Consider the following 72,089-nt stretch of genomic DNA (forward strand, 5'->3'; position numbering starts at 1 on the left):
GTAGGTTGAAGGGAGGATTTCTGGTGGTTTATCGTGATCCCTTTTTGGTGGGCTAGGTGTAAGAAGTAGTCCCTGCCTGAGCAGAGTTGATGCCTGGTGGGGGCAGTTAGGAGTCAGTCGTCCAGGTACGGAAAGACCTGTATTCCCTGAAGCCACAGGTGGGCCCCTACAACTGCCATGACCTTGGTGAACACCCTGGGGGCTGTGGTGAGACCGAAGGGTAGGACCCTGAACTGATAATGGCTGGCTCCCAGCCGAAAGTGGAGGAACCTTCTGGACCGTTTGTTCATCAGAATGTGGTAGCATGCATCCTTGAGGTCTATCGAGCACATCCAGTCATTCTCCTTCAAAAGTGGGAGAATGGATTGAATAGTGACCATCCGGAATTTTTCTTTGGTGACTGACAGGTTCAGTGTGGAAAGGTCGAGAATGGGTTGTAAGTCCCCCATCTTTTTTGGCACCAAAAAGAACCTGGAGTAAAAGCCTGATTCGGATTGTTCGGGGGGGTGGGGGGAATGCGCTGGATAGCCCTTTTTCTTAGCAGCCCTTGAATTTCTGATGTTGCTGCCTCCCTCTGATCGGGTGGAACATCGGGGAGTCTTGTTGATCGGGGAGGGTGAGATAGGAAAGGAATTGAATAGCCTCTGGATATGATTCGGAGCACCCAGCGATCTGTCGTAATGGACTCCCAGGTATTCCGAGTAGCGCCCCCGACTGCCTCCAGAGAGGAGCAGTTGGGCAACACCTCAGGGCTGCTGCGCGGGTCGATCTGAAAAAGGTTCTCTCGACCCAAAATTCTTCGGACCCCTCTGCCCCTGGGCCAGCATCCACCCTGTCCTCCTCTGCCTCTGAAGGATGAGGGATCCGGAGCGAAACGGGATTGTTGAGCTTTCCGGAACCACATCTTCTTTTGTCCTCTTTGGTTCCTGGAGTAGGACCTCTGAGGAGCCGAGAAGCGGATCCCGACGGCACACAACGTCTTCCCGTCTTTCTCGCTCTGGAGGAGCGTATCTCAGACGGTTTTGCCGAAGAGCAAATCCATCTAGCTAAGGACGAAGGATGCCTTGAAGGGTTCCGCAAAATCGCAGAGACAGAGTCAGGCCTGTCTACATAAGACGACGCCCGTTCCACTAGCTCTAGCCGCTCCCTCCGTAACATGGGAGAGAAGCCACATAGATGTGTTGGTGATTGACTTGAGAGTGACCATTCGAGTCGAGAAGGTCCACTTGACCTCGGCCGACATGGACTCTGGGGGTGACCCAGCGTACTCTTTAATCAGGTCCCGCTGGAGCCGAATCACATGTGCCATATAATTCAATGACCTTACAGAGAAGGTCGCTGAAGAGAACATCTGCATTCCCAAACGGTCCATCATCTGAAGACTCCTTGTCTGGAGGATGCACCAAGGAACTCTCCTGTGCCAATTCCTTTTTAGTGGCTGCTGCCACCACCATGGCATCCACTGGGGCACCCTTGCTCCAAACTGTCCTGTCCATGGGAGGGCTGAGGATCCTGTCCGGTCTCTCTTGGGTATTGGCTCGACAGTGTCTGGCTCCTTCCATGCCCTGGTAGTTATGAGGTCTACCAGGGGGTCGGCAGGAGGGGACACCCAAGAGGTACATGGGCCTGCGTCAAACACCTCCAAAAACACAGACTCATCTGAGGAAGGTTTTTGGGCAGACCACCCCCCTCTAATGCGTAACATTTCCATAATGTCTACTAGGAGACGTCTTCTGGGGGTGACCTTGAGGAACCTTCCCCTTCTTCTAAGTCTGTTTCCTCCGTGAGGGACTCGGGTGAGTCCAAGTGCCTTCTCTTGCACTTCTGTTTGTGAGGGACCTCCTCGGGGGGGCTGTCCGAAGAGGCCTCACCAACAATGTCCTGTTCCTCAAAGGGAACAATCTGGGACGTAGACGCAGGCTGTCCCTGGGGCCGGATGATGGAAGAAAGGCCCGTCTGAGTGGGAATGGTGGGTGGATCCATAGCAAGAGCCTGGGGCCTCAAATCCCTCAAAAGGACCCTCTCCACGATGTCGAATGCCGAGGGGGAACTGCTTTCAATTGGATCCGAAAGCAGTTCCCTCGGATCTGACATGCGGATGAGCGCCAAAGGTGACCTGACCGGATCCGAAAGGGTAGTGTGCCCCGACCTTAACAGAGCCGAAGGCCAGCTGACCCCTCTGGATTTGACGCTCAGCTCAAGGCCCCGAGAGCTCGGATCCGAAAATGGATCTGACAGACTCGAGGATACAGTCAGCGCCGAAGTAGGAAACACTGTTGGCGCCGACCCAACCCCGGCTCCAAAGCTAGTCGGATCCGACAGCTCTGAACCCCAAAAGCGGGTCGGAGCAGGAGCAATGGAGGCGAAAAAAGGTGTCGAGCTCCCCCCCCCAGCAGGGGGGGGGGCAAGAGCACTCCCATCTGCATCTGGGCCTGGAGAAATCAACGCATCATCTGGTCCATATCTGCGTCCGATAAACTTCTGGTGGATCTAGATGAGGCCACCGAAGCCGGCCGGGAAGGCCGCCTGGATGAGCTCGAGGGTGACCGGGTCTCCTCCTCCGGCTCCGGGGAGAAACGTGGAGAACGGGGCCGGGAGGGGGAAGGCTCGGAGACCTTAAGGGGAGCGGCAAGCTGTTTAGACGGCGGTGCCGAAGGGGTCGAGTTGGACCGCCTCTTGTGACTGCGATGCCTTTCTTTGTCTCTCTCCCTATCCTTTTTATCCTTCTTTCTGACATCCCTTTCCTCCTGGGCCAGCGAGGGAGGTTGAGTCCCGGCCAGGGGATCAGGAGCGGCAGGTGGGGCAGCCGCGGCTGGCGCCACCAAGGAGGACGAAGCAGAGTCTGGGGGCAAAAGGCCCACCAGAATAAGCTTCGACCTCCTATCTTTCAAAGCCCTGGGGTTGAAGGCTGTACAAATAGTGCAACCCAAGGAGAGGTGATCAACCCCCAGGCACAGGACACACACAGTGTGGCCATCCGCTGGGGACAGCTTATGGCCACACTCGGTACATTTAGAGAAAATGGCTTTGGGCCTTCAACCATTATAGAAGATGAAAAAGGAAAAATAAGCCCACAAGCACACACCTTCACACAAGCAGAGGGGGGAGGGGAATAAATCTAACTTAACCAAAAAGTTAAAAGAACTACCCAAAAAAGGCTAGAAAGATAGAGGAAGTTCACACACACAAAGTTAGAAAAAGTTTGACAGAAATTCAAGATTTAAACGCTAAACTCACAGTACTACACTTGGAGCTCGTTCAGAGAAGCTTATGGAAGCCGCGGCAAACGAGATCTGAGGGTTAGAGGGAGATGGCAGGGCATTATGGGTAGGGGAGGAGCTTGGAGCTCAGATCATTTAGCTTGGAAAGCTGCCGGCTTGGATCCGAATCGGATCCGATACCCACAGGTTGCTGAGCAAATGAAGTTAACTACTTCAAATGTTAATATTTGCACACCCCTGCACAAAGAACTGATCAACAGGCAAGATGCAACTGTGAATGGTTATTATCTTCTCCAGGGCAGTGCATTTCTTCTGCTTGTCTTTGGGACTCGTCTTGTATTATGAAATGTAGAACACGTGGGCTCCCCATATGTAAACTGCTGCATCTGTAGGATGTCTCTAATTTATGTCTGGTAGGATAAAGGGAAGCCCCAGATTACTGATCTGCTGAGTCTACCACTCTGACTCCTTGACTTTGGCTGAAATCAAAATCAGAGCATGCTCTAGAGCTTGCATTTGTTGGCCCCCTTATGCTTTTTTTAAGTTATCAATTTATGCAAGTTATGCAGTTTTGTCCAAGGAACTATCAAAATGGATGACAACATGAAACCCAGAGCACTTAAGGACGTCAATACTGACAGGCAAGATTTCCAGAAGACGAAACAGAGAAGGTCTTTACTTTGGTGAATCCTTCCCAGTGGCAACAATACTTTGCAAGGGCTTGTGTATATGAAGACTTCCAGCAATTTTGCAAGATGAGAGTGTTCAAAGCTGTTTTTTTGTGGACTCAAGGAGATCCTGAAGTACAGCATTACATTTTCACAGAGTCACTGAGAGAGGGAAGCCTAATCAGGCAATCAAATGGTGAATATCAATTTCCCAAATCTACGGTGGACAAATAATGGGACCTTACATTTTGTGAAGACTCTAGGAGTGGTACAGAGGCAAAATTGCAGAGAAATGAACTTAGCAGTAGAATGATTTTCTAAACCAAGAAGCGGTCTGTGTAATGTGTGAAAAGAGATGTGCAAGTAGGCATCCTTAGAAGTGTAAAAACATTCAAAGTTTATCAAAAGTTACTATATACAACTAAAGCTATGAAGAATTTACATAAATTTTTATAAAATCAACATTTAACTTGACTACTTATAACATAAGACAGAAATTCTTAAATATATAACATTATACTAGATTATATAAGAAATTTATACAAAAATATATATAGAATATTTATTATCAAATATTATAAATTATATAACCTTTTACATAAAAAGTCCAAAATTACTTTAATCTTGTTTGTTGTATTCTATTTAATATGGGTTTTAGTGATACTGATGCATTTATACCAGGGGGTACATCAGCTGACAACCTAATTATCCATTCATATTCCCTTAGATCTAATAAATTGGATAAATCACCTCCCCTGGGTGATGCATTAACACAATCTATAACCTGAAATTTAAAATAATGCGAAATACCCTTGATGCAATATGTTTAAATAACGCATTATTCTCATTAGAGTGCCTAATATTTGACTTATGTTCCATTATGCTCTTTAAACTTTCTAGTGGTTTTACCCACATAAAACATGGACACATTTGACATGTTGCTATATATACAACATTATTGGTTGTGCAGGTGGCATAACCAAAAATTTATATTCTTTTCCTGACACAGGATGTTTAAAGATGTCCACTTTTACAGTGTCACTATTTTTAAGTAAATCATTACAGCAACTACAATTATGACAGGCATATGTGCCATGCTTAGCTGTTAGTGTCATGCTAGGTTTCACATAATTAAAATCCTTATAACCAAGAATATTTTTAGGGTTCGCATGTTTCTATAACTAAAGTAAGGTTTTCACCAACTATTAATTTTATATCGTCCTGTGCCAATAGTACCTTCCAATATTTATATATTATTTTATTAATATTCTCTGTCATTGAATTAAAAGATGTTATAAGTCTCAACCTATTATTACTTGACATAGACGTATTTATGGTTTCACCTGATTTTGGTATTTTGTTGAAAATAGGTTCATATAATCCTTCCCTATTGGATATAATATGCTCTTTTGTATTTTCTAATAAATTCATAGGATATCCACTAATCCTAAGCTCTTCCTGGGTTTCATTTAACTGCTTTATAAACATATCATATTCTGAATTTAGTCTACTAGTTCTGGCCATTTGGGCCTTGACTATGCCTCTAAAAACATGGGGTGCATGCATGCTACTTGCATGTAAGTATCTACCCGATGCTACTTCTTTCTTGAAAACAGATGTATTGATTTCATTATGATGTTTCTTAATAGTTACGTCCAAAAAATTTATAGATGTTTCAGATGTTTCTACTTTAAATTTTAAATAACTAGTGGTGTTATTCAGGAATGTAACATATTCCATAAGATCAGATAAATTTCCTTTCCAAAGAAGAAAGCAGTCATCCACAAACCTTTGGTAAAATATCACATTATCATTCACAAATTGCTCACCTACACATATGTTCACCATTTCCCATTGATATAGGACAAGATTGGCGTACGTATTTGCTACAGGCGTGCCCATTGCCACGCCTGTTTGTTGTAGGTATATGTTGTTATCAAACATAAATATGTTATTTTTCAAGACTAAGTCTAATAGCATACAGACATTTTCTATATGTCTGGTTGTGTACCTAGAACTTTGTGTTAAGAACTCTCTAATGGAATCTACTCCAAGGTCATGGAATAACCGTAAATAGCTAAGTAATATCCATAGTCACCATGTAAATATCATTAATGTTATAATTTATAGCTTTTAGGGCTATATAGCATAGTTTTAATCTTTCAAGAAATTCTGCTGTATCCTTAAGTACTGTTTTACATATTGATAATAGAGGTTGTAACTGTTTCTGTAAATACAGTGATATTGGCTCCGTAATCCAGCCATTACCGGATACTATCGGCCTCATGGGTGGTTTATCTATAGATTTATGCACCTTGGGGACACCGTATAGTTGTGGAATTATAGGACAAGGAACCGTGAAAAAATGAAACAAATCTAATGATATGTCGCCTGATAATTGAAGTTCATAAATACACATATTCACGTAGCTTATGCATTTCTTAACATCTAACTGTGTTATTTGTTTAAATGCAGCTGGATCTTCTAGTAATAACAATACTGACTGTCTATATTTGCACTCATCCATGATGACTATAGCACCACCTTTGTCAGCCGCCTTAATGATGATATTAGTATTATTTATAAGTTCTTTTAATCCCAGATGTTCAGGGTATGTGATATTATATAGAGCATTGAATCTTTTACTATCATACAATTTTCTAATATCAAATTCACATAAATTATAAAAAGCAGTCAAAACAGGTGGGTAACTTGGTATAAATGTGCTTCTTCTCTTGCACATACTAGCGTCATAGTCATTGGATTTAAATATTAGTTTCAGTGCTATAGATCTAATAAAAAGATTTAGGTCAGTTAATACATTGACCATATCTTCCTTTCGTGTGGGTATAAAACCCAGTCCTTTATTTAGCAATGTTATATGTTCTTTGTTTAACGTAAATGTCGAAAGATTGATAATACTTGCCATTATCTTCTGGCTACTTTGTGCTGTTTTTGCGGACTGCTATATTTCCTTTTTGAAGCCGCTTGCATGTTATTATTCCTCGTGAATGATCTACCCCTTGACGTAGATCTATTGCCGAAATTCTTATCCTTTTCTTTTACACGCTCTGCGCTCTGCAGTTGAAAGGGTTTGCTGAAAAAGTTCTTGATGGTTTGTTGCGAGACCGGTATGGTCTGTTTTATCTGATTTTTATCCATTCCCGCTGCTGGAGTACCTTCCACGCTATGTTGTAGGCTTATCGCCCCCTCGTCGAGTGCTGATGACGTATGCCGCCTCACGGACGTGCCGGCCTCAACCGGAATGCTATGATCTTCATTCATTGGTGAATTTAAAGGCGCAGGTGCTAATTCAGGAAAATTGTCAAGGGAATCTAGAGGTGTAGTGGTTAACATTTGTTTTCCATTAAGTTGTACTTCATTAGATATCAATTCAGAGGACTCATCCCTATTAGATCTAATACTTATAGGTGTATCATGTTTCGGCCAAGAAAAAATATTACCCAATTGGTAATCAGAAATGTCCCGTAGTAGTTTCCTTTTTTTCACGACCTCCAGTCGGTCGTCCAGGGTGCTCAATCTGTCCATCATGGAATTATATATTGATTGGACGTTAGCAAAGCCCGGTAGGGCTAGGATCTCCTCTTCCTTCAGCAAAATTTCTGATTTCAGTTCATTTTCAATATCTATAAAGAAGTTATTCATTAACAACATATACTCCTTACTTAATTTCAGGTTCAAGGTCTGCCATTGCTTTAACAGTTCCGGGTAGGTGTTCCCGTATGAAGGCATTTTTGTAATTCTAAGCCCTCGAGGGGCTATGCCTTGTTCCATATACGCATCAAAGCTGTAGCTCTGCCATTGCAGACGCTTGTATGTACCAACTTTCCTCTCTAACGCCTGTACTTGGCGTTCAAAGTCCAGTATGTTTATACTAGTAAACTCACTCTCCTTAGACGCTGCTGGTAACGTACCGGGCATTAAGTTCAACAGAGGATTAACTTCCTTCTCAAACAACGATTTAAGGCGATTGTGATGATCCATTGTTGGCTGCAGTAGACTGTAGTGGAACCCAACTTCAGTGCAAAATGAAACACGTTGAAGCAAAGCACTGAAACAAGATAGATAAATCCAAGAACAACAATAGTTGAGTTTAAAATACCTTTATAACCAAGACAACAAAGCTTTCAGGTTCAAAACCCTTTTTCAATGTTTTACAACAGGTATGGTAAGACGCCCACTTTTATACACAATAATAAAATAGATCATGTGACCTGCAGCCACCATCACATGACCATTAGAAGTGTAAAAACATTCAAAGTTTATCAAAAGTTACTATGTACAACTAAAGCTATGAAGAATTTACATAAATTTTTATAAAATCAACATTTAACTTGACTACTTATAACATAAGACAGAAATTCTTAAATATATAACATTATACTAGATTATATAAGAAATTTATACAAAAATATATATAGAATATTTATTATCAAATATTATAAATTATATAACCTTTTACATAAAAAGTCCAAAATTACTTTAATCTTGTTTGTTGTATTCTATTTAATATGGGTTTTAGTGATACTGATGCATTTATACCAGGGGGTACATCAGCTGACAACCTAATTATCCATTCATATTCCCTTAGATCTAATAAATTGGATAAATCACCTCCCCTGGGTGATGCATTAACACAATCTATAACCTGAAATTTAAAATAATGCGAAATACCCTTGGATGCAATATGTTTAAATAACGCATTATTCTCATTAGAGTGCCTAATATTTGACTTATGTTCCGTTATGCGTTCTTTAAACTTTCTAGTGGTTTTACCCACATAAAAACATGGACACATTTGACATGTTGCTATATATACAACATTATTGGTTGTGCAGGTGGCATAACCAAAAAATTTATATTCTTTTCCTGACACAGGATGTTTAAAGATGTCCACTTTTACAGTGTCACTATTTTTAAGTAAATCATTACAGCAACTACAATTATGACAGGCATATGTGCCATGCTTAGCTGTTAGTGTCATGCTAGGTTTCACATAATTAAAATCCTTATAACCAAGAATATTTTTTAGGGTTCGCATGTTTCTATAACTAAAGTAAGGTTTTTCACCAACTATTAATTTTATATCGTCCTGTGCCAATAGTACCTTCCAATATTTATATATTATTTTATTAATATTCTCTGTCATTGAATTAAAAGATGTTATAAGTCTCAACCTATTATTACTTGACATAGACGTATTTATGGTTTCACCTGATTTTGGTATTTTGTTGAAAATAGGTTCATATAATCCTTCCCTATTGGATATAATATGCTCTTTTGTATTTTCTAATAAATTCATAGGATATCCACTAATCCTAAGCTCTTCCTGGGTTTCATTTAACTGCTTTATAAACATATCATATTCTGAATTTAGTCTACTAGTTCTGGCCATTTGGGCCTTGACTATGCCTCTAAAACATGGGGTGCATGCATGCTACTTGCATGTAAGTATCTACCCGATGCTACTTCTTTCTTGAAAACAGATGTATTGATTTCATTATGATGTTTCTTAATAGTTACGTCCAAAAAATTTATAGATGTTTCAGATGTTTCTACTTTAAATTTTAAATAACTAGTGGTGTTATTCAGGAATGTAACATATTCCATAAGATCAGATAAATTTCCTTTCCAAAGAAGAAAGCAGTCATCCACAAACCTTTGGTAAAATATCACATTATCATTCACAAATTGCTCACCTACACATATGTTCACCATTTCCCATTGATATAGGACAAGATTGGCGTACGTATTTGCTACAGGCGTGCCCATTGCCACGCCTGTTTGTTGTAGGTATATGTTGTTATCAAACATAAATATGTTATTTTTCAAGACTAAGTCTAATAGCATACAGACATTTTCTATATGTCTGGTTGTGTACCTAGAACTTTGTGTTAAGAACTCTCTAATGGAATCTACTCCAAGGTCATGCGGAATAACCGTAAATAGCGAAGTAATATCCATAGTCACCATGTAAATATCATTAATGTTATAATTTATAGCTTTTAGGGCTATATAGCATAGTTTTAATCTTTCAAGAAATTCTGCTGTATCCTTAAGTACTGTTTTACATATTGATAATAGAGGTTGTAACTGTTTCTGTAAATACAGTGATATTGGCTCCGTAATCCAGCCATTACCGGATACTATCGGCCTCATGGGTGGTTTATCTATAGATTTATGCACCTTGGGGACACCGTATAGTTGTGGAATTATAGGACAAGGAACCGTGAAAAAATGAAACAAATCTAATGATATGTCGCCTGATAATTGAAGTTCATAAATACACATATTCACGTAGCTTATGCATTTCTTAACATCTAACTGTGTTATTTGTTTAAATGCAGCTGGATCTTCTAGTAATAACAATACTGACTGTCTATATTTGCACTCATCCATGATGACTATAGCACCACCTTTGTCAGCCTTAATGATGATATTAGTATTATTTATAAGTTCTTTTAATCCCAGATGTTCAGGGTATGTGATATTATATAGAGCATTGAATCTTTTACTATCATACAATTTTCTAATATCAAATTCACATAAATTATAAAAAGCAGTCAAAACAGGTGGGTAACTTGGTATAAATGTGCTTCTTCTCTTGCACATACTAGCGTCATAGTCATTGGATTTAAATATTAGTTTCAGTGCTATAGATCTAATAAAAAGATTTAGGTCAGTTAATACATTGACCATATCTTCCTTTCGTGTGGGTATAAAACCCAGTCCTTTATTTAGCAATGTTATATGTTCTTTGTTTAACGTAAATGTCGAAAGATTGATAATACTTGCCATTATCTTCTGGCTACTTTGTGCTGTTTTTGCGGACTGCTATATTTCCTTTTTGAAGCCGCTTGCATGTTATTATTCCTCGTGAATGATCTACCCCTTGACGTAGATCTATTGCCGAAATTCTTATCCTTTTCTTTTACACGCTCTGCGCTCTGCAGTTGAAAGGGTTTGCTGAAAAAGTTCTTGATGGTTTGTTGCGAGACCGGTATGGTCTGTTTTATCTGATTTTTATCCATTCCCGCTGCTGGAGTACCTTCCACGCTATGTTGTAGGCTTATCGCCCCCTCGTCGAGTGCTGATGACGTATGCCGCCACCATCACATGACCATTCAAAGTTTATCAAAAGTTACTATATACAACTAAAGCTATAAAGATAGTCATGTGATGGTGGCTGCAGGTCACATGATCTATTTTATTATTGTGTATAAAAGTGGGCGTCTTACCATACCTGTTGTAAAACATTGAAAAAGGGTTTTGAACCTGAAAGCTTTGTTGTCTTGGTTATAAAGGTATTTTAAACTCAACTATTGTTGTTCTTGGATTTATCTATCTTGTTTCAGTGCTTTGCTTCAACGTGTTTCATTTTGCACTGAAGTTGGGTTCCACTACAGTCTACTGCAGCCAGCAATGGATCATCACAATCGCCTTAAATCGTTGTTTGAGAAGGAAGTTAATCCTCTGTTGAACTTAATGCCCGGTACGTTACCAGCAGCGTCTAAGGAGAGTGAGTTTATTAGTATAAACATACTGGACTTTGAACGCCAAGTACAGGCGTTAGAGAGGAAAGTTGGTACATACAAGCGTCTGCAATGGCAGCGCTACAGCTTTGATGCGTATATGGAACAAGGCATAGCCCCTCGAGGGCTTAGAATTACAAAAATGCCTTCATACGGGAACACCTACCCGGAACTGTTAAAGCAATGGCAGACCTTGAACCTGAAATTAAGTAAGGAGTATATGTTGTTAATGAATAACTTCTTTATAGATATTGAAAATGAACTGAAATCAGAAATTTTGCTGAAGGAAGAGGAGATCCTAGCCCTACCGGGCTTTGCTAACGTCCAATCAATATATAATTCCATGATGGACAGATTGAGCACCCTGGACGACCGACTAGAGGTCGTGAAATAAAGGAAACTACTACGGGACATTTCTGATTACCAATTGGGTAATATTTTTTCTTGGCCGAAACATGATACACCTATAAGTATTAGATCTAATAGGGATGAGTCCTCTGAATTGATATCTAATGAAGTACAACTTAATGGAAAACAAATGTTAACCACTACACCTCTAGATTCCCTTGACAATTTTCCTGAATTAGCACCTGCGCCTTTAAATTCACCAATGAATGAAGATCATAGCATTCGGTTGAGTCCGGCACGTCCGTGAGGCGGCATCGTCATCAGCACTCGGCGAGGCGATAAGCCTACAACATAGCGTGGAAGGTACTCCAGCAGCGGGAATGGATAAAAATCAGATAAAACAGACCATACCGGTCTCGCAACAAACCATCAAGAACTTTTTCAGCAAACCCTTTCAACTGCAGAGCGCAGAGCGTGTAAAAGAAAAGGATAAGAATTTCGGCAATAGATCTACGTCAAGGGGTAGATCATTCACGAGGAATAATAACATGCAAGCGGCTTCAAAAAGGAAATATAGCAGTCCGCAAAAACAGCACAAAGTAGCCAGAAGATAATGGCAAGTATTATCAATCTTTCGACATTTACGTTAAACAAAGAACATATAACATTGCTAAATAAAGTACTGGGTTTTATACCCACACGAAAGGATGATATGGTCAATGTATTAACTGACCTAAATCTTTTTATTAGATCTATAGCACTGAAACTAATATTTAAATCCAATGACTATGACGCTAGTATGTGCAAGAGAAGAAGCACATTTATACCAAGTTACCCACCTGTTTTGACTGCTTTTTATAATTTATGTGAATTTGATATTAGAAAATTGTATGATAGTAAAAGATTCAATGCTCTATATAATATCACATACCCTGAACATCTGGGATTAAAAGAACTTATAAATAATACTAATATCATCATTAAGGCTGACAAAGGTGGTGCTATAGTCATCATGGATGAGTGCAAATATAGACAGTCAGTATTGTTATTACTAGAAGATCCAGCTGCATTTAAACAAATAACACAGTTAGATGTTAAGAAATGCATAAGCTACGTGAATATGTGTATTTATGAACTTCAATTATCAGGCGACATATCATTAGATTTGTTTCATTTTTTCACGGTTCCTTGTCCTATAATTCCACAACTATACGGTGTCCCCAAGGTGCATAAATCTATAGATAAACCACCTATGAGGCCGATAGTATCCGTAATGGCTGGATTACGGAGCCAATATCACTGTATTTACAGAAACAGTTACAACCTCTATTATCAATATGTAAAACAGTACTTAAGGATACAGCAGAATTTCTTGAAAGATTAAAACTATGCTATATAGCCCTAAAAGCTATAAATTATAACATTAATGATATTTACATGGTGACTATGGATATTACTTCGCTATTTACGGTTATTCCATGACCTTGGAGTAGATTCCATTAGAGAGTTCTTAACACAAAGTTCTAGGTACACAACCAGACATATAGAAAATGTCTGTATGCTATTAGACTTAGTCTTGAAAAATAACATATTTATGTTTGATAACAACATATACCTACAACAAACAGGCGTGGCAATGGGCACGCCTGTAGCAAACGTCGCCAATCTTGTCCTATATCAATGGGAAATGGTGAACATATGTGTAGGTGAGCAATTTGTGAATGATAATGTGATATTTTACCAAAGGTTTGTGGATGACTGCTTTCTTCTTTGGAAAGGAAATTTATCTGATCTTATGGAATATGTTACATTCCTGAATAACACCACTAGTTATTTAAAATTTAAAGTAGAAACATCTGAAACATCTATAAATTTTTGGACGTAACTATTAAGAAACATCATAATGAAATCAATACATCTGTTTTCAAGAAAGAAGTAGCATCGGGTAGATACTTACATGCAAGTAGCATGCATGCACCCCATGTTTTAGAGGCATAGTCAAGGCCCAAATGGCCAGAACTAGTAGACTAAATTCAGAATATGATATGTTTATAAAGCAGTTAAATGAAACCCAGGAAGAGCTTAGGATTAGTGGATATCCTATGAATTTATTAGAAAATACAAAAGAGCATATTATATCCAATAGGGAAGGATTATATGAACCTATTTTCAACAAAATACCAAAATCAGGTGAAACCATAAATACGTCTATGTCAAGTAATAATAGGTTGAGACTTATAACATCTTTTAATTCAATGACAGAGAATATTAATAAAATAATATATAAATATTGGAAGGTACTATTGGCACAGGACGATATAAAATTAATAGTTGGTGAAAAACCTTACTTTAGTTATAGAAACATGCGAACCCTAAAAAATATTCTTGGTTATAAGGATTTTAATTATGTGAAACCTAGCATGACACTAACAGCTAAGCATGGCACATATGCCTGTCATAATTGTAGTTGCTGTAATGATTTACTTAAAAATAGTGACACTGTAAAAGTGGACATCTTTAAACATCCTGTGTCAGGAAAAGAATATAAATTTTTTGGTTATGCCACCTGCACAACCAATAATGTTGTATATATAGCAACATGTCAAATGTGTCCATGTTTTATGTGGGTAAAACCACTAGAAAGTTTAAAGAACGCATAACGGAACATAAGTCAAATATTAGGCACTCTAATGAGAATAATGCGTTATTTAAACATATTGCATCCAAGGGTATTTCATCATTTTAAATTTCAGGTTATAGATTGTGTTAATGCATCACCCAGGGGAGGTGATTTATCCAATTTATTAGATCTAAGGGAATATGAATGGATAATTAGGTTGTCAGCTGATGTACCCCTGGTATAAATGCATCAGTATCACTAAAACCCATATTAAATAGAATACAACAAACAAGATTAAAGTAATTTTGGACTTTTATGTAAAGGTTATATAATTTATAATATTTGATAATAAATATTCTATATATATTTTTGTATAAATTTCTTATATAATCTAGTATAATGTTATATATTTAAGAATTTCTGTCTTATGTTATAAGTAGTCAAGTTAAATGTTGATTTTATAAAAAATTATGTAAATTCTTCATAGCTTTAGTTGTACATAGTAACTTTTGATAAACTTTGAATGTTTTTACACTTCTAATGGTCATGTGATGGTGGCTGCAGGTCACATGATCTATTTTATTATTGTGTATAAAAGTGGGCGTCTTACCATACCTGTTGTAAAACATTGAAAAAGGGTTTTGAACCTGAAAGCTTTGTTGTCTTGGTTATAAAGGTATTTTAAACTCAACTATTGTTGTTCTTGGATTTATCTATCTTGTTTCAGTGCTTTGCTTCAACAAGTAGGCATCCTTCACATCCAGGGTAACCAGGATATCATCCTGCATCAAGCAGGGAGAAGAATCTGCAGAATGAATATCTAAAAGAGGAAGTAAATCCAGGAAAGATATAAGAACTTAGCAGCTATAGGCTACACTACTGAATCTGTCTGCCTCACTCATTCCCTCCTCTGTGACTGACAGAAACCATTGCTCTTGAAATGAGGAGGTCCTTCCACTGAAGATGTCTGAAACAGGAGGCAGAGTAGAAGAGTGGAATGGGACCACAGTCAAAGTTGAGTCTTTCCACTGTGACTGAATAAAGGGGGTCTGTCCCCTGGTCTGTGTGTCCCTGGTGTTGTGTGGACTGTCTTCACTTATTCTTCCAGAACTGTTGCTGTTTTTTTCAAACATGTTGAGGCTTGTACTTTTTCAGCTGTTGGCAAGATAGTGAACATGAACCACCTCTGAACTCCTGGCTGTGTGCAGAGAAATGACTGCAAAGCCTGCCACATGGTTTCTAAACAGATGCAAGAACTGATCCTCCTTAACCTACAAAACCTGCCTAGATATTATAATGTTCAAAACTGGGAGTCTGCCTGAAGGGAAGCATTTTCAAAACCATCTACTTTTAATATTTCTGTCACCAGTGAGCTGACCTAGGCTGTTCAATCCCTGGCAAGTCATATTTTTCTATGTAGAAGTTGATCCCTTAACGCCTTTTAAAATGCTTCCTCCTATAGTGTACAGTTTCCCTAAAGGAAGCATTCTCAGGCAAGAAGCCTAATGAAATGGTGTTCTCGTCATCCATGAGATGGATCTGTCCTGGGCAGGCCAAGTTCACTCCATCTCATTCTGGTTCACAGGACTGTTCTAAAAATGGGGCCTTTTTCTTCTTTCCTTGTTCCTCAGTCATTGATGATGACAGACTTGGGGTCATACAGAAAGCAGGGGTAGCCAAATGGAACTTACTAAAACAGCCTTTAGCAAATCTCTTGTAATCAAAAGAAGATAGCAGAGCCCTGGATGCCTATATTTTTGGTGCCTGCTCTAGCAATATCTGGTTCTTGTGTTTAGTGAGCTTTCTAACTTTCAAACTAAAATTGTTAATGTGCTCTTCAGACAACCTATGTGGTATCAACCACATCTAACAGAACAGGGGTACATCAGCAATGTGAGTGTGTGTGTGTGTGTGTGTGTGTGTGTGTGTGTGTGTGTGTGTGTGTGTGTGTGTGTGTGTGTGTGTGCGTGTGTGTGTGTGTGTGTATGTGTGTATGTGTGTAGGAAGAGTTACAGGCGTTTACCGAGGGGTTCTGAATTTAATTTAGTGCCCTCTGAGGACACCAGGGGAACTAGTACCCACCTGTGACACAGATATATCCCTCATCATGAAAACTGAATCAGAGGCCTAGCAGTAACTAGTCATCTCCATAGCTTCTAGCATTGTCTACCTTCTTTACAGAAACAGAGGCTATCTCTGAGTAACATCTTTGTTCTGAAGAGGTCAAACTATTAACGGCCACAAGAACAGCATGTCTTGCAAGGGCCTCTGGCTGGGATCCTGTGACCTCGACCATTCTTTTTACTTTTTCCTTAATAGGCCTCATATGGATCTCTGGCCAGGTCTCTGTAACCCCCCCCCCCCCAGTCATTCTTTTCACTTTCTTCCCCTAACAAAAAATGTATCTCTCTTATCCGTCTTTCTAGGTTTGTTTTGTTTAGGGGACTCCTCTGGCTTTGTAATCTCTTCTGGGGTGAACTAGCTAAAATAGATTCATCTACCAAAAAGGAGGTAGGCATCCCAGAGTTACAGCTGCTAGGTTTACTGTGTTCTAATCACAGACCTAATAAGAAGCATTCTCTTTTCTGAAGACTTGCACTTTTCATATTTCATTATGTCAAGTTCCTGACTAAGGCAAAAAAAAAAAAAAAGGACAATGCAATGCACATTACAATACTTGGGAGAAATCTGTTTCTCAAAGGAACTACTTTTGCTATTTTTTAGGTGGGAATGTCTTTACCTACCAAAAAATAAATCAGACAAAACATTTAAAAACGTTTAAAAAACAAGTACAATAACGATCATGCAAGAAAATCAACTAGTATACTCACCGCAGTCGTTTTACCTGCCTAGTAAGTGAATAACATACTATGAATGGGAAGGGTAATTGCTCTCTTCAGTATAAATAAGAAAAAAAAAGAGATGATCGTCTAAGTTAGGCATGCCTTTCCTGGCAGACTTTCTGCATATGATTACTTCCATACTATGCGCTAACCTCACATCTGCCTTGGGGATACCGGACTGCTCTTCAAGTCTAGCCAGAAAACTGACGTCCACCTGCAGTTTATCCACTTCATTTTATGAATGCATAGCAGCATTACAGGATATGAACATTCTCGTTGTTGCCAAGCTCTTGATACAAGACCCCATAAAATCTGCAGTACTTTACTGGTTTATATTAACATCCCACTAAGACTCAGTCGGCTATACTGTTGTGCTGATTTTTGTTGGGGAGGATGCACTCTGAAGTATTTTCATGCTCATATGCTAGAATCTTCTACTGTGTCACATGCTAAAGAACTGCATGTAGCCCTGCATTTAAGTTTGTTGTATACTTCAGAAGTCACTGCAAAGAAGAAGAGCAAACACTGTGAACAAAACTGGAGCTATTCAGCCTCTGTATGCATGTCTATTGGTAAAAATGGGCACATTCTTTTCACAGCAGTTTAAAAACAAAATATACTGACAGCTGATAGTGTAACTATGGACATACAGAAACTGTGACAGACACATTAATTAGAAAACATTCAAAAATAAACTAAATAGCACTCTTGCTTGCACTTCCTGCAGAGCATGAATTCCATTTAAATTATTTTTTACTAGCAGTTGTTAACCAACAGAGACATAAATACCCATTTCACTTACTTAAGACAGAGGTGGTAAGTTTCACAGCCCTCACCCTAAAGGATAACGCTGCCCAAGAAGCAGAAACCTTTACAAATGCACTCTATGAGCACCTACAAGGATGCATGGATCATGCCATCCCTAGCAAAACCAAGACTCACTCCTCTAAGAGAAGGAAACCAGTTTGGTGGACCCCTGCAATAAACAAGCTATACAATAGGAGGAGGAAACTAGTTCAGAAAAAAAGTAAATCCCAAGAAGGAAAGACATACCTGATCAGTATCAGTAAGAAACTAAGGTCCCTCATGAAATCATCCAAGGCTAACTTCGAAAGAAAAACAGCCAAGGATTCAAAAGATAACCACAAAGCCTTCTTCAGCTATGTTATGACTCTAAGTGGCAACTCGAAGACATGCACTGAACTAGTGCAAAATAGCACAAAATATACTGAACTTACTGATATTGCCAACATCCTGGCAGATAGATTCAGTGCAATCCCCCCCCCACCTCCAAAAGGGCCCACAACAATACTGGAAAAGTGCAGTGTCCCAAAAATCAGATGCACAGGTGAAAACAGCCCTTTCAAAAGCCAAAAACACAGCGTCAATGGGACCAGATGGTGTCCCAGGCTGTGTCGTGCATGAACTACAGAACAAACTAACCCCCCACCTAAACACACTGTTCAACCTCAGCCTCTCCACAGGCTACGTGCCCATAGAATGGTGCACAGCAATAGTTAATCCTCTCCACAAAGGAGGGGTCACAACTGACCCTGGTAACTATTGCCCCACATGCCTGACTAAACTGGTCTGCAAGGCTATGGAGCGCATCATCATGGAACTCATTAATAAAGACATTGGGAACCTCCAAACACTTGACCAGACCCAGTTCGGCTTTGTTAAGGGCAGATCATGCCTACTAAACCTGATTGACTTCTTTGAAACAGTCACCAAGGCCATAGATGAGGGAAAGGTGGTTCACACAGCCTACGTTGACCTCGCCAAGGCTTTCGACACCATTCCCCACTCGGGTATTACAGAAAAACTCACCAGCCTGAACATAAACCCCTATGTCACGAGATGGGTTGCCAGCTGGCTTACAAACAGAACTCACAAGGTAAGAACAGCGGGTTCCAGGTCCGACTGTAAACCAGTCACAAGTGGTGTCCTGTAAGGCTCGGTCCTGGGACCCCTACTATTTGGCATATACTTCTCAGAAGTACAGCCAAACACAGGAGGACTATGGCTAACCAAGTTCGCCGATGACTGCAAACTGAGAGCCATAATTGACTCTACAGCTGACATGGACATCCTCCAAAAGGGCCTTACTGAGACGGACACCTGGTGTCAAAGTCATGGCCTCAAGCTAAATGCCAAAATATGCATTGTCATCCCATTTGGGAAAAACAAAACACCCACGAATCACCACATAGGTGGCAGCCCCTTAATAAAGAAGAGGTAATAAGAGATCTGGGGACCAAGGTAGACAGTAATCTCTCCTTTGACAATCATATTGCCAAAGTAGTTAGGAAATCCTTCTATGTGGCCCATCTAATTACTAAAGGGTTCGCATCTAGAAATAAAGAGGTTATAGTGCCCCTCTACTCGTCACTCATTAGACCCATCATAGAGTACAATGCCCCATTTGGGATGTGCCTCACAAGACACTTCCAACAGCTGGAAAGACCACAAAAGTACCTCACCAAGAGGATTACTGGCCTCAAACATATGTCCTATGCAGCCCGACTGAAAAACCTCCGGCTGTACTCAGTGGCATATCGCTTACTCAGAGGTGATCTCTGCCTGACTTACAAAACCATGTCCAACTCAGAATTTATGGACATGCTCCATCTAATGAAATCCAAGTCACTGCGTGCCACGCGCTCTAGTGAGCTAAACCTTGCCACAGCAATAAATAGAACATGCTGGAGGGATAGATTCCTGTCACAGAGACTCCCCATGCTTTGGAACAAAATTCCAAATAACATCAGGCAGAGCCCCTTAATAACACTCTTCAAGAGAAACCTTGACGAGTGGATGGGTAACAGAAAATACACCCCTGGGATCACTTCATTGGCTTTGCTTGACAGAGGATCAGTTAATTAATCAATGGGGCGGTGAAAGCCGACACACTCTGGCTAGGCTTATAAATACCCTCGGGCAGATAGCCTAGTACCTACCTATAAGTGAATGCCAGTGAGCTCCATGCAAAATAATATGTAAACCAGGCAGGAGGACAGAGCTCCCTCAGCTCATTCTTTACTATCAGCAGTCTTGCTTCTAATGCAATTCATACCAAAAACATGTGAAGAAAAGTACAGTTGTGTACACTTACCATAAATGTAGATGTTCGAGTGTATTCACTGTTGCAGTCATTACATTTGGGTAATCTGCTGGCAGGTTGCCCTCAGTTGGCCTGATTAAAAAAGTCTTGGGTCCTGCATCAGTTGCTGTCCCTTCTTCCATGACGTCAGGTCGTCATGGGGTATAAAACATGCAGCCGACGCCATTACATCAGTTTTTCTTGCCCCAGATGTCAGGTGCCCCCCAAATGGGGAGCAATATATATATATATATATATATATATATATATATATATATATATATATATATATATAAAACTAAAAACACAAAAAATATACCTCCAAACAAAAGCAAATGCACCAAAAAGACTTTTAAGCATTTTAAAAGAAAGCGGAAGTATAGTAAGAGAAAAATGGGGGCTGGAGGGAGGGTAACCAGGACTGCAACAGTGAAAACACTCACACATCTACATTTATGGTAAGTGTACACAACTGTACTATGTTCTTCGTGTTTCACTGTTACAGTCATTACATTTGGGTAGATTCCCAAAGCTATGGTTGGAAGGATGGATTTATACAGCATTAGGACCAGCTATAAGGCCCTGCAGGACAGCAGTGGCAAAGCCAGCTCTGGATTTAGAGAAGAAAGGTAAATGGTAATGTTTGGTGAACATATGAACTGAGCTCCAGATAGCAGCTTCTAGAATGTCTCTGGTATGAACACCTCTGAGAAAGGCTGTAGAAGTAGATGCAGCCCTGGTGGAATGAGATCTGATCCCCCAGGGGATAGTTTTACCATGGTGCATATAGCAGAAACGAATACAATTGTGTATCCATTTGGAAATAGTCTGTTTTGAAACAGCCTTTCCCTCTGCCCCTGCAGCAAATGCCACCAGTAGTTGTTCAGATTTTCTTAGAGATTTTGTCCTGTTTAAATAAAATCTAAGTTGCCTGTGTACATCCAATGAATGCAGAATTTGCTCCCCTTTGTTCTGTGGATTGGGAAAGAAAGTTGGCAAATGAATGGTCTGATTAAGGGCCACACTGGATACCACCTTAGGCATGAAGGATGGACTGGTCCTGAGAAAAACCCTGTCCACATGAAAAATAATGAAAGGCTCCACTGCAATAAGAGCCTGTAATTCAGAAATCCTTCTAGCTGAAGTGACGGCTAAAAGGAAAGCTGTTTTCCAGGAGAGAAATTTTAAGTCTGCAGTAGCAGCTGGCTCGAAAGGAGAGAGAGTGAGTTTTTCCAATAAAAAATTGAGGTCCCAGGCAGGGGTTGGAGCTCCCCTGGGTGGTCTTAAGTTTTTGGCCCCTCTGAGATACTGCTTTAGAAGAGGATGAGAGAAGATGGGAGGTTCTCTGTGGTAATGAGCTGAAATGGCGGAGGCATGGATTTTTATGGAAGAAAAGGACAGGCCCTTGTGAAGCATCTCAGTTAAGTATTGTAAAATCTGAGGAATATTGGGCACTGCTGTGTTTATTCCTTGTGATTGGTTCCAGGCACATAATCTTTTCCATTTGTCAGCATAAGGTTTTCTAGTACTAGGCCTTCTTGCCTCCAAAATGACATCCATCACAGGTTTGCTGAGGGATGCTAAGGGTGAATTTAGGTGATTAGCCACACTGCAACATTCAAAGTTTGGAGCTGAGTGTGCAGAATTTGGTTGTTCTGCTGAGACAGTAAGTAAGGTGTCTGAGGTAGGTGCCACGGTGGAAGGTGTGACACATTGCGCAGAAGTGGGTACCAGTGTTGGCGAGGCCAGTCTGCAGCAATCAGAATCATTTCTGGTTTGTCCTGTTTGACTTTTAGTAGAACTTTGGAGAGCAGAGGCAGAGGGGGAAAAGCATAGACTGATAGGTTTTTCCAGCTGAATGACAGAACATCCACTTTCCAGGCATTTTTGTGATGAGTTCTTGTGCAGAATTTGTCCAACTGATAGTTCTGGGGTGAGGCAAAAAGATCTATGTCTGGACTCCCCCATTTGCATGTCAACATGTTGAAAATCCATGGTTCCAGTTTCCATTCGTGTGGGTCCATGAGATTTCTGCTTAGTTCGTCTGCCAGAGTATTCAGCTTTCCTGGCAGGAATTGAGCTTGTAGTTGTATTTGGTAGGTCAAGGCTGTGTTCCACAAAGCCATGGCTAGTCTGCAAAGGGGGTAGGAGTGTGTACCCCCCTGCCTGTTTATGTACCACATAACTGTGGTGTTGTCTGTCTTTATCATTAACTTTCCTGGTCGAAGGTAGCCCTTGAAGGCTGTCAGTGCATTCTGTACAGCTAGCATCTCTTTCTGATTGATATGAAGGTGCATTTGATTTGGGCTCCATTTGCCCTGAATGCACTTCCCTGCCAGATGAGCCCCCCAAGCATAGTCTCATGCGTCTGTAGTTAGGGTTTGGGTGGTAGTGAATGGCAGTCCCTTGTTTTGGTGGCAGGCCTCTGCCCACCATAGGAACTCTAGTTGCAGGCAAGGTATAATAGGAATCATTGTTTCAAGGCTGTGACAATGTTGACTCCATAAACTTTTTAAGTACCATTAAAGTTTCCTCATATGCAGCCTTGCATATGGAATTAGAAGAATGCAGGAGGCCATGAACCTCAAGGCTTGCAGAATTTGTCTTGCAGATAGCAGGGTTTTTGTGACCACCTGTTTGAAATAAGTTACCAAATGAATTTGCTTTTCTGGTGTAAGGTAAGCCATCTGGGCAGTTGAATTCAAGCTTGCATCCAGGAATGTAATTTTCAGAGAGGGTACCAGTTGTGATTTCTTTTCATTTATGGTGTACCCTAGACAAGTTATAACCCTTTTTACAAACACCAGATGCTTTAGAAGAATGTCATTGTTTTCTGCCTGAATTAGACAATCATCCAGGTATGGATATATTTGAATATTTCTTTGACTCTGACTGCAAAATGCAATTACTGGAGCCAAGAACAAAGTGAAGACCCTCGGCACAGTAGATAAGCCAAAGGGCAGTGTAGATAACTGGTAATGCACGTAGCCTGCTTTGAAGTGGAGGTATCTTCTGCAAGATTCCCTGATTGGGATATGCAGGTAAGCCTTTTTTAAGTCTAGAGTTACCAACCAAGCATCTTTGCCTAACATAGGAAGTAACTGTTGTAGAGTCAGCATCTTGAATTTTGGTATGTCCAGGAATGGGTTTAGAGTAGATAAGTCCAGAATTGGACACCATGATTTGTCTTTTCTGGGTACCAGGAAAAGTCTTGAATAGAAACCTTGTCCCTTTTCCTCTTTTGGTACCTGCTGAATAGTCCCCATGTTCATGAGGGACAGTACTTGTTTCTGGGCCTCTGCCCACTGATTTGGGGGTAGGTCTGGCCATCCGTTTGGGATTGGCAACGTGTGGAAATGAAATCTGTATCCCTGGGATACTACATTTAAAACCCATTTGTCCTGGGTTATAAGTTGCCAGTTTCTTGCATGAAGTGCTAGTTTTACCCCCAGAGGGGCGGCCAAAAGGCAAGTGCTTGGTGAGTGTAGAGGGAAGTCATTGAGACTGTTTACCATAGGGAGGTGCCTTGCTGTTTCCAGATTTGGAGGTGGAGGCACCCCATTGTTTTGTTCTAAAAGTCCCTTGTGACTGAAACCTGGAGCCTTTGGAATGTCTAAGTTTGACTTGAGCGGCTCTCAAAGGAACTGGAAAGGACCAGTTCTTAGTAGGTCAGTGCCTACTAAATCTTGGAGGTTGCACTTGTAAGAAATCTTTCACAGTTTGCATAGATTTAACTTCATCTTCCATATTTTTTAAAACTTCTTCAGCCTTATTACCAAAGAGACAGTCCTGTTGTAAAGGAGTGTCGAACAATTTTGCTTTAACATGATCAGGCAGCGTTTGCACTTTGAGCCAAGCATGCCTTCTTAGCACAGACCCAGTTACAGCAGCCCTGCAAGAGGCCTCCAAAGAATCAAAACCACATTGCAAAGTATGTTTTCCAACTTGTTGAGCTGAATGCAATAAATCCTGTAAATCTTTATTTTCCACACAGTCAGAAATTAACATAATTTTCTGTTTAAGCAGTAATCTGTAGTGATGCCAGCAAGAATACCAAAACCAAAACAAATAAAAAACCGCTGGGAGCCCCCAATGGAGGAACGTATCCAATGAATAAAATAGTCCAGTTGGAGTAAAATGGATTTAATGACTCCACGTAACACATACACTTAATACATTAACGCTTCAAGACAAACAAATGCGTTTTCGTAAAAACTTCTTCAGATAATGCAAGACCAAGTAAAAACCTGTTTGAACAGTTTAAATATGTGATTCAAATAAAACTTGTATCTCCCTATTGGTTCCCACATTAATTGAATGATTAATTCATTAACAAAAAACATTACTTTAAAGAGGTATGCTTTTAAATAATACGAAATTTAACTATATAATGTATACTAGATGCATCAATCAATGTAGTTGTAAATATAAAAATAACTGAATTTGTTTGAATATGTACAATAATAGGTATGTGAATATAATGAAAATGTTTAAAATATATTTAAAAATTTTTTGATATATATATATATATATATATATATATATATATATGTGTGTGTGTGTATTTTTTAAAATAAAATTTGATGAAGTTTTAATATATATATTTAATAGAATAATTTGATAAAATAGTTTAATACAATCTCAAGTGCAATAATAATAATAATAATTAAAAGGTCATAATTTATAATTTGGCTTGTCTTAATTTTAACACTGGTTTAATTGAAATAGTATCATTTAATCCAGGTGGGGTAGTAGCATCCAAAATAATTTGCCAAAAAAGTTCTCGGTATTCTAACCGAGCTTCCCACATACCCCCCTGGTGTCTTTATCAACTACTTCTAACACAAAAAATGAATACGTAGCCTCTTGACAAGTGATTTTGTGACAATATAATGCATTTGTGTGATTTAGTTTGCTGATTTCATAACAGTGTTCGTAAATACGTGCTTTCAGTTTCCTTTCAGTCTTTCCGACATTAACCCACCCTTACATCCCCAAACCTAGTACATTTAACCCACCCTTACATCCCCAACTCAAAAATCTTGAGAACATCATGGAAAGGGAGATTAGGAAACACACAATCAAGCATAAGGTTTTTAAGAACCTCTCCATTGAGGAACTAGATTTATTGAAAGAATTAACCAATGACTATTCTATTAGGATTATGCAACCCGACAAGGGTGGGGGTACTGTACTCATGGATGCATTACTATATGAATCTAAGATGAAGGAAGAATTAAGTAACACAGACAAATATGTTTTAGTTTCACTCAATGAAGTACATATTGCTTATTCTAAGATTCAATATTTGCTTAATGATTTGTTGTTGGAAGGATCCATTTCCTTGGAAAATTTCAATTATTTACTTAACAAAACACCGAGAGTACCTTCAGTGTTTGGGATACCCAAGGTACATAAAAATGCTACGGATCCACCTCTTAGATTAACTGTGGCTTCTGAAGGAGCTATTATTTCTCCATTAGCCAAATTTGTGGACCATCAGTTAAAAGAGCTTTCAGGCTTGGGTGTTTCAACACTGAAGGACTCTTGGGACTTTCTGAGAATTTTAAAACCAGAATTGTATCGAGACAATTTATTGTTTATTACACTTGATGTTATTGATTTATTTGGAAGCATACCACACGACATAGGTTTATTATGGTTGGAGGAATACATGGTTACTTTTGGTTCATTTACACATAATGATTTTATTACTATTCTTGCCTTGATGGAAACTATTTTGAACAACAATTTTATGTACTATCAAGGAGAATTTTTTAAACAACATCGTGGTGTGGCAATGGGGGCCCATTGTGCCCCAACCTATGCCAACATTGTTATGTCCTGGTGGGAGCATACTTTTATTTTGAACAGCAGATATCAAGACTGCTGGATTTTATACAAGCGTTTTTTAGATGACATCTGTATATTTTGGACAGCAGGGGAAGAAATATTTTTGGAAGTTTTTGTCATACATCAAAAATACTACCAATTTTTTGGATTTCACTTATGAAGTGAACTATGAAACATTTAATTACTTAGACGTTAATATTTCCAAATTCAATGGTAGATTTTCATCAAGAGTATATAGAAAACCGACATTCTCTAATTCTTACCTGCACTTTCACAGTGGGCATCCTTTTTTTCCAAAAGAAAAATCTGGTAAAAGGACAACTTGTGAGAATTAGTCGGATGACATCGGAAGACAATGATTTTTTATTAGAATGTGAAAATGTATGCAAAATGTTTGCTAATAGGGGTTATCCCTCACCATTATTGAAGGAATTGAAACAGGAAGTCCAAAAAGGCAGATTAGATAGATTTTTTCCTATTTTGGGACAACCCATTTCCACCACTTTTGGCACTCCAGCAAATAACACTAATAATAGACAAGATACCTATGTATTGGACTACAATGGAGATTCAAATGTTATTAAGTATGTGGTAGGCAGGGAATGGACCAAATTCCTTGAATTTACAGATTTGGAACCCTTACGGAATATTCCATTAACTTTTACATATAGAAGGGATTTAAATTTTAAAAATATCTTTGAAAATAAAACTAGAAACAAAGGCCGGGCAAGGGTAGGTACCACACGACATAGGTTTATTGGTAGTATTTTTTGGCAAATTATTTTGGATGCTACTACCCCCCCCCTGGATTAAATGATACTATTTCAATTAAACCAGTGTTAAAATTAAGACAAGCCAAATTATAAATTATGACCTTTTAATTATTATTATTGCACTTGAGATTTTATTAAACTATTTTATCAAATTATTCTATTAAATATATATATTAAAACTTCATCAAATTTTATTTTAAAAAATACACATATAAATATCAAAAAATTTTTAAATATATTTTAAACATTTTCATTATATTCACATACCTATTATTATACATATTCAAACAAATTCAGTTATTTTTATATTTACAACTACATTGATTGATACATCTAGTATACATTATATAGTTAAATTTCGTATTATTTTAAAGCATACCTCTTTAAAGTAATTTTTTTGTTAATGAATTAATCATTCAATTAATGTGGGAACCAATAGGGAGATACAAGTTTTATTTGAATCACATATTTAAACTGTTCAAACAGGTTTTACTTGGTCTTGCATCATCTGAAGAAGTTTTTACGAAAACGCATTTGTTTGTCTTGAAGCGTTAATGTATTAAGTGTATGTGTTACGTGGAGTCATTAAATCCATTTTACTCCAACTGGACTATTTTATTCATTGGATACGTTCCTCCGTTGGGGGCTCCCAGCGGTTTTTTATTTGTTTCTGTTTAAGCAGTCCCATGATATGTTGTTGATATTTAAGCATATGACATTGACAGTTTAAAGCCCTGACTACCAAGGTTGCATAAGTGTAAACCTTCTTACCCCATCTATCCAGCGCCCTGGAATCTCTTTCAGAAGGGGTAGGATTCTTAGCAGTAAAGGCCTTAATGCCCTTGTGACCCTGAGAAATGGTTTCAGGATCTGCAATAGGATTTTTGAATAGGAATTTGTGGGAGTCAGGAACCCTGTAGTATCTGTCTGGCTTACAAGGAGCCGGAGGGAGAGAATCAGGAGCCATACTAGATTCTGAGAAAACATCATCGACAATGTCTAGAACAGGAGGTATAGCCAAAGGCCTATGCTGTGGAAGAAGAAAATCCCCAAGTCTCTTTTTAGATTCAGAGAAATCCTGACTTTCCCAGTGGAAATGTTCCCTTAAGGTATGTAAAGTTTTGCCAAAAGAAAAATCCTCAGGGGGGAAGCAGAAGGAATGAAATCTGCATCAGAGTCCTCATAAGTAGGTATAGACAAATCCTGTTCATTAGAAGAGTCAGAAGAAATAGAATCCTGTTCAGAAGATTCATAATCAATATCTTGCCTAGGCCTCTTAGAAGGAGGGGGTTGGCTACCCCTGATCAGAGTAATTAAATCTTCAGCCATTTTGATAATTTGTTTTTTTGGCATAGGGGCCTGCACATGTGGCCCAGGCGTCATTTTTTAGACATAGATTTAGATTTTGGCCTTAGTTTTGAAGATGGCATCGGTCTAATATACAAATCTGTAGGCCTGAAAACACCCTCAGAAGCCAGTGCCTGCACAGCGGCTCCGGAATCATCTAAGGTAGAGACATCCGCGGGTTCCATACTTGAAGCATCTCGCGGCATACCGAACTCCGAATGGGTCTCAGAAGAGGCCTGTGAATCAGAAGTAGTGGGTATCAGGGGCTGCAAAAGCACCTCACTGAGTACCGGCGAACTAGCCACTGGGTTAGGAGAAGCATCGTCATCAGTTTTGGACCTCGACAGCCTATCTCTGTCGTTTTCTTTGCGTTTTTTAGGTATTCCGGTAGTCGGATTGCTAACCGATGACATTTCTGGTTAATTAAATCGTGAGCCAAAATATTTAGAGGCAAAAATATACCGATGTTTAATAGTGCGTTGATTAAATTTAGCACAAAACCGACAGCAAGGTAAATTGTGGTCAGGGCCTAGGCAAGGAATACAGTACAAATGAAAATCCTTATGAGGTATTTGCTTCCCACAAGTAATGCAATTATTAACTTTTACTGACATCGGTAAGGAGAAAGAAAAAGTTTCCCCAACAGGGTACTTGGCTTCTAGTTGAAGACTTCGGTTCTGAAACTCGAAAACGAAAATTTCAGGTGTCTGCCTCCCAGCACTTGTGAACTGCTTCGGGCACCGCGCAGCAAGAAAGACTGATGTAATGGTGCCGGCTGTATGTTTTATACCCCTGATGACCTGATGTCATGGAAGAAGGGACAGCAACTGATGCAGGACCCAAGGCTTTGTTAATCAGGCCGACTGAAGGCAACCTGCCAGCAGATTACCCAAATGTAATGACTGCAACAGTGAAACATGAAGAACATCTAGTACATTATTTTCTGAATTATTAAGAATGATGACCATCTTCTGTACAGATTTCTTAAGCTATGTAAGTTGTTCAGTTTTTCTGTCAACTGCTGGAGGAAATAAACAAATGTGATGTGCTGGCTACAACCAAACTGCAAAACAGTTAAAATGAGATTTAAAAGCATTTCAGACTTCTGCTATCCAAGGAAACAGCACAGGTTTGATGAAGTGAGACAGAAAGCTCCCTACTGAAACGTCAGCACTTGAAATGCCGACAAAAAAGACTGAAAACCTGGAGAAGAATGAATCTCAAAAATCGTTGTTCTCTTTAAACTTATTTTTGCAGGGGGGAGAGCCCAACTCTGAGATTGCCACACCTTGGAAAAAAGAAAATGTTCCAAAAAATGGCATCTTGGACTTGGCATATGCAAGTCCAGTCTTTAGGCCATTCAGTCTCTGTATTTTGGGGCTTGCTCTAGTGGGTCCTGACATTTCAAATGGTTACCGAGAGGGAAGCTTAACAAATTGTAAGTCTTAACACTGCTCGCTAGCTCTCACAACTCTAACCTACATCACATCCACACATACTAACACACCACTGGACAACGCTACATATCACACAACTCATATTTCCACACTTACAAAAACCCACATAAATTTTGCTATCAGCTCTACAATATTCAATGATAGCACAATACTACACATACACAGAACCTACATGCCAAGATGCTACACTAGAAAAACATTACTTAGATCCAACATAGAAATAGATCACAAAATTAAACATATACTATTTACTGCAATTCTCAGGAGACATACACCCAAACCCAGGACCATTCAAAACCATACTCTCAACCAAACAGACATTTATTTTTATTTTATTTATTTATTTATCATTTGTTAACCGGGAAAGTCAGACTTGGAACAAAGCCAATTTTCAGCGGAGGCCCGGGGAGAAAGGCTCCAGATGCATGTCTTTGTAATGACATCTGACCTACTGATTCTTAACATCAACACCAGGAGTATATCTAACAAGCTCCCTGACCTACATGCATTCATAACCCACTGCTCTCCTGACATACTTACCATTACAGAGACATGGCTAAAACCTAGCACCCAAAACGAAGAAATTCTCCTCCCAGGTTATAATATCTTAAGACTAAACAGAGTAGGCAGAAAGGGAGGTGGGGGTCAAAATTATCTTTAAAAACACACTCAACTTCCAACCTCCACAAACAAATCTACCCAAATTTCATAAAGAGTAAACCTTAGCCTCAGTCTTATACTTAAACAACAAAAAAAGAATCGACATACTTTGCTGCTACATCCCTCCAGGAAATACCTCTCCCATAATTGAAGAAATCTTACACTGGGCTAATGATAACTTTCCACAAAACATTATCCTACTAGGCGACCTAAATACTGACTGGTCAAACCGTAACTCTAACAACCCCACTAACCATATTAACCTCTTCGAATTTTCTCAACTCATTCAAGAACCCACTAGAGTAGATAAAAAAAATCCCCAAAACAATCTATTCTTGATTGGACACTGACCAATTGCCCCAAACAAAATTACCATACAGGCTGTCTACCAGATGGTCTTGGTGACCACCTTCCCACATTTCTCCTATGCAAATGCACCAACTTACACAAGTCCACAGCCTATAGACAAATCAGAGGTGACCGAAACCTAAACCCTCAGGAACTTAACACTATTTTAAAACAATGTAACTGGGAGCCACTACAAACCCTAGGATTAGACAAAGCAGTTGACTACTTCAACAGTACCTTCACCAATGTCCTCAATAGTGTCGCACCCATCAGGGAGGTAAGAGTTAAGACTGACTATGCACCATGGCTAAGCAGGGACACAACAGCCCTACTAAAGTTCAGAGACAAGGCTTGGAAAATCTGGGAGAGAGATAACACTATCCTAGCCAAACAAAACTACCAACAACTTAGAAATCAGGCCAAGAAACAAACCAAACTTGATAAACAAAAACTATTTCCTTGGTACCCAAAGCAAGTCCTCAAACATTTTGGCAAACTATCAACTCCCTACTAAAACCAGGCAAAACTACCACTCCAGCTCCTAGCTCCACCGATAACAGCAAGAGCACAGCCTCCCAATTTAATCACCATTTCATCGAATCTATTCTGACATTCACCCAACGATCCCAAAACAACCAGAAGCATACCCCAACCAGATGTCCAGATAACATTCCTTCCTTTGCCCTCTCTCCTGTTCCCACCTCTACAATTAAAAAACTCCAACTAAAATTGAAACATACCACCCTTGCAGCTGACAGTATACCAGCCAACTTCCTAAAACTAGCCACTGCATCTTCATCTTATCCTGTCTCTATTCTTATCAACCGCTCAATACAGGAAGCCTATATCACTCATCTATGGAAAGTTTCATATATCATTCCACTTCATAAAGGTGTTAACTCTTTCGACTTCTCAAATTACCGCCCAATTGCCATACTATCTCCCTTATCTAAGCACCTTAAGAAATGTATTCATTCTCAGGTTATGCAATTCCTGAATACACACAAACTCCTTTCCACCACACAACATGGATTCCGGCCATACTATAGCACAACTACTGCCCCTCTCTCTTTTACTAATTTGGTCAACCAACACAGAAATGACAATAACTTTGTAACTGTTATATTCTTATATCTCTCCAAAGCTTTTGATATGGTCTCACACTCCTTACTACTAGATACTCTAACCTCCCTATCCTTTGCCCCTCTACAGTGGCCTGGTTCAAGAACTATCGGACAGGCAGCAATCCGTCCAATGGCAAGGCACACTATCTCCCTTACTACCTACTACCATTGGAGTGCCACAAGGCTCAATACTGGGCCCACTTTTATTTTCTATTTTCACTAACAATCTGCATACCTCCACCCAACATGCCATACCCATCCAGTATGCAGATGATTCAACTCTAATCTGCTCTTCCCCATCTCTCACCATTCTACAACAACATACTCAGGAATCCTTTACTGCTGTGGAGAAATGGATTACTGATATCAACTCATTCTAAACCCCAACAAGACTAAACTGCTCCCATTCACCCCCAATAAAACAAAAACTACCCCTTGTTCCTTTACCATCACTTCCAAAAATGGCACTAGCATTTCTCCTTCAACCCATGCTGTACTCCTTGGTGGAAAAATTTACAAAAACCTCCTCTTTGAAGTCCATATTTGCCAAACTATCAGAAAAGTACACAAAAAAATGGGAACGCTATACAGACAAAAATTTCCTCTCAGATCAGGCAAGAATCACCCTAGCCCAAACTCACCTATTGTCCACACTAATGTACGCACCACCAATTCTTACCCTGACCAGAAAACTTGATCTTGAGAAACTTGAGTCATGCTATAATAAAATGCCAAGTTTGCTAACAACTCCTCTTTCAGAACCCACCACTGTCAGGCTCTAAGGAACCTACAATGGCTAGAACTTCCTCAACTACTCAGTCACCACCAACTAATCATTGCCTATAACATCCTGAAACATCCTGATAAAATCCCAGCGCTATGTCAGCTTATCACTCACTACAAAGCTAATCGCTCTCTCCGTTCTGTTGACAAATCACTACTCTGTATCTCAAGAGCTAACAATAATGCTGGGAAATTCCTATTCTCTCACACCATATCTAGAACCTGGAAGAGCATCCCCTCTTCTCTGACTTCTGCATCCACAACAATACTGTTCAAAAACTCACTTAAATCACATCTTATGAACACCTGGCTATTGGCTATATCCATGTATTACATAACATTTATTTTGCTTCTTCATATACTTTCCTTCTTAGTATACTTACTGTATATATGCTACGGTACCACAATTCTAATTTTTTTTACCTCTAGCATGAAATTTCCATTGGTAGCCATATTTTTTTTTTTACTACTTCATATATTGTTGATATTCTCTTTGTTTGTTTTATATTTCTGTCTGATTTTTTTGTCTGATTGTTATGTAAATATGGTGCTTTTCTCCCCAGGCCTCCGCTGTAAATGGACCTGGTCCAGTCGGACTATCCCGGTAAACAAATGTAAATTAAAACAAAACAAAGTGCTCCTTTGTTACCAGTAATACCACATAGTCAACTTCAGCATTTGTTCAGGTCACACATCTTCCCTTAATTTCAAACAAGTCAACCTTAAAACACTTATCAGTTCAACCAAAATAAATCTTCGCACTTATACTGCTTCATCTTACTTCCATACTATGTGCTAACTGAACGATTTTACTACAGCCAGTAAAAACTTCCACAAGCCAATGAAATACAATAATTAAGCTTTTAATGCACACCATAACTCTCAACTGTCTAGATTTTTGCCTCACATATTTGGTTTGTTTCTCATAAAATGTGTGTTTTTTTCCTGGCAAATCACGGACGACTGAAGTCACTAAATAATGACAGACAGTGGAGTTTCAGACTAAATATACTTCAGAAAACGCATGCCAACACAAATTCTGTAATTCCAGCAACTTGAAAAGTTTATAACAGCAATATTTAAAACATGTCCCTATTTTGGGGCCTTTGTCCACCTATTATTTTAGGCTTTATCCAGATTTATTGGGCTAAGAGGTTAGGAGCTATGATGTACATCCAAATCCTTTCTAGCTTTCACACAAGAGATGCACCTGCCACATGTAGTGTATATGAATACTAAGTGAACGTGGTGTAGAGCACAAAAACAGAAGTAAAAGTTGTTTACTTTCCCCCCACTTTCATTTATGTAGCATTCTTCACAAATCAAACACAGCCTTAAGAAAATGACCTGATGAAATAACAGCTACATTCTTGATGATCTGATAAAATAATGGACATAATAAATAAATAATCAATAATTTTTCAGAAGATCCCACACTTGGAGTGGGCATTCTTCATGCTGACACAAGCGGTGATATCAAGTTATGGCTGCCTAAGTGTGCCTATCCCCACAGCCCACCAATTTGCCAACAACAAGAACCTTCCCACAAATCAAGAAATAACAAAGAAAAACTCCTCACACACATCGCTAGATTAACATCCACAATACACCTGCCTGACTTGCATGTAACTCCAAAAATCAAAGCTTGTTGAAGGGATGCCCATGCACAATGTAAGAAAGTAGAAGGGTACTATTGTTCTTGAAAACCAAGGAATATTGTAAGAACATGTCTGTTATACTTAGTAGTGAGGACCCTCCTTGTTGGATCTTGGTTAGCTCGAATTCTAAGAAGTAACCACTAGTGTGGATGGAGTCAAACTGCCATCCAAAGCCTAAGATAAGATGGCTCAGTCCTGAAGTAGTACTTACAGAAGCCTGACTCCTGACTTTTGTAATGATAAAGTTCCCTCCTCATGAGGCAAGGAGACTTCATATTTTGAAATTTGTCAGGGGGAGAAAACTTCTGCCACAGTGGTGAGGCCTGGTTTCCTCCTCAAGAGGCTATCCATATTATCTAAAAGACATAACCACAGCAGCTCTCCCTTTGGTGTGGGCATCCAGGCTACTGTTACTGAGTTCCTACATAAGGGAAGACAACCTGGGCCATACTATCTAGACCAGGCAATTATTTGAATCTGCAGCTTAGGTCACAACATTCACAATGTTGAAACTTCAGCAGGCTGTGTTGAAATCCACATTGGAGAACAATGACAGAGTCTGAATGAGCTCCACCTTGAACACAGCCTCAGAGAAATCCACAAGCTTTTCTAATGCTTGGGCAACAAGGAAGAACTGAAACATGGACAGGTGAGGCAAATGTAGAAGAGGGATATGCCTTTTTAACCATGCCTATCAAAAGCATTTGCATCACTGTCAAGCAGGGTGACAAACTGTTGTGGTTTCCAGCACTATATAATAATTAGCTTACAGATGTTTAGTTGAGGGACAAGCTCAACTCAGCCAGGGGATTTTACAGAAAACTTGCCTTCTTCATGACTACAGAACAGTCAGAGTGTCTTCAGGCTTCCAGATAAGAATTCCTGATGGCCAGCTCCAGGGAAAGGAAGACTCAAGGCTCTGCTGGCTTCTTTCTCAGCTATGAAGCAATGTGCTTCTGAATAGATTGTACAGGAGTAAAACCACTGCATGCTGGACCTCAAGGTCTCAATGAAAAATTATCCTCAGTGAGGGAGGGGGTGGGACTATACAACGCACAGTCCTTGTCAGGCAGAGACAGTAGGGACTTCTCAAAGGAGCCTAGAAGGGAAAGCAGGATCTGTGTTTTATTACCTCCAAGCAAATGCTTGTGAACAATCTCGCACAATGGCAAACATGGTTGGTGACAGGCAATATGGATACTGTGCAATACCAGACACCCGTATAAGGCAAAGCAAGACAGAACAGTCTGCACCAGGCCTAGTGTAGTCAAAAACTGTTGTCTAAAGGGTACAATCCTGCATTTATAACTCAAGATTCCTCTAAATATCAAACAGCTGCTTGATGTCTACTCACTGAGCACAGAGTTCTAGAAAGGGGCAATATGATGGTCCCACGAACTAGCAATAGTAAGCCCTTTTAGGTCTGGCAGTAAGGACCCACACAAAGATTCCAAATATTGTAAAATGGAAAAAAAAGGAAGAGTTTGCTGCTATTTGCCATAAATGTATTTCACACTTTAGGTCTTTGGCTACAAGCCTTGATTTTTCAGGGGCCAGGAAAAGTCTTAGGGAAGTAAAACCTCAACCTAATTTCTTCTGATCCTAGAACAGGTCACTCAAGAGACAGTTCCCTAGAAAATGGTTGATCAACCTAAAGCTCCATGGGTTGGACAGTACCTCCACTCCAGAATGCACCTCGAATGCTGGAGTCAAGGGCATGCATCCTCTGGGCCCCAAACTATCCATTAAGGCTGAGAACTGCTGCAGGACAGAGTCACTACATCTCGAAGATGAGCTCATAACCTGCACAGAAAGGAAGGCAGTTTTGGAAACTGACTTAATTCCAGGAGAGTTAGGTACCTTCTGAACATTTGTTTTTGTGACAATGCTCCAAATTATTACTGAACTGTAAGGTGGACCTGCTCACTGACCTTTACATGAGGAGCTCTCAAGCACTACCATCTTTTGGTAGCAAGAAAGGCTAAAAGTTCCTCTGCTGTGTCAAGTCACAGTTGAACCTCTGACAATAATGACGGTGCATTACTTTATGACTCCACCTGAAACAATATAGGCATTGCAGCTCCAGATCATGACTGGCACTATGATGGTTACACAGACACTGTGCAAATTTATACCTAGGTATGTGAATGTAGGAACTCTATTAACAGCATCTAGGATTGCACGCCACTCTATGTGAGTAGCAAAAGAAGAACTGGTCGGCTATGGAGTCAGGAATGCTTATGCAGTCAAAACATGATATTACAGAATGGGTCAGCCACTAACTTGTGCACCCTCTAATGCAGGATCATCTAAAAAATGGCCAAAACATGATTCCAGGAAAGGACAATCATACCCAAGGACCAGTCTGGGAGGGTCCTCCTGGACAGATCTTTCACAGCACATCATCTGATTATTCCTTGTATTTCACTTTCACATCTGTCATTTCAGATTTAAGCAGCAAATTATTTTACTGTACCACCATGCAATGCATATCATTTGATGTTGTGGCTGAATTAATGGATGTTCTTGTACAAGAAAAAAAAATACTAAAGGGCATGGATCATCAGAAAATCTTCAGAATATGTTCTATAGTACTCACTGCTGAGTTGTATGGCCCCTTCACTTTTATTCACTGATCACTGCAGGCACAATACATTTATGATAAGGTGGCAGAGATTACTAAGCTGGTTTTATGGAAACATAGTGTGCGAGTCAAAATCACCTCAGCATTTACTACAGTTAAACAGCACAATGAAGAGTTGGCCATGCTCAGTTTAACACACAGGGTTATGATGGTAACTGCATACGATTTTGATTCCTGTTTAACAGACAAATAATTTAATTGAAAGTGATTTAATTGTCCCAAGACTGTGCAACCTCAAAACAAGTTATATAAAGCAAGAAAATGCAATAGCAAAGCCCTCTGACTGAAGCTATGGGGTAGGGACTTATCCCCCAGCATCACCAAGGGATTTTTTTTCATTCTTTACTCAAATGGCCCCTGGTTAAGATGGACTCAAAATAACATACTGTAACCCTATGGCATTCATAGACAAGTAATGGGAATTATGTAACTGCTGCAGTTCTTGATCTTTCTCAGTATTATCACTATATGTTACAAGAGTCCACTAATAGCTGAATGGGTCTTGTGCTGAAAGTGAAAGACCTTAGAAAGAATTTCAATTTCCTTTATGCAATAAGCCACACCTATTCAAAGAATGCCTGCCAAGGTTTGTGGCAGAAGACTGCTCATGGTCTTTATTCAATGGTCAGTGACCATCAACCATCTCAAAACAGCTCAAAGGAAGTAATTTTAAAAAAGCACAAAGAGATGGGTAGATAATAGGATAAATACAAAGAAAATAATATATGTAAAAGTTGCAACACATAATAAAATATGTAAGCTCAGGAACTGAGAAAGTAGAGGAAGAAGGATAAACGTAGGTTGATTCAAAGACATGACTGTTACACTTGGACCCACAGAAGGCAGAGATTCCTGGATGGAGTCATGTAAGACCTCCTTCAATAGCTGGTCTGGGAACAGAAATTTTACATGGTCAAAATAATAAAAATTAAGCACTTCTGTAAAGTAACAAGTGTTGAAAAATGAACAGAACTGCATGAAATACAAACATACTGTACTTTTCATCATTAAATACCATTGATTAACAGCCTGCAAAAATAAAGTTTACAAATGATTAAATGGTTAAACTAAAAAAGTCTCAGTATCTTAACTAATAATTTGACAGTGAAGTCAAGACAATAGCGTGGACCTGCTATGCATATCATTACAAAGCTGTACCAATCAAAGTCACAGAACTCAAGTCTTTGTTAATATCTACAACCATTAAGACTTTCTGGCTATAAGAAACAAAGGCAGGCTTACACTCAACAGCAGTAGACCAGTTAGAATTATAAACCAAAAACTCTGCCCCATGAAATAAACAAAGCTAGTCTTGTGTTCTGACCTCTCTCTGCAAATTCACTGGCAGGTGGGCAAACATTCAAGAAACCTCTGCCAGGTCAAAAATGAAAATTCATGTACTTGTCTGGCAGTGGGCTTAGAATTAAGGAGCTGTTAACAAGCTGTTTTCAGTGGTCCAGTGGTGTAATGTTCGATTCCCTCACCCTACATTGCCAAACTGTGTGACTCTGAGCAAGTCATTTAATCAGACACAACTACCAGGCTAAGTCTGAAAAGGTCCAAGCAGATCAGTGTTCCACCCCAAAAAACAAATATAAGTAAATAAATAATTATGTTAGAAGATATAACTCTGGCAGTTCTTCTGCTAGCAGGACTTAAAATGTAATCAATGTCCACTTCAAAGAAGTAGTTGATTAGAACTGTGAAGATAAATCAGGCATTAAAATGCAGGCAGCTAAGAGATGTACATTAACATCCACTGTACTAGTAGTCTACTGTTCTAGGCTGATATAATTAAGCCCTTGTTCTACACAGGTGGCAAAACTGTTTTAATTACTTTTGCTGTAGGAAAGCAAAACAGCCAAAATAAGCTCATGTAATGCTCTGCATAAGAAAATTGGTGCAAAGCCTTGTGGATAACAAAATTGTGGACCTAAAAAATACGGTTGTGTACACTTACCATAAATGTAGATGTTCGAGTGTCTTCACTGTTGCAGTCATCACTGTAGGGTTCTTCCTGCCGGCAGGCAGTCCTCGGTCGGCCAGAATCCCAAAGTCTGGGTCTGGCATCGGCTGTTCAGTCATGCTCCCTGACGTCAGAGAGCCAGGAGTACAAAGTTGCCAGCCGACGCCATGTTCTCCAGTTTTTCTTGCCTCAGATGTCAGGTGCCCAAAAGTGAAGGCTAATAGCAAAACAAAAAGGTAACATACCACAAACCCCATACCCTGTAGCAAATACACCTCAGAAGAAGGGTGAAGTAGGAAACCACACTAATAAAAGCATAAGAGGGGACAGGAGGGTGGGTAACCCAGACTGCAACAGTGAAGACACTCGAACATCTACATTTATGGTAAGTGTACACAACTGTACTATGTTCATCGTGTTTCACTGTTGCAGTCATCACTGTAGGGTTGAATCCCAAAGCTGAGAAAAGGGGTGGTGGTTATAGAGTAGAAGGGGCAGCTAGAAGGCCCTGCAAGACTGCAGAAGCAAAGCCTGCCCTAGACTTGGAATAAAGAGGGAGATTATAGTGCTTAGATAAAGTATGCACTGAACTCCAAGTTGCAGCTTCCAAAATGTCTTTGGTAGGTACTCCCCTGAGAAAGGCAGCTGAAGTAGCAGCAGCTCTGGTAGAGTGAGTCCTAATTTTTCCTGGGATTTGCTTTCCATGATGAGAGTAACAAAATCTGATTCCATGAGCAATCCATTTAGAAATGGTCTGTTTTGAAATAGCTTTGCCTTGGGAATTTGCTGCATAAGAAACAAACAATTGGTCTGTTTTCCTGATATCCTTGGTCCTGTCCAGGTAAAGATGAAGCTGCCTGTGCACATCCAAGGAATGCAAGATCCTTTCCCCCTTATTTTGTGGATTAGTGAAAAAAGTTGGCAGGTGAATAGTTTGGTTTAAAGCCACTTTAGAAACCACTTTAGGCATGAAAGTAGGATTAGTCCTTAAAGAGACCCTGTATCTTGATGAAAAATAATATAAGGTTCCACAGCCATGAGTGCTTGTAACTCTGAGACTCTCCTGGCTGAAGTCAAAGCCAGTAGGATAGCGGTCTTCCATGATAAATACTTAATATCAGATGTGGCAGCAGGCTCAAAAGGAGGCAGAGTAACTTTTTCCAGAACATAGTTGAGGTCCCAGGCAGGTATGGGTGGTGTCCTAGGGGGTCTTAAATTCTTTGCTCCTCTGAGATATTGTTTCAGAAGTGGATGTGAAAAGATTGGAGGATCTGTATTGTAATGTTCAGAGATAGCTGAGGCATGTACTTTTATGGAGGAGAAGGATAAACCCTTATGTAACATGTCTGTCAGGTAATGTAAAATCAAAGGGATATTAGGAATGAGAGGATCCGAATCCTGAGCATGCATCCAGGTGCAAAATCTCTTCCATTTACCTTCATAAGATTTTCTAGTGCTAGGCCATCTGGCTTCTAAGATGACATCCATGACCTGTTTGGGAAGGGTAGGATAAATCATAGACCCTGAATACGCCAGGCTGCCAGGCTGAGAGTTTTGATATGAGAGTGCAGAACCTGGCCCTGGTGTTGGGACAAAAGATTTGGAATCTGAGGTAGAATCCAAGGAGGCTCCTGGGATAGATTCATCAGTGTTGAGTACCAAAACTGACAAGGCCAATTTGGGGCCAGTAAAATCATCTTGGGTTTGTCCTGCTTTACCTTTATTAACACCCGTGGAAGAAGAGGTAGAGGAGGAAAAGCATACCCCGAGAGGTTCCTCCAACTGAATGAGAGAGCATCCACTTTCCATGCTAGTTTGTGATATGTCCTTGTGCAAAACGTCTGTAACTGGTAGTTGAGGGGAGATGCAAATAGATCTATGTCTGGACATCCCCAGGCTTCTGTAATCATCTTGAATATTTGGGTGTCTAGCATCCACTCGTGTGGGTCTGACAGGTTCCTGCTCAGGCTGTCTGCCAGAATATTTTGTTTCCCTGGTAGAAACTGAGCTTGTAGATCCACTTTGCAAGCTAGAGCTGTGTTCCATAGAGTCATGGCTAGTCTGCAAAGGGGGTAGGAGTGTGAACCCCCTTGCTTGTTTATGTACCACATAACTGTGGTGTTGTCTTTCCATATCAGTAGTTGTCCTGGTTGTAGAAGATCCCTGAAAGCCAACAGGGCATTCTCTACAGCTAACATCTCTTTTAAATTGATATGTAGGTGCTTTTGATCCTCTGTCCAAAAACCTTGCAGACCTTTCCCCTGCAAGTGGGCTCCCCATGCGTAATCCGAGGCATCCGTGGTTAACACTTGGCTGGCTTGAGGCAGACTGAAGGCTTTCCCTTTGTTTTGAAGACATGCCATGGTCCACCAATGGAATTCCTTTTGCAGGCAAGGCAAGACAGCAATCTGTGTGTCTAGACTGTGGCAATTCTGGGACCATACACTTTTTAGGTACTATTGTATTTTTCTCATATGCAGTCTTGCATATGGTATGAGGAGGATGCAGGAGGCCATGTAACCCAAAGGCTGCAGGAATTTCCTTGCAGTTAGCTGAGACATTAACGCCAGGGTTTTGAAAGTTGAAGCCAGCTGAAGTTGTTTTTCGGATGTCAGGAATGCCATCTGGGTTGTTGTGTTTAGGAGAGCACCCAGAAAAGTTATCTGTTGTGTGGGTGTCAAACTTGACTTTTTTATGTTCACAGTGAATCCCAGATACTTGAGTAGATTTTGAACAAATTCCAGGTGCTTGAGTAGGACATCCTTGCTGTCTGCTTGAATAAGGCAGTCGTGCAGATAAGGGTAAATTTGAATTCCCTTGAGTCTGCAGTAAGCTACTACTGGTGCCAGGCACTTGGTGAAGACCCTGGGCGCAGCAGACAAGCCAAAGGGCAGCACAGAGAATTGGTAATGTTTTGAGACGGCCTTGAACCCGAGGTATTTTCTGCACTCCTGTCTGATAGGGATGTGTAGGTAAGCCTCCTTTAAATCCAGTGTCACCATCCATGCATTTTTGTTCAACACTGGCAGGAGCTGCTGCAGAGTAAGCAACTTGAACTTTGGTATCTCCAGGAAAGTATTTAAGACTGACAGATCCAGGATGGGTCTCCAGGAATTTTTTTTTCTGAGAACTAGAAAGAGCCTTGAGTAAAAGCCTTGCCCTGTCTCTGATTGTGGAACCAGTTCTATGGTTCTATAGCCATGAGGGAACTCACCTGATTTAATGCCTCTGCCCACTGGTGTTTTGGTAGATCTGGCCAACCCCTTGGTCTTGGCAAGGTATGAAAGTGGAATTTGTAACCTCTTGAAACTACATCCAGAACCCACTTGTCTTGGGTTATGTAAGTCCAGTGTTGGTGAAAAAGAGAGAGTTTTCCTCCTAGAGGGGCTTCCAGGAGAGAGGTTCCTGGAGAATTGCAAGGGGAGTCATTGAGCCTGTTTTCTGTAAGATTGAGGCCTGTCCTCTCCACCCCTGGGGGTGGAAGCACTCCACTGTCTTAGGTCTGTAAGAGGTCTGTGCTTGGGCCCTCCATCTAGAGCACCTATATCTACCCCTCTGAGGCCTGTCCAAGCTGGGAAAGGACCAATTTTTAGTTGGCCAATTTCTGCTAAATCTAGGGGGCTGAACTTGTAAGAAAGCCTACCAAGCATGCCTTCTAATGACTGTGCCAGTGGCAGCCACCCTGCATGAAGCCTCCAAGGCATCAAAACCACAGTGTAAGCCATGCTTCCCCACCTGCTCAGTAGCATGCATCAAATTGTGTAATTCCTTATTATCTGCACATGCAGAAATGGAACCTAGCTTTTGTTTCATAACAGACAGCAGAAATTGCTGATATTTTAGCATATGAAACTGACAATTTAAAGCCCTAATGGATAAAGTAGCAGAAGTATACACTTTTTTGCCCCATCTCTCCAAAGCTCTAGAATCCTTATCTGACGGAATAGGGATTTTAGCAGAGGCAGCCTTAACACCCTTAGGACCCTGAGAAATGGTTTCTGGATCAGCAGTAGGATTTTTATAAAGGAACTGGTGGGAGTCAGGGACCCTGTAATATCTGCCAGACTTTGCAGGGGCTGGAGGAAGAGAGTCAGGAGTTAAATTAGCCTCAGAAAAGACATCAACCACAATATCCAAAATAGGAGGAATAGCTAGGGGTCTGTGTTGAGGAAGAAGAAGGAAATCCCTAAGTCTTCTATTAGATTCAGAGTACTCCTGTCCTTCCCAGTGAAAATGTTCCTTCATGTCATGTAAAGTTTTCCCAAAAGAAAAATCCTCAAGTGGAGAAGCTGAAGGAATGGATTCCTCAGCATCAGAATCCTCATAAGGAAGGAAAGTATATTCCTGATCAGAGGAAGACACTGAAGAAATAGATGCCTGATCAGAGGATTCATAATCCAATTCTTGCCTTGGCCTTTTGCCTGGAGGGGGATGTGAACCCCTAATCATAGTTAGTAAGTCCTCCGGCATTTTAAGCATTTGTTTCTGAGACCTGGATCCCGAATCAGAGGAGGCCTGGGCTGGAGTCTTTGATTTAGAAGGAGTCTTCGCCTTTGTCTTTGCCTTTATTTGAAGCTGTGTAGGCCTGAAAACCCCCTCGGAAGCCGGTACCTGCACAGCGGCTCCGGACCCATCCAAGGGAGCATTGTCCGAAGGTCCTGCACCTGTAGTACTCAAAGGCCTAGTTGGCTCCTCGTGGAGTCCGTTTCGGCAATCAGTTATGTAATGGCCGATGACAGGGGCTGCGAAAGCGCCTCACTGACGACGGCCGAACCTGGAGCTGGCTCCGCTTGTAAACCATCGTCTGATTTGGACCTCGGAGGCCTGTCTTTATCCTTGCGTCGTTTGTGAACTCCGGTTGTCAGAAGCGTGTCCGACATATTGTAATTAAATTGCCTGCCAAAGTAGTGAAAAGCAAAATTGCATCTCCGCTTAATAGTACGTTGGTTAAATCTAGCATAAAACCGACAACTAGCTACATCGTGGTCAGGGCCTAAACAAGGAATACACTAAGAGTGGAAATCCTTATGAGGTATTTGCTTCCCACAAGAAATACAATTATTAACTTTTTCTGACATCAGACTGGAGCAAGAAAAAAGTTTCCCCAACGGGGTACTTAGCTTTGAGAAGAAGAAGAAAGACTTCGGAATGAAGCACAATAAATATCAGGAGTCAGCCAACCGGCACTTGCGAACTGCTTCCACCGCACAGCAAGAAAGACTGGAGAACATGGCGTCGGCTGGCAGCTTTGTACTCCTGGCGCTCTGACGTCAGGGAGCATGACTGAACAGCCGACGCCGGACCCAGACTTCGGGATTCTGGCCGACCGAGGACTGCCTGCCGGCAGGAAGAACCCTACAGTGATAACTGCAACAGTGAAACACGATGAACATCATGTAAAAGCATTTGGGTCTGGTCAATGCTCTGGCTTGTCTTTGCTTGGAAAAACCCAGTGACACATCTGTGAGAAGGTTTGGTCTTATCTGTGAATATTTACAATATTTGTCTAAATTAGAATGGCTATGCCTAGTTTTTTTAGACCTAGCTAGGACATTCAGCAATCTGTAGTTCAGATTCTTCTATTCATACTCTGCCAATGATCTGCATGTTAATTTGATCTTCCCTATGCACATTTTCATTCCTTTCCATATTTAACCTGTAACTGCACCATTTATATTACTTTGTAAGTAATGTTCATTCTATTACCTGAAAAGAGGGCTATCATTTACCACTGTAGGTTAACAAGCTGTGGCCTTTATCCACTTAGCTAGATCTTTTGGGCCTACTACCAGTTAAAATATTAATGTCTATGACTTTGTATTTGGCTTAATTAACAGCAGCATGTAACTGAAGGTCATCAGCCAAATCCAGAGTAGTAGCAGGAATACTGTGCCAAGAAAAAAAGCTGTAGGGAACTGGAGAATTCCGACAGCCTTCCTGTGAAATGTGTGCATGTGGAAATAATAACTTGTGTAAAAGGCACTTACCATAATGGGCACCAGAAGAAAGTACAGTTTTGTACCTACCATAAATGTAGATGTCCGATAGGTATGCATCTGCAGTCCTAACATATGGGTTGTCCTGCCTCAGGCAGCCCTTCGGTCGGCCGGATTCCAAAGTCTGGGTCTGGCCTTGGCTGATGTCGCACTTCACCTGACGTCATAGCTGCTGGGGTATAAAGGCATCAGCCAACGCCATTTTCCTCAGTGTTTCTTGCCCCAGATGCCAGGTGCCCTCTAGGAAGGCTAAATTTGGATAAATGCAGATAATTCCAAACAGTAGAGAGCAAAATATATATACATATATATATATATGTATATATATATATATATATATATATATATATATATATATACATACAAACAAATACACCATAATAGATTCCCCCAGCTAGCTAAAAGAGGGTAAGTACCTAGGAATACCACAGAGGGAAGGAGGGTGGGTAATCCTGACTGCAGATGCATACCTATCGGACATCTACATTTATGGTAGGTACAAAACTGTACTATGTCCTTCAAGGATGCATCTGCAGTCCTAACATATGGGTAGAATACCATAGCCAAACTGGGGGAGGAGGCACTAAGATAATGATGGTGTAGTTAAGATCCCTTGCAAAACAGCAGTTGCAAAACCTGTTCGGGATCTGGAGTATAAAGGAAGATTATAATGCTTGGCAAATGTATGCACGGAGCTCCAAGTAGCAGCTTCTAAAATGTCTTTGGTAGCCACTCCTCGTAGGAAAGCTGTAGTGGTGGCTGTAGCTCTTGTGGAGTGAGGCCTGATATTTTCAGGAGTTGTCTTTCCATGAAAAGAGTAGCAGAATCTAATGCAATTTCCTATCCATTTTGATATTGTCTGTTTTGAAATTGCTTTTCCTTGCACTCCTGTAGCATATGCTACCAGAAGCTGGTCAGTTTTTCTGCTGACCTTAGTTCTGTCCAGATAGTAGTGTAATTGTCTGTGCACATCCAAGGTGTGTAGTAGTCTTTCCCCCCTGTTCTGTGGGTTGGGGAAGAATGTAGGTAAATGAATAGCTTGGTTCAATGATACCCTGGAGACCACCTTTGGCATAAAAGTACGATTAGTTCTCAGAGACACGCGATCCTGATGGAAGATAAGGAAAGGCTGGACTGCCATTAATGCCTGTAACTCAGATACCCTTCTTGCTGAAGTGATTGCTAGCAGGAATGCAGTTTTCCAAGATAAGTACTGTAAGTCTGCTGTTGCTGCTGGTTCAAAAGGGGGAAGTGTTAATTTTTCCAGCACAAAGTTGAGATCCCATGCAGGTAGAGGTGGTTTCCTTGGAGGCTTTACGTTTTTGATTCCTCTCAAGAACTGCCTGAGTAGAGGATGAGAGAAGACAGAAGACAGGAGGATCCATGTTGTACTCTGCTGAAATTGCTGATGCATGAATCTTAATGGAGGAGTAGGACAGGCCATTGTGGAACAGTTCTGCTAAGTATTCCAGGATGTGTGCTATGTTTGTCAATGAGACATTTTCTCCCTTTGCTGCACTCCAAATGAGGAATCTTTTCCATTTGGCTGAATATGTTTTCCTTGTGGAGGGTCTGCGAGCCTCCAGGATAATGTCCTTAACCCTCTGAGACAAATCTGGTTGATTTTGTTTTATGCAATATTCCAAGCAGTTAGCTGCAGTGTTTTCAAGTTTGGATGCAGGGTCTTGTAGTTGTTTTGTGTTAGAAGTAATGGACATAGAGGTAGAGGCCATGAGTGTGCCCGAGACATGCTTCTCAGTAGCAGGTACCAGTGTTGTCTTGGCCAGTCTGGAGCTATCAGGATTACCTTTGGCTGTTCCTCTCTGATCTTCGGTAGGACGTTGTACATCAAAGGAAGAGGTGGAAATGCATATGCTGTCAGGTTTTTCCAGCTAAAGGAAAGGGAGTCCACCCTCCAGGCAAGTGGGTGGTATACTCTTGAGCAGAATTTCTTCAATTGGTGGTTGTGTGGGGAGGCGAACAGGTCTATCTCTGGCATTCCCCATTTCTTTGTTATGGTTTTGAAGATATCTGGATGCAGCATCCATTCGTGAGCATCCGTGGTAGTTCTGCTTAAGGTGTCTGCTAGTGAATTTTCTTTTCCTGGTACAAATCTGGCCTGCAGTTGAATGCTGAGATTCAGGGCCAAATTCCACAGATCCATTGCCATCAATTGCCATCCGGCATAGAGGGTACGAGTGTGTACCTCCCTGTTTGTTGATGTACCACATCACTGTGGTATTGTCCGTCCTTATCAGCAGGTGACCTTGTTGGAGGAATGGTCTGAATGCCTGGATTGCATGTTTCACTGCCAGCATCTCCTTTAGATTTATGTATAGATTCAGCTGGTTTTGGGACCATAGGCCTTGTATACACTTGTCTTCCATGTGCGCCCCCCAGCCTAGGTCTGAGGCATCCGTGGTGATGGTCTGGCTTGGATGTGGTTTGTGGAAATGCAATCCTCTGTTTATCTGACAAGCCTGAGCCCACCACAGGAATTCTTTTTTCAGGCATGGAATAATTGGAATCTGGGCTTCTAGACTGTGCTTGTGTTGAGACCATACATTCCTTAGGTACCATTGCAACTTCCTCATATGCAGCCTGGCATGTGGGATCAATATTATGCAGGATGCCATGTAACCCAGGGTTTGCAGGACTTTCCTTGCAGTAAGCTGAGTTTGTGTTGTTAATGCCATGAAATAGACTGGTAGTTGCTTTTGTTTTTCCTCTGTGAGAAAAGCCATCTGAGTTGTTGTATCCAGTTCTGCACCCAAAAATGTTATCCTTTGGGATGGTACTAGCCTTGACTTTTGAATGTTGACTGTGTATCCCAAGGCTTGTAACAGTTGTATGACATTGGCCAAATCCTTTGTTAATTTTGTCTTGTTGTCCGCTTGTATTAGGCAGTCGTCCAGGTACGGGTAAATTTGAATTCCCTGAAGCCTGCAATGAGCAATTACTGATGCCAGGCATTTCGTGAATACTCTGGGTGCAGTAGATAAGCCAAAGGGCAATGCTGAGAATTGATAATGCTCTGATCCTGCAAGAAATCTGAGGTGTCTTCTGCAATCTGGTCATATAGGGACGTGCAGGTATGCCTCCTTGAGATCTAGAGTCACCAGCCAAGACTCCTTGCCCAACATGGGAAGAAGTTGCTGGAGGGTCAGCATTTTGAATTTTGGAACAATGAGATATGTGTTCAGTGCGGACAAGTCGAGAATAGGTCTCCATTGATTTTCTTTTCTTGGTACAAGGAATAGTCTGGAGTAAAATCCTTGGCCTTGTTCCATAGATAGTACCTTTTCTATTGCACTCATCCTTAGTAAGTTGATGATTTGTTTTAGAGCCTCTGTTTTTTGGCTTGGTGGAAGGTTTGGCATTCCTCTCTTTTTTGGTAGAGTGTGGAAGTGAAACCTGTAGCCCTTGTCTATTGTTTGTAAAGTCCATTTGTCTCCTGTAATGCAATGCCAGTTGTCTGAAAATAAGGCTAGCTATCCGCCCAAGGGTGCTTCCAGTTGTTCCCTGGTAGGCGGAATCAGAGCCAAGTCATTGTGTCTGTCCTGTGGAAGTGGTTGTAGTCGTAGCTGTGGCAGCACTTCTCTGGTTGGCAGGTTGCCACTGACGACCCCTGTAGGCACCCCTAGATTGACCTCTGCCTCTTGGGCATCTATTTCTGCCTCTCTGTGCTCTGGAGGTGTCTGGAAAGGACCAATTCTTAGAAGGCCAATTTCTGCTAAACCTCGGTGGTTGGACCTGCAAAAAATCCTTGACTGTTTGGACAGATTTTGCTTTTTCTTCCACTTTCTTTAGAACCTCCTGTGCAGAGGAGCCAAACAAACTTTGTTTCTCCATAGGAGTATCTAGGAGTTTTGACTTAACATGGTCTGGTAAGGATTGCTCTTTTAACCAGGCATGCCTTCGAATCACTGCTCCAGTCATAGCTGATCTAAAAGAAGCCTCCAGTACATCATAGCCACATTTTAAAAATTGATTACTGACCTGCTGAGAGTTATGTACCAAATCCTGAAGGGACTTACGGTCTATAGGTTCAGGAGAGGACAGTTTTTTATTTAGCTGGTCTAACAAAAATTCCTGGTACTGAATCATGTGAAATTGACAGTTTAAGGCCCTGGCCGAAAGAGTAGCAGATGTATAAACCTTTTTACCCCATCTCACTAATGCTCTAGATTCCCTTTCAGAGGGAAGAGGGTTTTTGGCAGAGGCAGCTGCAACACCTTTAGGGCCCTGAGAAATGGTTTCTGGGTCTGCAACATGAGCCTTATACAAGTGGTAGTGAGTGTCCGGGACCCTGTAATATCTGTCAGGCTTGGCAGGGGCCGGAGGGAGAGAATCAGGGGCAGTACTGGCATCATTATATGCATCATCAACAACTGATAGTACAGGAGGTATGGCTAAAGGCCTATGCTGTGGTAAATGTAAAAAAGTCCTTAGCCTTTTCCTTGAATCTGAAAAATCCTGGCCCTGCCATTGGAAGTGTTCCCTCATAGAGTGTAGGGTTTCCCCAAAAGAAAATTCTTCAGGAGGGGAAGCAGAAGGAATGGAGTCTTCTGCATCAGAATCCTCAAAAGGTGAATATGGGCCTTCCTGATGGTCAGAAATATCTGAGCCATCCGAGGAATAGTCTGTAGAGAGAGGTTCAGGGGGTTCAGTCCTAGGCCTCTTGTCTGGAGGAGGTTGAGAGGCCCTGTCTGGGTGAGGTTGGGATCCCCTGATCAAAGAAATAAGATCCTCAGCTAGGCAGAGTATCTGGGAACTGGAGGTAGGCCTGTGAGAGGGGGCTTTTGTAGGCAAAGTCTTAGAAAGCTTGGCTGCTTTAGCCCTGGAAAAGGCCTTGATAGACATAGAAGCAGGGGGTCTAGCAGCCCCACGTGCAGGAGTAGAGATGTCTAAAGGGATAGTGTCTGACAAATCCTGGGTGCCTGCTTCTGCAGCAGTAATTTCTGTAGCCGATTCAGCCATGGCCTGTGTGGCCTCGGTTATCGGTGGCATGCTTTCGGCCGAAGGGAGAACCGAGGACTCGGTTTCAGCCGAAACCGAGACACTCGTGGTTGGCCTAACCGTGGTTTCAGCCGAAACTGCGGGCCACGAGTGTCGGTCCTTTTCCTTGCGCTTTTTAGCTAATTGCGTAGTCGGAGTCTCCGACGGCATTTTATATGCAAAAGCGGGACCAAAAAACTCTTCGGCAAACTCCGACCGACGTCTAAGCGTCCGTCGGTTAAAGGAAGCACAGGCTAGACAAGCTGATACGTTGTGGTCTGGGCCTAAGCAAGGAAGGCAGTAAGAGTGGAAATCCTTATGAAGCATTTGTTTCCCACAAGTTAAACAATTATTTACTTTGTCTGACATCGGCTGAGGCAAGAGAGAGTCCCCAACGGGGTACTTAGCTTTTTTAGAAGTCTTCGGTAGTAAAAATCTCTGGATCTGACCGACCGGCACTTGCGAACAGCTTCTGCTTCGGGCACCGAGCGGCAAGAAAGACTGAGGAAAATGGCGTCAGCTGATGCCTTTATACCCCAGCAGCTATGATGTCGGGTGAAGTGCGACATCAGCCGAGGCCAGACCCAAACTTTGGAATCCGGCCGACCGAAGGGCTGCCTGAGGCAGGACAACCCATATGTCAGGACTGCAGATGCATCCTTGAAGGACATCTGTTGTTCACAGAGTGGTGAGAAGGGAGCATAGACTGCTACATTAAAGATTTAACACTGAAGGTAATCTGTGTGCAGTGTAATTTGGGGGTGGATGTTGAAAGCTCAAACCCAAGACAGCAGTGCATATTCCCTTCATGCTCTTGGGGCCAGTTTGCATTTTCTGAACTAATTATTGAGTTAATCTTGATATACTTTCTTTTACTTTAACCTACTTGAGAGACCATCCCTTTTATGGCAGTGCACACCTCCATTCCACACACATTTGACTGGTAGAGAGGGATTCAAACTCCATGCATGCCACTGAATGTCATATTTTGGTGGCAATGGTGAAATTCACTTGTTTCTTCACACAACGAATAAGTAAAGAGAGTGAATAACTGTCTAGATGAAGCAAACCCTTCATTAAAGGCTACAAAAAAATCAACCTCCAAAGGCACAATCTGAGATGAAACATATTACTTTATCAGGAGAAGTTTCAAACTAACATCTCTTATTTCCTTAGCCTGGTACAATACCAAAAAATCAGAAGGCTAGAGTGCATTCAAGTCACTCTCCCTACACCTGGTAAAAATAAATGCATATATAAATCAATGAAACTTTTTCCTATACAAAAAGGGAAATTTAAAATTTTCGCCTCATTTTTTCAAATGCTTCTAAATGACCTCTCTCTCATTCTTTGTTTTTTTTTTTTTTTTAATCTTCAGAATAAATGAGGTCTAAATAAGATGGTTACAGCATACAAGTGTCTACCCTAAACATTCTGCTCTCTGTAATTAAGGAGTTAGCTTTATCAATTAAGAGTAGTCCTTTCCTGAAGATGAAAAGAGTAAGTTGTGTACACTTACCATAAATGTAGATGTTTTGTGTATGCACTGTTGCAATCCTAACAAATGGGTTATCCGGCTCCCGGTAGCCCTCAGTCGGCCAGAACACCAAAAGTAAGTAAAAATGACGTTGGTTCTTATCAGTTATAAAGGACGTCAAGGAGTCCGATACAAAAGGAGGCAGATGATGTCACTTCCTCAGTCTTTCTTGCCATAACAATCAGAAGCCCCCAGAAAAAAGGCTAAGCCAAATGCCAGTTTGGTAAATAATATCCAATTCAGCCTGTACCTCAGGAAAAAAGAATAGGAAGAATCAAAAAAGGGGGAAGGAAACCAGGACTGCAACAGTGAATACACTCGAACATCTACATTTATGATAACTGTACACAACTGTACTATGTTCATCATGTTTCACTGTTGCAGTCCTAACAAATGGGTTGATTACCAAAGCCCAGTGAAAAGGGAGGAGGAACCAACAGAATCAAGGGTTGGAGATAATGTCCTGCAACATACAACAATGGCAAACCCTGCCTTGGCTCTGGAAAACAGAGGCAAATTATAATGTTTTGTGAAAGTGTGAACAAAAGACCATGTGGCAGTTTCCAAAATATCTTTAGTAGGGACACCCCTTAAAAAGGCTGCAAAAGTGGAAGCTGCTGTAGTTGTGGGGATTCTAACTCCTTGAGGAGTAACCTTGCCATGAAAGGAATAACAAAAGTTGATGGGTCTACTTCATTTGCCTGACAACTCAAATGACTGACACTCATTTGCCCGACAGCTCATTTGCTCGACAAAAAGTAATAAAGGCAAAAACCTGGGATTTGCCCCCCTCCCCACTGTTGTGCGACCGTGAGTTGTCAGGCAAATGAAGTAGACCCAAGTTGATGCAATGTGCAATCCACTTGGAAATTGTTTACTTAGACATAGCCTTAGCCTTGCCCTGAGCTCCAGGGGCAAAACTGACCAATAACTGAGCTGATTTCCGAAGATCTTTAGTCCTGTCCAGGTAAAACCTGAGCTGTCTGTGCACATCAAGAGAAATGCAGGATCCTTTCACCTTTAGTTCGTGGATTAAGAAAGAAGGTAGGAAGGTGTATGGACTGATTGAGTCAAGCTAAAAACCACCTTAGGCATAAAGGAGGGATTGATTCTCAAGGAGACCCTGTCTGTTTGGAAAATAATAAAAGGCTCCACAGCCATCAAAGCCTGCAGCTCCGAAACCCTCCTTGCTGAAGTTATAGCCAAGAGGAAGGTAGTCTTCCAAGAGAGAAATTTTAAATCTGCAGTGGGAGCTGGCTCAAAAGGAGGAAGAGTGAGTTTTTCTAGAACAAAATTAAGATCCCAGGCTGGAGTAGGTGCCCTTCTGGGAGGTTTTTAAGTTGCAAGCAGCTCAGAGAAACATTTTCATCAGGGAATGAGAGAAAATGGGTTGTTCAAGAGAACAATGAGCAGAAATGGCTGAAGCATGGAGCTTGACAGAAGAAAAAGAAAGACCACTCTGAAAGCAGTTCAGCCAGGTATTCCAAGATCAGAGGAAGGGTAGACTGAGAAGAAGATTCCCCTCTAGCCTGCATCCAATGAGAGAACCTTTCCCATTTGCCAGCGTAGGATCTTCTAGTGTTAGGCCTCCTAGCCTCCCTCAGCACATTAACCACCTGCTGGGAAAGGGAAGAAGATAATGAAGGAGTCATACTATGAGCCATGCTGCCAAATGAAGGGATCGAAGATGAGGATGTAGAATGATTTCCCCTTCCTGAACCAAAAGATGTGGCTTCAGAGGAAGATGCCAAGGAGGAAATTGGGAGAGACTGCGAAGCAGTGGATACCAATGCTGTCTGGGCCAGTCCGGAGCTATGAGAATAGTCCTTGGTTGTTTGTCCCTGATCTTCAACAACACTCTAGGTAGAAGAGGAAGAGGAGGAAAGGTGTAAATTTATAGCAATGTCCAGGAGAAGGACAGAGCATCCACTCTCCAGGCTCTGCTGTGATGCTGTCTGGTACAAAAGATTGTTCAGGGAGGAGAAAAGATCCACCTGAGGCATGCCCCAACACTGAATGATGCTGTAAAAAACTGCTCTGTTCAGCTGCCACTTTTGAGGATCCAGGGTTCGCCTGCTCAACTGGTCTGCCAAAACATTGAGCCTTCCTCGAAGAAACTGAGCTAGGAGATGCAGGTCCAGGGATGCTGCCATGGACCAAAGACTCATGCTTTGTCTGGACAGGGGGTAAGAGTGAGTCCCTCCCTGCTTGTTGATGTACCACATGACTGTGGTGTTGTCCGTTCTGACAAGTAACGTCCCTGGAGAAAGAAGGTGCTTCAAAGCTAGTAAGGCCTGTTGAACTGCAATCAACTCCTTTAGATTTATGTGCAGGTGCATCTGCTGGGCATTCCACCATCCCTGTATGCATCTGCCATCCAGGTGTGCTCCCCAGGCGTAGTCCGATGCGTCTGTAGTCAGAACTTGAGTGGCAGGAGGTGTCCGAAAGGGCATGCCCTTGTTCTGTAGACAGGTCCATCTGCAGAGATAGAAGCAGAGGGATCATCATATCCAGGTCCTGTGTGTGTTGACACCAAATGTTCTTGAGGTACTATTGCAATTTCCTCATATGCAGTCTTGCAAATTGAATCAAGAAAATACAAGATTCCGTGAATCCCAGAGCCTACAGGTATTTCCTTGAAGGGAGCTGGGACAGGCTTGCCAAGTCCTTGAAGTAAACTGAAAGAGTTGTCTGCTTCTCCTGGGTGAGATATATCATCTGGACGGCTGTGTTCAGACTCGCTCCCAGGAATGTTATCTCCTTGGATGATACCATTTTTGATTTTTCCTTGTTGAGAGTGTAACCCAGAGAAGAGAGAAGAGTCTTTACGAATTCCAGATCCTTTAGTAGCTGCTCCTGAGAACTTGCTTGAATCAGACAGTGGGTAAATCTGAATTTTCTTCTGCCTGCAAAAAGCAATGTCTGGGGCCAGGCACTTCGTGAAGACTCTGGGAGCAGTAGATAAGCCAAAGGGCAGTGCAGAGAATTGATAATGTTGCTTTCCCACTCTGAAACGAAGATACTGCCTGCAACTTTGCCTGTTAGGGATGTGCAGATAAGCCTCTTTGAGATCCAAGGTTACCAGCCAGGAATCCTTTTCTAGCATTGGTAGCAACTGATGCAGAGTGAGCATTCTGAACTTTGGAATCACCAGAAAAGAGTTCAGAATAGAAAGATCTAGGATAGGACGCCAAGTGCCTTCTTTTTTGGAACTTGGAAAAGCCTGGAATAAAAGCCCTGGCCTACCTGCTGAGCAGGAACTGCTTCTATTGCTCCCAGATGAAACAAAGACAAAACCACAATGCAAGGAATGCTTATTGACCAGAGTGGCTGAATTCAACAAATCCTGCATGTCTTTACTCTCTGCCAAAAGAGGTACACTTGCAATCTTAGACTTAATAGCCTCCAAAGTGTGCTGCTGGTACTTCAGCATATGAAAAAGACAAAATGTGTTTTTCTACTTCTACCTTTTGGTTTGGGGGGACATCTGGGAATCCCTTGGGAGCTGGAAAGGTGCAGAAAGATAACTTGTGCCCCAGAGTCACTGTTCTGAGCACCCATTTGTCATTTGTGATAGAGGCCCAGACATCTGAAAAAAGGGCCAACCTTCCCCCTAAAGGACTCTCCAGGCAAGCAAGAACAGGCAGACGTTGTAAAAGGTCATTGAGAGTGTTTTGATTGAGATGCAGGCTTGGAACTTCCCACCTTAGAAGAAGAAGCCTGCCGCCATCTAGACCTTTGAGGGGTAGCCGTCTGCCCCCTAGAAGATTTGCAACCCCTAGTCCTGGAACGGTTCTGTCTGCTTGTATTAGGCAAGGTCCAACTCTTGGAAGGGTAATTCCTGCTAAAGCGAGGGGGTTGAACTTGCAGAAAATCTTTAACAGTTTGCATGGACTTGGCCTTATCCTCCATATTCTTAAGCACCTCCTCAGCTTTGCTGCCAAAAAGATTGTCTTTATGCAAAGGTACATCCAAAAGCTTAGCCTTGTCAGGTTCTGGAAGAGGCTGTTCTCTGAGCCAAGCGTGCCTTCTAATAACAGATCCAGTAGCCGTAGCCCTACTGGAAGCCTCAAGGATGTCAAAACCACAATGCAAGGAATGCTTATTGACCAGAGTGGCTGAATTCAACAAATCCTGCATGTCTTTACTCTCTGCCAAAAGAGGTACACTTGCAATCTTAGACTTAATAGCCTCCAAAGTGTGCTGCTGGTACTTCAGCATATGAAAAAGGAAATTGGTGGCCCTAATAGCTAGGGTGGCGAAGGTATAAACTTTCTTGCCCCACCTATCAAGGTTCCTAGATTCCATGTCCGAAGGAACAGGATTCCTGGTAACAGTGGCCTTAACTCTTTTAGGGCCCTGAGAAATAACCTCTGGATCAGCTAACAGGTACTACAGAGTCCCTGATTCTCATCTATTTCTTTTTGGGAACCTGTCAGGTTTCCTGGGAGCAGGGGGGACTGAGCTTGGAGACCAGGAATTTTCCAGAAAAACATCATCAACAACTTCCAACACAGGGGGAATAGCCAGAGGATTATGCTGAGGTAGATTCAGAAACTTCCTAATCCGTTTCTTAGATTGGGGATAATCCTGGCTTTCCCATTTAAAATGTTCCCTAAGGGTATTTAAAGTGTCACCAAAAGAGAAATCCTCTGGAGGAGAAGCCGAAGGGATGGACTCCTCTGCATCTGAATTCTCAAAGGGAGAAAAAGCCTGAGAAAATTCCTCTTCATCAGCAGAAATGTTAGAAGAACCAGATCCTGACCAGGACAAAACCTCAGGAGAAACATCCCTACTGCTTTTAGGAGGACAAGGCTGAGAACCCCTAACAAGAGTTAACAAATCATTAGCCATTTTAACCATTTGGGATTGAGGGGAACTAGAAGGAACTGGAGTCTGCCTTTTCACAGGCTTACGAATGGAAGGCTTACCTGCAAGCCTGAAGGACTCGGGAGGCCTGGCAACTGCCGAAGGAACAGTAGGAGTGTAAGAAAGAAGTTTGATGGAGCGTAAAGCTGAGGCCTCAGACCCCGGAGTCAGCTTAGCAGTAGCGGCTCCAGCTGAAGAGGCGACCAGCAACAGGTCGGAAGGAGGCCAGGCCTAAGGGACTCTGACTCAGTCAAGGCCTGCGGTTGTACATCTGCAGACTGCAGGGACTGCGATAGTGTCTCACTGGTTCCTGCCTGACGACCAACTTAACCTCATCCGAGGACTTAGTTTTCTAAGGCCTGTCTCGGTCCTTGTCCTTATGCTTTTTCGGAATATCCGAAACCTGAAAACCGCCGGATGCCATACCAAGAAACTTAGGCCAAACTCCAAAATGCTTAGCCAAAATCTTAACCCAATGACGGATAGCACGTGGGATTAAAGGAGGCACAAAGATTACAATTGGGAATGTCGTGATCAAGGCCTAAACAGATAATGCAATAGGAATGAAAATCTCTATGGGGAATCTGCTTTCCACAGGTAAGGCAATTATTAACTTTTTCTGACATTCGTTAAGGCAAGAAAAGAGGATCCCCAGTGGGGTATTTAGCTGTAGTAGACTTCAACTCTTTGCAGTCGGAAACCAACAAAGGTTAACTGCCGACCGGCACTCGTGCATGAAAAGCTTCTGCTTCAGGCTCCTCGGCAAGGAAGACTGAGGAAGTGACGTCGGCTGCCTCCTTTTGTATCGGATGCCCTGACGTCCTTTACAACTGACGGCAACCAACATCATTTTTACTTATTTTTGGTATTCTGGCTGACTGAGGGCTACCGGGAGCCGGATAACCCATTTTTTTAGGACTGCAACAGTGAAACACGATGAACAGCTATATTTCTCTGGAATCTGTACTGTACAAATTTAACACACTAAACCCAGAGTACAAATGACAGGAAAGGTAAGAACATTTTGCTGAAAAAAATGCAATGTTTAAGAAAGGCATACAATGTGCAATCACTAATGGTGACACCTTGGGGGACAATTCTGGTTTGATAGGTGCCACAGGTCCACTATACAAAGTTGAGTTACACTGACCAAACACAAACTCACTGAATCTAAAAAGATAGATAATAACACTGTGAAACCTGCACATTACAAACACAACTAATACTCCTAATCTCTGCACCATATATGTAGCCCCATACTCCACACTTGGGTGTACTAACTACATGACTGCACAACAGTGACGAAAAGAGAAACATCCTACAAGGGCGAAAACATTAACTGCATAAACTGCCATCTCACAGCAAACTGAACCAACAGTAAATATTTACTTTATTATTGTTCATTCATTCATTTATTCACATTTGCTGACTAGGACACTACATCTGGAATACAGATCCTTTTCAGAGGAAGCTGAAGGAAGCAAGAGAAAAGGGAATAATACATCCAAGTCGGAACAGTGTGTGCCTGTGTGTGTGTGTGTGTGTGTGTGTGTGTGTGTGTGTGTGTGTGTGTGTGTGTGTGTGTATGCGTATTTTATATATGTGTGCATAAAATCAAGTTTACGATTATTGGTTGAAATACAACAGCAATGAGTCACAGCTGATTGATGCTTGCACTGCAAAATACCAACTTACTGAAAAAAAAAAAAACGAAAGAACAGAAGATTGCAGAAGTAATTCCAGTTTGTAAACCATAACCCTACCACTACATTCAGATCAAATTTTGTCTGATTTCTGGTAGTGCTACATAAAGTGTTTTTTTTTTTTGTTTTGTTTTTTTAAGGTAAAGTGTAGAGTTAAGGCTACAGGCAGGGTTAGGGTTAGCACATGTTAGTAAGACTGGCAAGAGTAAGAGGGGCTGACATCATCCCAAAGCATGTGGTAAGTAACTCCTGGACTGACAACAACCAGAGTAGAGCATTTTGTACTAAAACTGCTGAGATCTTAAAAGCAAAGTGTAGGGATGTCATGTATATCAGACAGATCACAACATACCAGATATACCACACGTTAAACATAATACAAAATTTGGTAGGAACAAATAGAAGTCTACAAGACAGAGAACATCCTGACTTCACATTTTATAAAGGATGATGGCAAGTAATCTGGAACCAGTAAGAAATCCCCACCTAGAGTTTTTCTTTTCTGTTTTTCTTTCTTTTACAGACTAAAAACAGAAGACAACACTCCATGCCTTCTTTTTTCAAAGGAACCTACTTCAGAACTCTCTTTTGGAGAAGGAATTGAGTCTGGATCCAAGTCTGAGGAAACTAACCAAGCTCTCAGTGGGCACTTCACAGGGTGGGCACCACCAACTGTAAAAAGAAACCAAATCTTAAGTAAGAACCACAGGTCCTCTGTAATGTCTTCTCAAGCTACTGTAAAACAAGAAAACTTACTTACCAACTTAGCACACACTGCAGTACAATGCAGCCCAGTATAGCCACAGCTGCTACTGGAGAAGCTGAACACTTACATGACTTGGCGAGTGGACCGGAGGAAGAAGACTAATTACATGGATTTGTTCTAGTGATGCTACCTAGTACTGTTTCTAATGAAAGCCCTATGAATGTTGTTGGGACAAAATGTAACCATAAACTTAAGACTTATTATACTGATGCAGATTACAAATTACATCTACAGGATTCTAAGACTGAAGGGCCTAATCCTCTAAAAGAAGTACTAAGGACTTTTTGACTCATCAATATGAGGCAAAGGCAAGCTATCCTGCATATATAGCTCAAACAGCAGCACTCACGGAACCAGTGTGTTACACTTGGCTATGTGGAAAGCAGACCAAGTTTTCCTGCTAATTCTTTTCACCATACAACATGCTGTCCTGAAAGGGAGGGGGGGGGGGGAACATGATCAGACCACATAGGTTTATGCTGTGCAGCAGAAATAAACAATTATAACCGGCTTTTTTCCACAGGGCATATCAGTTTTTTTTTTGGAATAGAGAGTGAAATCAGGGTGACTCTAAGCTGTAGAAAAGGCATCTGTCATGACCAGTTCTAAAGGAGGGTAACTCAAGATCCCAAACTCTTAAAACCAAAACAGACATTCTAGAGATAAGCACTGAAGGCATATTCTAGCTAGAGCTAAAGGCATATTTTAGCCAGCATAAAGTATCCCTGAAAAGCCTGAAAGCCTCCAAAATTAGTGTATCCTGGAGGGGAATTCAAAGAAGATGACTGAGCAGATTCACCACTCAGCATTCCTGTCTTGTTTAAAATGGGGCAATCTCTACTACTCAAGTTTTAGTAAGAATAGATGATTCAGAAGGGTGAGGGTAACTTCTGTTAGAATGGATTGGTTGCCCCCATAATCCCAGATACTGGTGGTATTGGGGGGCAGGGGGCAGAAAATTCAATAATGTGAGAAGCTGTGTTAATGGTGAAGTGTCTAAAGTGGAGTTATGATGTTCAGAATATTTCCAACGTAGAAACCAATGCCAAAATATAGGGTTAGTGGATGTAACACATAATATTCCTAGCTACCCGATGTAAGGTACTAGCATACTACCTCTATAACACAAGAAAAGGTTTTAAAACTAATCTCCTGAAGAAGCCTCAAACCCTGCAGACAAGAGACAGACCTCATTAGTGCAGTGGAGGAACCATGTATCCAACTTTCAAACACTAGCGACATCTTCATGGGTAAAGTGTGGAGTAGAAGTGGCGACTGTTGGGAATTTCATCCAAGATTCAATCCCAACAGTAGGAAGGAGGAGATCAACTGCACTTCTCAAAGATCAGGCAAATGTAGGAATGTAGACAGCAAACTCTGAAAACAAATAAAAAGTAAAACTCAAATGTATTTCACATCCCTTTTAAAAGAACATGCACATGTCTTCCTCTTTCAAAGGAACCCACTTGGCAATTCTCTTTAAGAATAAGAAACAAACGTGAGTTTCACTTCTTACTTCGCTCCAAACTGTGCTTGTTCTATGACATAGTGGTGGAATACTTTGGAACACATGTATGGTGTCTGATTTAAGTAGGAGTGTCCTTTGAAGAAATCATAAACAATGACAAATAGCCTTAGAATGAATATTTAAACATAAATGTACAAAACAGACTCAAAATGAAGCAAAAATAAGTCTTCTGTCTTGGCTAAGGGTGTGATGTGCCTTGCAGAATTTCATATGTCAGTAAAAAAAATGTCCCCCTGCGGGCATTTGAAAGGAAGTGAAACTTGACAGCTGCCACCAGAATGTAAACATTCTGAATGGCCCTTACAGCAAAACATCACCCACTGATATTCATCAAATGCATCAAGATTAGACTGGCAGTAGTGACAACTGATGCCGTTAAACTGTTAAGCACCAGTGATCATTACTGGCATCTTGTTAATCAAATGGCCAAAGCAGAAATAAAAATGGTTATGATCCTGCTTGGGTATTCGATAAAGCTTCTAAATACTCTAAAGAGGCTTAGTTACACCTCCACTTTTCTTTAACACAGAAACTGCACACATTTATGTAAAGACTATACATAAAGAGAATTAGAAAAAATAATGGTACAAAAAACTGAGGACTTATAGTGGTGATCTCAAGTTTTATGTAGGTGCACAGAATGGCAGTATGGGCTGGGCCAAATAGGCCACCCATCTCCCTCAAACACATGTTCTGAGATTTTCATGTCAAGTACAGCACAGTAAAAGAAGGAGGTTTCTCCCAGCCTGTCAAATGGTCCAACTTCTGGAGAGTTCTCTAAATAAAATCTTACTGGTAAGACAGATTTACAAGTTACACAATGTACAACACCGAACTAGACTCTACAGTTTAAATTATTTTAGTTTAAAGTGTACTTACATGTACCAATAAAGCTCCATGGTCGCATCATGCAGAAAGACTTCTCATTGCTGGATACTGTGATGAATTCTGTAGAAAACAAGCAGTATAAAAGCTTGAAATAACTTATCAATACCAATCTTATGTTTGTATGCTCCAACTAAGATCCTCAAATGGAAATTCTGAGCATTCTACAGAACAAAATAGAACAGCACTTCAGTATTCACTCCACCCATCTAAAGAATGTTATGACAAATGTTAAAAAGTAGAAATGTTCCTATTCACGTTCATGAAAGCCACTACAACAAATGTACCTAGGAGTTTTGTATTCTTTGTCAGGCATGTCAGCATGAACACATAACCATTGCTTCATTAGATATAGCCAACCCCAAAACAACCTACTACAATGAGGTGGAAATGTTCATCAGCCAAACAAAATAACAGCTTAAACTTATCTCTGGATATCCTAAATCACAGTACACAAATATTTATTATAGATGAATAGTCATTTTTATGGTAATCTACTGAATCATATCATCACTTGTCAGAAACACAATTTAATATGTAAGATAAATCCTTTTAAGTACAACTAAACAGCAAACTTAGTTAAATTTTCCTTAAGGCCATACAATATTCAGTGCATCACATTTTTTAAAGGTTACACAATATCCATTGCACCGCATTTTCTATTTTGACAAGTGTTAATCCCAGTAAACAGACAGAAAATCCAAAAAGAAAAGCATTTGATACTTTAGAATCAATTAGTTAAAACTGATGAGAGCTTGTACAGGTAAAGTAAAGATGAATTAGTAACAACATTTTCAGTGACCTTATTACTCAAAAGACAGGCCCATATATCTAAACTTCAAGAAATGCTGACAATCATGGAAAAATGTGCACTGTTAAATCCACTTTATAATGTTGCAACAAAAAGTCCAAGTTCATGAAACTGGTACCTTGTTGACTGCACATTAGCTCTAAAAATCCAGGTGTATGACTCACCTGCCCAGCTTTAAAGAATCTGGTTAGAAATATCAAAAGGTAGTTGACTGAACTGACTTCAAATGTCAGCTGAAAAGAAAACTCACTCGGAGCACAAAGCAAAACAAAAACTGGGGGAAAAACACTGGCAAACATTATACAGATCTGAACAGATTTCCCTGAAATCACCAAGCTGCAGCATGAAATAAAACGTCATGGTAGGTAAAAAAAAAAAAAAAAAAAATCGTGAAAGTGACAAGAGTAGAGAAAAAAGTGAGACAACCTAAACAGAAATGTTCCACCCCAAGACGAACATGCGGTTCAGAATTGCCCAAAGATTACCTAGACTAAGACATGAGGAATCATGGAAGGCAAAATTAACTGTGGATGCCACTTCTACTTCAGTGGGAAGGCATACTTTGTTCTTAAAGTGTATGTCACACTTTATAGCTGCATCCGGACGCTTCAGTGCCAAGCTGCATTCCTTATTTGGCTTCTTAAACTTTTTCTTAAAGAAATAGCCAAAACAAATTAAGTATATCCTGTGGTGGCATCACCATACGGATAGGTTCATAACCTTTAATAGGCATGTCTGATGCAGCTCACATTTTTCCTGAGTTAATGTCACTGAGGCTAAAGATCAGTGTTGATCCTCAGTGGCACCAGCATGGAGAAAACTGAAGAGGAAACTGAAAAGGTTTGCCAATGGAGGGTGAAAATCCTAATCAACACTATATGCACCACATAAGGTTGTGTAAAGGGTAAAAAATACAGGTTTGACTATTCACTAAATGAGAAGGATGTACATTTTATCAACACTGCAACAATATGGCACAGAAATAAAACCAAAATCAAGGTAGCCTCATAACAAGACTTCCTTTAGGGACATCAGCACACATCTCAAGAAAAATTGGAATTCAATTTAATTAGTCTCACCCATCTGTACACAAACTGAGGAAGAAGAATGAAGGTATGTATAAATTCATTTCCTGAAAGTACTTAAAACTGAACATGCATTTAGTTTTAATAAAAAGCTAAACTAACATTTATATCCAGTAGAAAAAAGTCTGAAAATTTAAGTGTCATATTTCATTTAAAGTGTTAGGAGGGGAAAATTGGAGTTTTGGATAGTAAACTGTTAAATGTGTGGGTGTTTTTTAAAAAGCCCAAGGTTGATTCCACTGCAAATTGTGAAGGCAAACTTCCTCGACTAGGTGCTGAGTATTTTGGCAAAACTCTGTTTCAACAAGTGATAGAACAAAATGAAAGGGTGTTACAAAAATGGGGAGGAGGACTCAAGTTTTAATAAGGGAAAAATGAAAAACATACAAGAAGTCCAGTGCCAGAATACATTTCCTTCTTGTCTTTCTTTACTTTTTGGGGCCTTTTTAAAAAGTTATATAAACATTTTATTAAACCACGGTCCCCCAAAAATTTCGTTTAACAGGTTTGACGTTACCATGAAGTAATATGGGGTATATCCATATACTTTAATGGGGCAACTTTGTGCAGCTATGGATGCAACAGTTGATTAGTATGTTACTGAAATTAAAGTTTCTTGTTTTCCCAAAGTGATATCAGTGCAAGGAAACAGAGCACTTTAAAATGATTTTTATACATTAAGACAAAACATTCAATAATGGGGGAAAAGTATAGTTCGGCAGTATATGCGCTGCATGCTGTGGTGCTTTGAACAAGTCAATAGGGAAGGAAACCCAATTATATTATGAAATATTATAAATATGTTTTATTTCATTAAGTAATTAAATCAGGCAACAGGGCCATACAGCCACACCACACATATTTACTAAGGAGGCCCAGGGTGAAAAGCTAAAGAAAAACAAGTGCTAAATATAAAATAGAAGCAGCCAGTCATAGACTAAAACAATGCATTAAGCTGAGAATAACTCAAATCTGAGAAAAAGTTATAAAACAGTCCAGTTGACAGTAGAGCTTACAGGTAGATATAAAAATAAATTAATCAGTTATGTAACTAAAATAACTGATAAAGGGTTGACCCAGCATGTTGCCAGGTTTCAGTGTGATTTCACAAGCAACCACTTCTTTCAGAGACCCATGAGTATGTACAGTTAAGAGATAAAGCTCTGCCATGACAAACACTTTGGAGTAGTTGAGAAAAACTGCAGCAATGTGTCTACCCATATATCTGCAAGAAGATATGTGTTTAAGAAGTTTTACTACTGCAGTGTTATTGCTAAGACTTACTCTGAAACCATGCTTAAGGTAACCGTGCTCATGGGTAATGTTTCACATAATATTGCTAAGCACATTTCACAGTTTACTGACAGACCACAAGGTCTAAGGCTGGGGTCTGTATTAGTTCGTCGCAATACCACTGTAGCAAACACCGGCTCATCGACCCCAATTCAGCGAAAATCGTTTCAGCGATTTGCTGAATTTACCGAGGGCAAGTATATACTTGCCCTACAGCACAATGGACCAAAAGCTATGGAAATCGAACGCACCCAAGTGAGGGCTTTGCCACCACAACCCCCCCCCCGATGTGGGGGGACTGCACCTCCAAGACACCCCCAACTATATATACCAACTCAGAGATTGCACTACAGTGGAGAAAACAACAAAGATGTGCTGTACTCGGTAAATTCAGCGAATTGCAATGAACTAATAATGACCCTAATGATGACCCCTCCCCATCTGCACATTCAATGAATAACCCCATACCCCCCCATACATTTATGTACATATGGTTTCCCAAACTCCTGCTGGAAGAAAAGGTCCTTCACTGATCAGTTAGTACAGTTCATCTAGATGCACTTGATTTTAGCCAGATATCCCCGATTTTTATACATTGAGACATGGTATTGTATCTGCACTTACAACTATTAATATCCTGATTCTCAAATACACTAAACATGTAGTAATACAGTTTTAAGTGCTTAGACTTTGGCCAAGGACCACATATCCCAGGAATAGGTTTAGGCACTTTAAAGTGCTACATGCCCCTCTCTTCATCCTGGCCACAGTGCAAAATGCAGAGGCTGTCCCTCCTTCATGATACCGCCATCTCATACATCTCACTGATGACTTATGTAACAAGGTTCTCATGACTAATAAAGCACTTTTTGTCTCCACTCTCACTGGGATATCAAACAGTTTCTCTCTTTTTTTTCTTGCATAACTCAGTCATCATTCCCTATTCCGCACATAGTTTTAACGCTTCCTGGTACTGCAGACCATGGTGCAAATCAGTTGGGAGAGATGATAGATGACAATTTTTTTTTTTACGACTGAAGAAGTCATCCAGTATTTTTGTGAGAAGAAAAAGTACAGTTGTGTACACTTACCATAAATGTAGATGTTTGAGTGTATTCACTGTTGCAGTCATCACATCTGGGTTAGCCCTCGGCTGGCCCGAATGCCAGAGGCTTAGTATTTCTGCATCGGTTGCAGTCGCTACAGGACTGACGTCAGGTCATCAGTAGCATAAAGTAAGGCAGCCAACATCATTACATCAGTTTTTCTTGCCCTGTCAGGAGCCCCCATGTGGGAGCCAGAATATGGTGGAAGAAGCCCACCAGCAGAAAGTAAACACCAAAAAGTTCCTTGTAAGGGGAGAGAGAGAGAGAGAGAGAGAAGAAGAGGGGGATGGAGGAAGGGAAAAGTACAGTTTTGTACCTACCATAAATGTAGATGTTCGAGTGCTAATACAGCTGCAGTAATCACATATGGGTTCTCTGCCGTCAGGCGGTCCCTCGGTCGGCCGAATTCCAAAGTCTAGGTCCGGCGTCGGTTGTTGTCGCTTTCTTTCCTGACGTCAGTGAGGCAGGGTATATAAGACACAGCCAACGCCATTTCCTTCAGTCTTTTCTTGCCCCAGATGTCAGGTGCCCCCAGAAGGAAGGCAATACAAAAATTATATTTATATACATGAATGCAATATAATCAAAAAACAGTAGTTGCAAGCAAAGATACCATAGAAGGATAACCCCCACAGGTTGTATGAAGAGGGGTTAGAGCCTAGGTTTTTACCCAGAGGGGTAGGAGGGAGGGAAACCTGTACTGCAGCTGTATTAGCACTCGAACATCTACATTTATGGTAGGTACAAAACTGTACTATGTTCATCGTGCATACAGCTGCAGTAATCACATATGGGTAGAATCCCAAAGCTACGCTCAGGGTGGTAGGCACTAGGAGGAACTGGGATGAGCCAGAATGCCCTGCAACACGGCAGTGGCAAAGCCTGCTCTAGTTTTGGAATATAAAGGCAGGTGGTAGTGTTTAGTGAAGGTATGCACAGAACTCCAAGTGGCTGCCTCCAAAATATCTTTGGTAGGAACTCCTCTGAGGAAGGCTGTAGAGGTAGCTGTGGCCCTGGTGGAGTGGGATCTGATGCCTGTAGGGACAGATTTCCCATGACAGGAGTAACAAAACCGTATGCAGTGGCCTATCCATTTTGAAATTGTCTGTTTGGTAACTGGCTTCCCTTGGGCTCCTACAGCATAGGACACAGAGATTTCCTGAAAGGCTTTGTTCTGTCCAAGTAATAATGTAGCTGTCTATGGATGTCTAAGGAGTGTAGGAGCCTTTCCCCTTTGTTTTGAGGATTGGGATAAAAGGTAGGTAAGTGTATGGCTTGATTTAAAGCTACCCTGGATACCACTTTAGGCATAAAAGATGGATTGGTTCGAAGGGAAACCCTATCCTGATGGAAGATGAGAAAGGGCTGCACAGCCATGAGGGCTTGTAGTTCCGATACTCTACGGGCTGAGGTAATGGCCAGAAGGAATGCTGTTTTCCAGGACAAGTATTGCAAATCTGTTGAGGCAGCTGGCTCAAAAGGAGGCAATGTTAATTTTTCTAGAATGTAGTTAAGATCCCAGGCTGGAATTGGTTGCTTCCTTGGTGGTCTTATATTCTTAGCCCCTCTGAGGAACTGTCTTAAGAGTGGGTGAGAGAATAAGGGTGGATCCATGTTGAATTCTGCAGAAATGGCTGAGGCATGGATTTTTATAGAGGAAAATGAAAGTCCACTGTTCAGCAGCTCAGCTAGATACTGTAATACCTGAGGCAAATTCAGTTTTTTAGGGTCCTGGCCTTTTTTCTCATTCCACGAGCAAAACCGTTTCCATTTTGCGGAGTAAGCCTTTCTAGTAGATGGCCTTCTGGCCTCCAAAATGACATCCTGCACCTCTTTGGGGAGTATAGTCTGTTGTGGTATCAAGGGATTTTCCATGCAGCGAGATTGAGTGTTTTCAGCTGACTGTGAAGAGTTTTGCAGCTGTGCTGAGTCAGTAGAAGAGGCATTAGAGGTAGGTGCCAGGGAGGAGTATGTGTTAGGCTCCTCAGGAGTGGGTACCAGTGTTGTCTTGGCCAGTCTGGAGCAATCAGTATCATCTTCGGTTTGTCTATTCTTGCTTTCAAGAGCACCTTGGGCAGAAGAGGCAGAGGTGGGAAAGCGTAAACTGTCCATGCTGTCCAACTGAATGAAAGGGCGTCCACTCTCCAGGCCTTTGGATGAAAGGTCCTTGAACAAAACTTTTCCAATTGATGATTCCTGTGGGAGGCGAAGAGATCTATGTCTGGCCTCCCCCACGCTTGGATTATCTTTGTAAACACTTGAGGATGCAACTTCCATTCGTGTGGATCTGTCATATTTCTGCTTAGATTGTCTGCCAGTGTGTTTTCCAAGCCTGGCAAGAACTGTGCTTGAAGTTCGATTTGCCATTCCAGAGCCAAGTTCCAAAGTGTCATGGCTAGTCTGCACAGGGGGTATGAATGTGTTCCTCCTTGTTTGTTTATGTACCACATTACTGTGGTGTTGTCTGTTCTTATCAATAATTGTCCTGGATGCAGGAGGTCCTTGAAAGCTGTAACTGCATTTATCACTGCTAGCATTTCTTTTTGATTGATGTGCAGGTGCCTTTCCTTTTGGGACCATTTGCCCTGAATGCACCTGCCTGTCATGTGCGCCCCCCAGGCGTAATCTGAGGCGTCTGTTGTGATGACTTGATTTGCTTGAGGCTTGCAGAATGGGAGACCTGTGTTTGTTTGACATGCTTGAGCCCACCATAGAAATTCCTTTTTCAAACATGGAATTATTGGTATTATTGTTTCCAAACTGTGACTGTGTTGAGACCATAGGTTTTTTAGGTACCACTGAAGTTTCCTCATATGCAACTTTGCACATGGGATTAAAAGAATGCAAGATGCCATGAAGCCCAGAGCCTGCAGGATTTTCCTTGCAGTAAGCCTGGTACAATTTGCTAGTGTTTTGAAGTACTGAGTTAGTTGCCCCTGTTTTTCTGGCGTAAGATAGGCCATCTGGGTGTTTGTGTCCAAGTTGGCACCCAGGAAAGTTATTTTCTGAGATGGTGTTAGCCTGGATTTCTCTTTGTTGATTGTGTATCCCAGAGAATTCAGTAACCGTGTTGCATAAGCCAGATGTTCCAGAAGTAAGTGTTTGCTGTCCGCTTGTATCAGGCAGTCGTCCAAATAAGGGTAAATTTGTATCCCTTGAAGTCTGCAGTAGGCAATTACTGATGCCAGGCATTTCGTGAATACTCTGGGCAGTAGATAAGCCAAAGGGCAATGCAGAGAATTGATAGTGTATTGAACCTGCAAGAAATCTGAGGTATCTTCTGCAGCTTTGTCTGATTGGGACAAGCAGGTATGCCTCCTTGAGGTCCAATGTTACCAGCCAAAACCCCTTGCCCAGCATGGGAAGAAGCTGCTGTAATGTGAGCATCTTGAATTTTGGTACGAGTAAGAATGTGTTTAGGATGGATAAGTCCAAAATGGGTCTCCAGTCGGTTCCTTTCCTTGGTACCAGAAATAGCCTGGAATAAAACCCTTGGCCTTGTTCGTGAGTAGGTACCTCTTGAATAGCTTTCATGTCCATGAGCTTTGAAATTTGTAGTTGTGCCTCTGCCCTTTGATTGTGTGGCAGGTTTGGCATGCCTCTCATTTTTGGGAGAGTGTGAAAATGAAATCTGTAGCCTCTGTTTATAACGTCCAGTATCCATTTGTCTGTTGTGACAATATGCCAATTTCTTGTAAATAATGCCAGTTTTCCTCCCAAGGGTGCTGCCAGCTGAGACTTGCTTGGCATGGAAAGGAGGAAGTCATTGAGTTTGTTTCCTGTATTGCTGTGAACTGTCTTCGCCACCTCTTGGTGCTGGAGTTTGCCATTGCCTGCCTCTATATGATCCTTGTGATTGCCCTCTGCCCCTTGCGCGCCTGTATCTACCTCTTTGGGGCTTGTCAGTGGCTGGAAAGGACCAGTTTTTAGAAGGCCAATTTCTGCTAAAACGTGGTGGTTGAACTTGTAGAAAAGCTTTGACAGTTTGCATAGATTTGGCTTTTTCTTCCATTTTCCGTAATATCTCCTCAGCATTAGTACCAAATAGCACATCTTTTTGTAAAGGAGCATCTAGCAGTTTAGCTTTCACATGGTCATGCAAGATTTGTTCCCTAAGACATGCATGTCTATGAATGACTGATCCTGTAACAGCAGCTCTACTTGAGGCCTCTAGGGCATCATAACCACATTGTAAGATGTGTTTACCCACTTGTTCTGCACTATGCAACATATCCTGCAACTCCTTCAAATCTAGTTGTTCAGGCTGAGACATTTTATTTCTTAATTGTGATAACAGAAACTGCTGATATTTATGCATATGAAACTGACAATTTAAGGCCCTCATGGCTAGGGTGGCCGAGGTATATACCTTTTTTCCCCACCTTTCTAAGGATCTTGACTCTCTTTCGGAAGGTAGTGGATTCTTAGCAGTAGAGGCCTTCATTCCCTTGGGGCCTTGAGAAAAGGTTTCAGGGTCAGCATTATGGCCTTTGTAAAGAAATTGGTGAGAGGAAGGGACTCTATAGTACCTATCAGGCTTGACTGGGGCAGGAGGCAGGGAATCCGGATTAAGGCAAGCCTCCGAATAAACATCATCAAGTACGTCCAAGACAGGAGGTATAGCCAGAGGTCTGTGTTGAGGTAACAAAAGAAATTCCCTAAGTCTTTTCTTGGAATCAGAAAAGTCTTGGCCTTCCCAATGGAAGTGTTCCCTCAAGGTGTGCAAGGTTTCTCCAAAAGAAAAATCCTCAGGAGGAGATACAGAAGGAATGGACTGCTCTGCATCAGAATCTTCAAATGGGGAGTAAGAGTGTTCCTCTACGTCAGAATGTTCTGAAAAAATGGAACCCTGATCAGAAGAGGGAGAATCTTCCTCCACTCTGGGTCTCTTGTCTGGAGGGGGTTGGGAGCCCCTGATAAGAGTAATTAAATCCTCAGCCATTTTAAGCATCTGTTTTTTAGGCATGGGGCCTGGGGATGGGCCCTATGCAACAGGCCTCTTGGGATGCCTGGCTGATTTGGACTTAGTAAAGGCCTTAATGGAAAAGGAAGAAGAGGGCCCAAAGACACCATGGGTGGAAGTGGACCTGTCCACATTAGGAGGCTCAACGCTCACAGTGGCTTCAGTGGTTGTAGTCTGGGTCTGGGCCGAAGTACCTGCGGTCTCGGTTACAGAAGACACCGCCAAAGAAGTGTCGTTGGTCATCGGGGACTGCATAGGCATCTCGCTGAGAACCGGACCACGTGTAGCCGGTTTTGGTGTGGAGTCGGTGGGGACTGCGGACCTCGCGTGTCGGTCCTTGTCCTTGCGTTTTTTTTGGACAAAACGGTAGTTGGACTCTCCGACGACATTTTATAATCAAAGGCTGTACCAAAAAAGTGTTGGGCGAACTCCGCCCGACGCTTAATAGTGCGTTTATTGAAAGTAGCGCAAAAGCGACAGCCCGAGACGTTGTGGTCTGGGCCTAAGCAAGGTATGCAGAGGGAATGGAAATCCTTATGCGGTATTTGCTTCCCACAAGAAATACAATTGTTAACTTTTTCTGACATCGGTCTGAGGCAAGAAAAGTTTCCCCAACGGGGTACGTAGCTTTAATGAAGACTTCGGTTTCCAATTTTTCGAAAATTCAGGAGCTGGCCGACCGGCACTTGCAAACTGCTTCTGCTTTGGGCACCGCACATCAAAAAAGACTGAAGGAAATGGCGTCGGCTGTGTCTTATATACCCTGCCTCACTGACGTCAGGAAAGAAAGCGACAACAACCGACGCCGGACCTAGACTTTGGAATTCGGCCGACCGAGGGACCGCCTGACGGCAGAGAAGCCATATGTGATTACTGCAGCTGTATGCACGATGAACATCCAGGACTGCAACAGTGAATACACTTAAACATCTACATTTATGGTAAGTGTACACAACTGTACTATATTCTTCATGTTTCACTGTTGCAGTCATGACATTTGGGTTGATTCCCAAAGCTGAGGAAAACGGTGGAAGCAGTCAAGGAGACTAGTGGCTGGCTAGGATGGGCTGCAATACTGCAGTGGCAAGGCTTGCCCTGGATTTGGAGAAGACAGGCAGGTGGTAATGCTTGGTTAAGGTGTAAACAGATGTCCATGTGTTAGCCTCCAGGATGTCCCCGGTGGGGACTCCTCTGAGGAAAGCTGCAGAGGTGGAGGCTGCTCTGGCAGAGTGAGTCCTGATCTCCTTAGGGGGAGGTTTCCACTGTTGCTTGTAACAGAAATGGATGCAGTGTCCTACTCATTTGGAAATGGTTTGTTTGGATATTGTTTTGCCCTCTGCCCCTGCAGCAAAGCTGACTACCAATTGATCAATCTTTCTGAATGATTTAGTCCTGTCTAGATAGAATTTGAGCTGTCTGTGCACATCTAGAGAGTGCAGGATCCTTTCCCCTTTGTTCTGCGGGTTAGGGAAAAAAGGTGGGCAAATGAATGTATTGGTTGAGAGCCACACTGGACACCATTTGGGCATGAAGGATGGGTTAGTCCTGAAGGACACCCAGTCAGCATGGAAGATGATGAA

Source organism: Protopterus annectens, chromosome 3.part0 (genome assembly GCF_019279795.1).
Source record: "Protopterus annectens isolate FY-2018-M chromosome 3.part0, PAN1.0, whole genome shotgun sequence".
NCBI classification, from domain to species: Eukaryota; Metazoa; Chordata; order Ceratodontiformes; family Protopteridae; genus Protopterus; species Protopterus annectens.